The sequence below is a fragment of the Neltuma alba genome, unplaced genomic scaffold (assembly GCF_004799145.2).
Source record: "Neltuma alba isolate B1F8T4 unplaced genomic scaffold, ASM479914v2 tig00007660_pilon, whole genome shotgun sequence".
NCBI lineage: Eukaryota > Viridiplantae > Streptophyta > Magnoliopsida > Fabales > Fabaceae > Neltuma > Neltuma alba.
Genome location: NW_021634841.1, coordinates 1 through 51,682, shown reverse-complemented (window position 1 = coordinate 51,682; position 51,682 = coordinate 1). Strand labels below are relative to the sequence as shown.

General features: G+C 33.5%; 4 protein-coding genes across 4 annotated transcripts; 1 reads left to right on the top strand and 3 right to left on the bottom strand.

Annotated features, from left to right (window-relative positions):
• Nucleotides 1–9,580: 9,580 nt before the first annotated feature.
• LOC114753069 (4-coumarate--CoA ligase-like) lies at nt 9,581–16,874 on the bottom strand. The gene is made up of 5 exons (XM_028941737.1): nt 15,759–16,874; nt 15,449–15,644; nt 11,806–12,019; nt 11,466–11,568; nt 9,581–9,907 (listed from the first exon to the last, which is right to left on the bottom strand). Exons 1-5 carry the CDS (start codon nt 16,752–16,754, stop codon nt 9,788–9,790), a joined length of 1,629 nt encoding a protein of 542 aa, XP_028797570.1. The 5' UTR covers nt 16,755–16,874; the 3' UTR covers nt 9,581–9,787.
• Nucleotides 16,875–24,842: 7,968 nt separating this feature from the next.
• On the bottom strand, nt 24,843–27,379 carry LOC114753071 (4-coumarate--CoA ligase 1-like). Its single transcript, XM_028941739.1, has 5 exons — nt 26,345–27,379; nt 26,003–26,201; nt 25,688–25,901; nt 25,446–25,548; nt 24,843–24,953 (listed from the first exon to the last, which is right to left on the bottom strand). Exons 1-5 carry the CDS (start codon nt 27,377–27,379, stop codon nt 24,843–24,845), a joined length of 1,662 nt encoding a protein of 553 aa, XP_028797572.1.
• Nucleotides 27,380–29,316: 1,937 nt separating this feature from the next.
• LOC114753070 (4-coumarate--CoA ligase-like) lies at nt 29,317–35,535 on the bottom strand. The gene is made up of 5 exons (XM_028941738.1): nt 34,487–35,535; nt 32,732–32,930; nt 31,445–31,658; nt 31,053–31,155; nt 29,317–29,652 (listed from the first exon to the last, which is right to left on the bottom strand). Exons 1-5 carry the CDS (start codon nt 35,474–35,476, stop codon nt 29,542–29,544), a joined length of 1,617 nt encoding a protein of 538 aa, XP_028797571.1. The 5' UTR covers nt 35,477–35,535; the 3' UTR covers nt 29,317–29,541.
• Nucleotides 35,536–45,561: 10,026 nt separating this feature from the next.
• On the top strand, nt 45,562–47,964 carry LOC114753072 (uncharacterized). The gene is made up of 5 exons (XM_028941740.1): nt 45,562–46,087; nt 46,183–46,258; nt 46,400–46,555; nt 46,727–47,014; nt 47,772–47,964. The coding sequence occupies exons 1-5, from the start codon at nt 45,562–45,564 to the stop codon at nt 47,962–47,964; spliced, it is 1,239 nt and encodes a 412-aa protein (XP_028797573.1).
• The last annotated feature ends 3,718 nt before the right edge of the window (nt 47,965–51,682 follow it).

Below are 51,682 nucleotides of genomic sequence, written 5' to 3'. Positions count from 1 at the left end.
AAAAAATTGATAAATATGAGAAATAGGTCTTATATTAGAACCAAAATTAACTTAACAATTAGGTCTTATATTAAAGACTAAAGGAATATATATATCTAAAAGATGTTGAATTTACGTTTGGTATTAGAAAATTACCTTTTGAGAGGGAAGAGAAATGAAAATTAAAGCACTTTTGTCGCTAATAGTCTAAAATAGGGAGATAATATGAGAAGTCCAACCTAATCAAACATCATGGTGGAATCTAAAGTGGCTCAATCAAAGCCTATGAGCCTACTAAACAGGCAGTGAATTAAGCTTTTTATAAAATAAACAATAATTTAATGGGAAAAAAAATCTGTCAGTAGTATGTTGCTGAAGAACTAGTCCATTACAAAACCAGACAACTATTCGATGAATATGACTAGGTTTTGCACATCAATTTGATAGTGACAGCCTGAAAGCGTTAACGTACGTTGTAACATTTTATTCTGCAAATTTGTTGACTTGACCGAGCGCACATGGGTGATGGAATATTTAAAAAATGATATAGTGGCGTAGCAGACAAAATTAAAAGGGATCGCTGTTATGCTAATTAAACAAGTTTTGTTATTTATAATCCCACTGTCTCGGATTAGGGTTAATAAATTAATAGAAAACCATGATTGGAGGATCATAATCTTGGGCTCGGCTATGATTGCGGCCAGCTTTGTCTGCAAATCACAGACACGTAATGAACCAAGAAACTACGTTCTGTTGCCGTATGGTCAGTGAGATTTGAAACCTAAGGAAACATTGATTCTTGTGCTGATTAAACTCTTTAATTAGTTTAACACTGTATCCAATCAGTCAATTGAAATGTTTCCCTTTGTGCCTCTTCAAAAAAAAAAACCCACCAGATTATTTATGACTCATCCTTTGTACTTCAACAAACAGACCCATAATAGATTATTTATGACTCATATGCATATGTATATCCGTTTCTTTTTATAAGAAATAAATGGGAGTATAATTTTGTCCTTTATTATAATTAAGAAACAATTTTTTGCCATAATTCACACGCCATTATACTTTTCGCAAAGGGTTCAACCTCCCAATCTCATGCTTAAAAAAGTCTTACGAAAAGTGTTTGGAGTCGCAAGTTTCCAACTCATATAAGAAACAATTTGCTTTGATGTGAAGTATTTATTATTATTTTGTTTCCTCTTGTATTCTCACTAAGAAGAGGATGGAAACATTCTTTAGAAACATAACCATTCATAAGTGGACTACTTTAATCAATTTTCTTGAGGGTATTATTGGTAAAAAATTCTGTGCACCTACATTTCCAACTAAATTAACCTAATTTTCTTGGTAATGTTATAAGATTCAAATTTTTCGTCCCTTTTTTTAAGGTTCTGTATTTTAATCAATTTTACTCCAAGTTCATTTTTCTCATACATTATCTTTTATCATTTTATCATTATTACTCTCACTCATTTTATCATTATTTACAAATAAAGACATATTTGAAAAAAAAACATATATTTTCTATATATTTATTACTTTTAACTAGTTTTAGTAGTTTTCTTAAATCACACAATTTGGTTATTAAGATCTTATAATAAGAAATGGAGGGAGTATTTTATAGCTGATATACATATATACACACGCATAAAGAAAGAAAACAAGTTCTAAGAATTTGTCTGGTGAAATTGTTACAGAACTCTATCAAACTTGAAGTCCGGGATCTTTAGAAACCAGAGGCACACATTAATTACGATGATATACATGTATACATACATACATATATATATATATATATATATTTATATGGACATGAAAAGAGTTACTAGATTTGAGAGAGTTTTTGGGCATTTAATTTGTTTGTAGGAATTAAAAAAGTTGAAAAATATATGAATGAAACCAAAATATTTTACTCCAACTTCGGTGGTGCACGCATCCGTACGTCACGAATTGTGATTAACAGTCCATAATCACACATTCATTTCACATAATATATAGAAAATTATATATAATTAAATTGGTCTTCCTTTTTTTTTGAATTCTTTGAAAAGATAAATGACGTGGATCCCTCCCATAATCGATATATATATATATATATATAAATCATTATATATCTTTATATAACATTTGTATGACCAAAAGCATCATCCCAAGAAGGAAAAGACGAGGTTGATTATGAAGACCGTCAAAGAGAGAGACACTCACATCAAATGGCCAAAATGAGACCGTTCTTCATCAACCGCTAGGAATGGTTGTGGACATGTTTGTGTTTTGTCGGCTCTCCTTTTATAAACAAAGAAATACAAGGACGACACATTGACGTCTTCTTCGCGTGTGTGTATGTATATATACTCTCTAGAAATGGTTAATTAATTAAGAATTATTTGTTATTAAATTAATTTGTATTTAAAACTATCCGCTTAGGAAGAGCACAGGTCATTACAGGTAGTAAAATGATGAGAAAAGCATCATTCTCACAGAAATCTGTGCAAAAAAGGAGTCAAGCACTAGACATTATATATCTTCAATTTAAGTGAGCAACTCAAAAATATGGTTAACTACTAGAAATGCAAGTGAAAGAAAGCATAAAAATCGGATGTTTTAATGGTGGGTTACCAATTAAGAATATAATTTGCCTATAAATTTTTTGCTCCATCGAATCTTCGAATACATGGTTGGTTCAGTAGATTTCTCAGTATTGTAATCAATTAGTTAAACTCTCATTAGCAATTCAAGCCATTTGCTAATCCTATGCTTGGAACGAGAGAATGGGAAGAGAGGGGAGGAGAAGGAAAATTTTAATGAACTCAATTTGAAAAATTGAAGAACTGGAGTTATAAAATTTTGATGAAAAGAAGATATAAGATAAAAGAGTTAAGAAGAAATAATTAAAAACTTTTAACTCTATAGTTTTTTAAATCGAATTCATTAAATTTTTTCCTTCCCTCTGCTCCTATCCATCTTCCTAATAACAAACGGACAAGTTTCAAGTTCTTTGCATAATTGAGCACACACCAATATTCTATGTTTAACCTAACTCTCTATAAAAAAAATATAAAGAAAAAATAGCATTCAATCCATACAAATATTCAAAATAATCTAGGAATCAAAATGTCTAGCCACTCGCCTTCAATCAATAAACCCTCAAGAAAAAAATCAGTTACATACACACAATCATTAAACTAGAGCAAGAGGTTGAAGGGGGTTAAGTATATGAAGCAAACCATGATGTTCTAATGTTAATAATCTATGCGCTTTGTTAATTGTGACAGTGACCTCGACTGGATCGTGGCAAAGTTGCTTCTTTCTATCATATCTACACATATATGTATCAGAAAGTATATATAAAAAGCTCAAAGAAAATACGATGAAATAACATAAGAATTTCTAGAGGATATATAACAAAAGTTTGATAAGTATATTTTTTCGGTTTGTTAGCATTATCAAAAGTATGACCGTACGTCAATATTGCCGATGGTATTTGCTGAGCTGTGTCATGTGATATCTTGTTCGCAGGAACGATCATTGATGTGGCAATATTATGTAAATTGCAAAGAATGAAATATTTTTTCTTTCTGTGCATGATACAAATTTTCAAGATCGATTAACTAAGCCATTCGCTGAGGACAAGATCCAACACAGAAAAAGGAAAAGGAATAAAGTGAGAGTGCAAGTAGGTATTCAGATCAAAAGTTGCATATATATATATATATATATATATATATATAGTTGGAGGTATGAAATGGAAAAGGGCTTGTCAACTTGAAGTTATCTTTTTGATCACAAAGCTGCAATTGTGTTCATCATTCACTAACGCGGTGAGGTGAATAGTATCAAATTTTTTCTTTTGACTCAGATTAATGTCTCCACTCAGTTAATAAGATATCGCAAAAGTTTTCTTTTAACTGATCGAGTTGACCCATCATCAGAGTGCGGCAAAATATCAACTTGTGCATATTAAAAATTCTCTCTGAAATTCATTTACTTTGGTCCACTTAGTACGTAATTGGAGAGAGCTTGATGTTCACTCCCAAACTTTAAAAAAAAATTGCATATAAAAGACTTCTGTTTTTTGTCCCAACAAACATGTAGTTCATATAGCTTCAGACTTTAGCTGATGACATATGCATGTGTGTTGTGAGATCAAGCTCATCAAAGCACCAAGTTGCAATAATCCTTAATTAGATGTTGGGACTACGTCCGCATAGTTTGCAATAATTTTGTTTTCTTAGGCTCCTTTATCAGTCATACTCCCTACGTTTTAAATTATGAGACATTTTTCAAAGGTTTTCATGCGTGTTTCAAAACATTAACATGTTTTATAGGGAAAAAAAAAACCATGAAACATGATTGTTTCTCAAAAATGCCTTTCGTATTTTCACTTTAACAAACAAATAAAGATAGATAAAGATTAGTCATAAATCAAGGGTATTATAATATATTATACTTCTTTTTTTTTGGAGAAAACCAAGATATCAAACTCTATTTTCAGTTATTGATTATTGATAGTTTGAAAATTAGTTAAAAGCATACATCTTGTAATATGAAAGAGTTCTAGGTTAGATAAGGGCAACCCATTGAGAGCCACCCATTGCCTTTTTTTTTTTTTTTTTGAATAATAACTGGATGCTATTACCTTAAAAGCAAAACATTACAAGCAAAGTTACAAAGACTAAACAGAAAGTTCCTTCTGTTGGATAAATAAGAGGAGGATGATCAAGGATACAAAAGATGATGTTGATATTATGGCCTGATTTAGCCAAGTACATTGCTTTTTAATTTAGACTTCCACACTCTCAACATAATCATCAACTCACAAGACTCTTATACTTTGAAGCACATGGAAACATATGTTCCAAGTCAATTAAAAAGTTCTCATCTTAATTATTTGCTTTATATATATCATTATGTTCCAGGTTTTAAAGTGCCACCAAGAATAGTTCAACACAGTTACATTAATGAGTTTCTCGTCCTGTACCTCAATGTCTGAGTTCGATCCCACTCACATTTAAAGGTGGAGCCATGCTCCAACTAGTGTTTTCAGTAATGGCCGGCCATCTCACTCTCTCTCTCACCTCTCAACTATTCAGGGATGCGTTTCACTGTGCAGGATAACAGGAGACACATTGCTTCCAACTTTTATGGTTCTAGATTTTATATAATTTTCATGGATTATTCAATTGTCCAAAATACTACTCTAAGTTATCGGTTTCATGTGCTTCCGGAGAATGAATTCATCACTTGAATAAATTGGCCATTAAAACCCTTTTTATTTATACTTACAGTAGGGCCTGTTTGGCAGAGCGTCTGAAGAGTAAAAAGTCACGATTCAGAGTCCAAACGCACGTTAATGATTCAGCTTCTTGTTCGGACGAGCGACGGTTTTTAAGTCAAATGCGAATCTCAACATGCAAAAGTCACAAGTCATTTTGAATTACTTATGGAGGCAAAGTTACATATTAACTATGGAGAGAGGAGAGAAGGAGACAATGGAAAAAGAAGAGTGAGAAATTTATGAGTCTCACTTAGCTTATTTCAATAAAAAAATTATAAAACCACCCTATCAGATGCACGTTTCTATTTATAAGTCGCATGTACTGCAAACCCAAAAATAAAAAAATGCAATAAATTGATAATTTTTTTTTCACATTTGTCCTTATTAAAGAAATGGTATTAAAAATATGTTTTATATTTTATCTCATCTATGTATATTATTTTTCTCTATGCATTTATTAAGTCAACATGGATAAAATTGAAAAAAAGCTTCTTAATTATATCATAAGTAACTTCTAGTACAAGTGACTTATTAATACTACCCATTTTGATAATCTTACAAACTAAGTTTGCTTATTTAATCATAATCCAAATAACTCCTACTTTTACTCAATTTAGTTTTTCTGAAAGTCAATTCAAATATAAGTCACATTACCCAATCAAACTTTTTTAAAAGTCAAATTGAAAATAAACTACTTTTTTTTATCGCTAATTCAAACGGGCGCTATGTCTACATTTATATATATACTTTTCTAGTCTTATTTATAAAGTAAAAAAAATGTTTCTTTTAGTTCTATTTATAAGTCATTTTATTATATTTTTAATATGAATATATTAGAGATAAAGTTAAAAAGTAGTTAAATTTTAATATAGAGTTAATGGAATTCAATATTTTTCTTGATTTTGATAAAATATATGACTATATGTATCTGTGTTAAGTATCACTATAAGGAGGTAAAGATTTTTTTTCATGGGAAAAAGAGTAATCAAAGCGTCTCATCTCGATCATTCTCCTGAAATAACGCCTGTCAGATAACATTTCGAGGAAAATTTTCTCACAAAAGACAAATTATGAGAGACTATTTCAAAGATAAAGGGGAGAGAAAAGAGATGAGAATTTTATGGTTATTATGGCAGGCGATATTGTCGGTTAGTTCTGACTGTATTGCATTACATGCATATTCATGTAAAACTGGGACTCTGCAAAGAAAACCAATACAATTTTCCAACAATTGCACCCTTTTTGTGAAATTCTCACAAAAGTTTTTGTCAAAATTATTGGTTTATTACGAGAATTTGTCTCACATTTCTCATTGACAATGGATCTGTGAGAAATGCAGTATGCAGATATTTTTTCACAGAAGTTTACGTGAGAAGGTTGCAAATTTTCAGTTTTTTCACAAAATTTTTTATGAGAAAATCATTGTCGCAGGAGAAGTGATGATTGATGACAATGGGTGTAATTATACTGGCTCTAATAAAATGGATCTCATTAAAGAAATAATGATAAAGTATTTTCTCTAAGATTTTTAAGGATTTTCTCACGAATTTTTTCATGACAAAATCGTTGTTTTCTAGTAGTCCATATTAAGGTATTATCTTGATTAATATTCATTTTTGTCACGCAAATATAAAAAATAATTAATGCGTAATGAATTCCTAGCTGAGATTTATTTGAAGCATTCCCCTATTTAAGAAGTACTAATTTATACACATGCCCAATATCCAAATTCAGAAATAAATGAGGATCAAATTGCGTTTACTACATAATATATTGAGTTAATTGTTCGATCTTTGCAATTGAATAGAGACGGCAGGATTGGTGCAATTTGGCTAATTAATTGAAAATATCTGAGCTATGCTTGATGTTTTTAACTTAGAAATTAGAATGCATAGAGGAGGACTATGAGTTATTAAAAAAATGTGATCACTAAAAAAAAAAACCTCAATGACCAGCGAGCATGATTGATCCTGTCGCTATTTCCTATAATAAAATTCATATACTTATTATGAAATTTTTTTGGGTATCACATAATCATTTTTTTAAAATTTTAACTTCTCTGTAGACAAGGCCATAAGTAGTTTTTCGGTCGTGCAAAATCAATCTTTATAATATTGAACACCGATAAGTTTTCATTCCTCTCATTTGATGAGATCATTAGTAAGGGCTTCGGTAGAATATTTGTGCACAGTTAAAATTTCGAGATATATTACATCAACAATCAACAATATATTTAAATTTCTTATCCTCAATAATAAAACAATTAAAATTATATAAAACAATAATATACAAGATATAAATACGTGCAGAATATTCCTTGTCTAAAATAGTATGATATATGAATTACGAAAGTGGTTGTTGCAAGTATATGGATGCATGAACATGTGGAGATATGATTAGAAAGAGAGATGCCAAAACGAAGTATAATACTACTTCCGGTCCTTAATATAAGACCATGTTTGACTTTTATTTTGGTCCTAAATATAAAACCCCAATCCACTTTGTTTCTCATATTTATACATTTTTTTCCAAAGTAGCCCTTCTAATAATAAGAGTTCTAGTCAATACACTTAATTAGTAAGGATATTTTAGGAAAAACAACACCTATTTAGGACAAATAACTAACTCAACTTACTTCCTTAATTTCCTCACATTAGTTAACTGGTTCTTATAATTAAGACCGGAAGTAGTAATAACCAACAAGGACAAAGAAGCAATGCTAGGTTTGTCATGTCGTGGAGAATTTCAAATAAGGAACAAAAGCGAAAGAAACTAGGGAAAATTGGAAAAGAAAATCCCCCTATAAAAGTTTTATTCGTGAATGGTGAGAACAACTTGATAGAGTTTTAAATGCATAAATCATTGATATTTTACAAAGTTCTTATGCATAAAGTGCCAATATTTTAATTTAGGTTCTTTTTACCAATAAAATTTTGAATGTGAGGCTTTTCTCCAATCCCTCTAAAAATATACTAACATGTTATTTAAGTTTAAAAATATACATTACAAAAGCTTGAAATGCATAATCAATTTAAGAAAGTAGTTTTTTTTTTCAAAATTCTATGCTTTAGATTAATTTTTGAAATAAACATAGACATCAAAAGGGTGTTAGTAGAAATAATTTGATTTGGAGAATAGAAAGAAAGAGGGGAGAGTGGCAGACAGAAGAGTGACACAAGTTGACCAAAAGAAATGAACTGGTGGAAGGCTGTTTTATGCATATATTGGGATGTGAGTTGGGTTACCACTGCACCTTATTACCAAGTCAATGCTTATTGTACGGACCCCTCCTGTTGTCCTTCTAAAAGCATTCTCTCTAGATTCGAATCCTCCAATTCTTTTTCTTCTTCTTGGGTTTTTTTTTTTTTAACTTACAAGAAGTTGAATTTGCATTTGAATTTATTTATTTAAATTTAAACCACTATCTAACGTTTGATAATACATAGTCATATTTAACTAATGTTATATTGGTACATTAATATTGATGGCGAGTGTCAACTTTCTAGCCTCCCTTCAACACCGTGTTTTAGAGAATAACCCAAACATCATAAATATAATAAACGGTCAAGCCAGAAAGATAATGAATAATATGACTCCAGTTTCGTAATATTTTTCCCTTGTTATACATCAAGAAGATGTTTTCTGGTATTAAAAAAACATTTAATAAAGTTTTTTTATTCTTCCAATATTTCTCTACATATTCAATTGGATTTTGTGCAAATTTAAAAAAAAAAAAAGTTATTAGAATGTATGCACCGAAAAGATATCTTCCAACAGGCAGGCTCTGCAACTTCGCAGCACTTTGCAATCAATTTACTGGCAATAGAAATAAAAATATGTTCAACGCAACGGCCCACAAGACTAAGCCCAGCCCGTATTGGAAAATCGGGCTCACAGCTTTGAACAATAACATTAAAAGGCCCAAAATGATGGCCCAGTAAGAAAGAAATCGATCCAACCGAAAAGAAGTGACATAATGTTTTTGACCAAAAATATTAAATATTATAATTAGGCAAAGAAAGTTTATTGATTGAATGAAGAAAGCACGAGAATAAATTTAATATTTCTTTAATATAAGAACTAGTTGAATATTCAATTTGATTCTAAATATAAAATCTTAATCTGTTTTGTTTCTCATATTTTTGTATTTTGTCTCCAAGTAATCTTCATATTGATTGCAAGAATTGTTTCAATACATATGATTAACAAGGATATTTAGAAAAGACAATACTTATTTATTATAAATAACTAATTTAACTAATTTTTTAGTATTTACAAATTAGTTATTTAATTCTTATGTTAACGACATGAACTTGTATAATGTAAAGTATCTTTTAATACAATTTATTCAAGTGTGCACTTTAATTTGCATTATATGTCCAATTGCATTTATGGCAACAAACTCTCATATACAAAAGCAAATGAAAACATTAAACAATATATAACTGCTAATAATATATTAAAAACTCATACACATGGCTTGATTTTTTTAAATCCTTATTTGATTTGCAGTGGGATTAGGTTAATTAATTAATTGTCCAGATCTGATGGCAGCCTTGCTTTTAAATCCTTCCGCAGAATTTTGCCAGAGGCTGCTTTAGGAATAGTGTCTGTGAAAATAACCTTGTGGATTCTCTTGTAATACACCACCTGCCACAAGACAAAGCATATCCTTCAATCAAAATCAATTATTAGGTGATTTGTCTAATTATGAAACTAAACCATACCGACCTTCTCCGAAATCAGAATTTCTCTGCCTCGTTTTAAATTTAAATATTCAAATTAAAATGTTACATCCCAACTACTAAGTCAAATTTGTTCTATCTAAACTATCTAATATCTATCGATAATTAAAATAAAATAAAGCAGGATGAGTTGCCAAGTCATCGTGTGGTTGCTTATCTTAGCACACAAGTTTACAGGCAAGTTGTTACAAATTTAAACGTGCACATTGCATAATATAATATTCCTCATGCTTCTTGATTATTATAAGAAACTCCATAATATTTCTATAATATAAATGTGTTCATCTAAAATGTTTATTTTTTCAGCTAATATTTCCTAACATAAAATTTTCTAATTAATTAACGAAGCTTGTCTAATTAATAACTTTTATTGTGGATAATTTTGATTTTTTAAAAGATAACTAATTTTATTAATTTACGCAATATTGTTATTGGGTGTTTATGATAAAACCGGAGAGTAGTGTATAATTAACTTTGTTAATGGCGTAAAATTTTGACTTCAGATGATTAATTCCGACGTTATATACTCTTCTAGATCTGATGACGGTACGTAAGTTTTATTAATACTTCAAAACGGAACAAAATTTTTGTATGGGACAAGTTTATGAATAAAATATAGTTTCTGGATAGGTTGTTTGGACTAACTCTGGTTTTATGATTTAAAAATTTATAATGGATATAATTTATGAAAATCTTTGAAATTCGATGCACTGAAGATTGAGATTTTTTGGCCAACTACTCTTAATTAAAACCCCAAATTGTTTTTCCCACCTGAAAAGTTCCAAATTCAAATCAAATTTCCTAATTTGTCATGCAAAAAAAAAAAAGGAAATTGTCCCACTGGTAAATTAGAATTAGCATATCCAAATTGAATATCTAATTGTTCACACGAAAAATCTCTAATTTCCTATGTAGTGAAGATTACATTCTCAAATTCCACACTCCCACAAATTTCTCCCAAAATTTCCCCCTAAACAAAGTTCATAAATTTGCCTCTACTGGTTTTTTCCCTATTAATATAAATCAAAGAATCCTAAAAACATCATTTCTCTCCTAATAAGGCTGACCAATCGACCTCTAGACGGAAAAATTAAATCATTAATTACTGGCTTTACGAAGCTCTAACAATTTTATTTGTAATTAATGCTCATACACGATTTATGAAAATCCCACTATTTTTTTTCTGCCAACAAAATCCCTTATATTAAAGTTTTAACTTTTTTAATAATTAATACGTTTCAGACACTTGGAGCCGGCTTTGGTAAGTAATATAACATGTTAATTGGCCTTGAAAAAAAAAAAAATATCAGTCTGTTGACCCGTTTACGAAGCCGGCCACACAAAATCAAAATATGATTTATAATTTTATATCACGTCTGGGACGCAAGCATAACGGAGATCTGATTAACGAAAATAATAAAATAAAAGAGATGGAGAGAGGGAGCGAGGGGGAGATTAAGAACCTGTTGAGAAATGAATTGTTTAATGTCATCCTCAGAGATCTCAGAACCGTTTGACCTCACCACAAATGCCACTGGAAGCTCTCCCGCAGCCTCATCTTTCATCCTGATCAATCCAAATTATGTAAGAATAAATTAATTACCTCATAATGTGTTTGCTTGCTCGAAAATACTTTTTTTTTAAAAAGTACAAAAATCTTTTTTACCTATTTAAATCATTTTTAAAATTATAATTTGTAGAACAGTGTTATATTGAAGGGAAGCATATTCTTTAAAACTTCTAAATGATGATGATGATGATGAAGCTAAGGTAGTGAAATTGAAATTAGAAAGAGGAACTCACGGAACAACGGCAGCATCAGAGATGAACGGGTGGGAGACGAGGAGAGCCTCCAGCTCAGCAGGAGCCACCTGGAAGCCTTTGTATTTGATGATCTCCTTCAAACGGTCCACAATGAACACTTCCCCATCGTCGTCTACGTATCCTATGTCCCCCGTGTGAAGCCATCCTTCTGGGTCTATCGTCGTTTTCGTCGCCTCCGGGTCGTTTAAGTACCCTTACCAACCCCCCACCACAACACATCCAAAGTCAATATCCCACCCACTTTTGCATCTCTGTCTAACTTTATACAAGTCAACAACCTAACGACACGGACACCTCTAATATAAACCAAACCATATATACTTTTAATTTACGACGTGAGCTCTCAGTCATAACGATTAATATACTCCTCTGATCCTTAATATAAGACCTCATTGTTGAGTTGATTTTGATCCTAAATATAAGACCCATTTTTCATATTTATCAATTTTCTCTAAATTACCTTTATGGATACTCCCTCAACCATAATCAAGAAGAAGAAAAGGGCTATTAAGAAAGATGATTATGATATTTTAAGAAAAATATGTCATATTTCTTATAAATAACTAACTTACCTAACTTCCTTAATCTAATCAAATTAATTAAATGGGTCTTATATCAAGGATAGGAGGAGTATCTAAGTATTTGATGGGGTTAGTTAATTTAAATTAAATTTAAATTCAACCATTATTATTATTACCAGCTTCATTAAGTGTAGTTAGTAGTTGGTGCATGCCTTTTTATGCCTCCAGCGGGTTCCATATGTGGCCTCTCTGGGACTGATTTTCGGGCAATAACCTCACCAACCCCCAACGATAATGCATGTCAATTATCTTACTCCATCACTTTTGAGTCTTGTCTTCTTCTTCACCAATTTTGTTTTTTTATGCCCATAAATAATAACAACCTAGGTTCAAAATATAAACTAAACTTTATTGAACAGGTTTGGTTTTTTTTTGTAAGATAACATTTATTTTTGTTTAAATATTTAATGAATTTTTTTCCAATTTTATCTCCAAATATTCTTTTTTTCTCTTTGATTGATTTATTGCATCTTTTTACTTATTATCTTTATTAACAAGAACATATTTGGATAACAAGAACACATGCCTTACAAATTTATTATTTTAAACTTATTTTAACTAATTCTTGATAAACGTGGAATGAATATAGTTTAACTTATATTTTGAACCGGAAAAATATATAACTATATATTTAATATATGAGATGGGATTAATCAGTTCAAATTCAAGCTACAGGTACGTGCAGCTATTCCTATTCATAATCTCGGAATCCTGAATATCTAAGCTTGAGGGGGCATTAAGGGATATTTAGAATCAGCAAAAACTACTTCTAAAAGGTGTTTTCATGTGAATCAAGATAAAACTCATTTTATATATTTATTTTGTATACCACTCAAATACCCTTTAATGTTAAGAACGAGGGAAAACCAAAAAATTCAACATTTGGTGGTTGGTGAGGATGGAGACTCGATGATGATCATCCCTGGAATTGATGTACGTTTCTCTCTCCCTCCCTCCTCTCTCTCTCTCTCTCTCTCTCTATTTGTAGGACGGACATGTATAAAGTTTGCTATTAGATTAAAATTATTCAGAAGTGTTGGTGAGCTTTTTAATAAAATAAATAAACACAACGTCAGTCCATATAAAAGCTTAAGCTAAGATCATAAAAGTGACATACTGTGTAGATCGTTACACACATACATGTCAATAATCAAAATATATAATACCTCCGGTTCTTAATATAAAATCCTATTTAAATTTTATTTTGGTCCTGAATATAAGATCCCAATTTATTTTGTCTCTCATGTTTATATATTTTTTTTCTAAAGTAACCCTTATAATAATGATATTTTAATCAATACACTTGATTAGTAAGAATATTTTAGGAAAGACAACACCTATTTAGGACAAATAACTAACTCAATTTACTTCCTTAATCTCCTCAAATTAGTCAACTGACTCTTATAATTAGAACATGAGGTAGTACTATCAAATAGTGGTCTATTTGTGTCTACGTATATCATCTAAAACTCACCAACCCCACTAGGGTGGTGAACGGTGAGCTGTTTTATAGTTTATTTCGTCACTTTTTTTAAAAAAATCTTCCTTAGGTGACTCGTTTGTCCCACATAGCAAGAATCTTGTCAAGACTGATGCTAGGTCAGGGATTATGTTTCAGGAAAATCTTTTTTCATCCTATGTAAAACCTATTTAAATTATTTTAAAAAATTTAATAAGTTGATTGTTTATTATTATTGTGTAAAAAATGCAATCATTCTTTCCCTAAAATATTCATCTTTTAACTAGTAAGATCTTAAATGGTGGAGTCAAAGGAATAATAGCATATAATCATACTCCTCTGGTCCTTAATATAGGACTCAATTTTTGAATTGGTTTTGATCCTAAATATAAGACCCATTTATTATATTTATCAATTTTTTTTAAATTATCTCTATGGATACTCCATCAACCATAATCAGTTAGAAGAGATAGGGGTATTAAGAAAGATAATTATGGTGTTTTACGAAAAATGTGTTGCTTTTGTTATAATTAACTAATTTACCTAACTTTTTTAATCTAATTAAATTAGTTAAATGAGTTTTATATTAAGAATCGGAGGAGTATAATAGAAATTAGAAAGTAAATTGAACCCTTTTAAACCAAAAACAAAGAAAAAAACAAAAAACACCACCAAGGATGTGAGGTCAGCATGACGGAAAATGTCACCATAAGGACGTCTCCTAATTCCTAGCGCGCATTAGTTGTATGACATACTTTTTAAAGGCACTTCCACGTCTAGCCTAAGGAGATGGGTCACCAAGTTTCATGGGCTCATTTCTTCATTCTCCACGTACCCCTACCTGATGCCTACCTGCTCCTATGTTAGTACCAGGCCCCTTCAATTATTTCCTCCCGTCTATTAATATAAAGAAATTTAATTTAATCTAAAATATAAATATCCCAAATTATTTTGTTTTCAATATGATACATTTTAGCCCCAAACAATGGTTTTTTTAATATCAAATGATAGTTCCAATACACATTATTAACAAGTGTGTTTAAAAAATTAATTAATTCCAAGTAATTTTTTTAATATTAATAAATTAATAATCTAACTCTTATATTAAGTATTAGAAATAGTAATACTAATTATTATTTTCAAATATCACAATAACAAATATTTATTTAACTCGAACAAAAGTGTCTTTAAAATAATAAAAAGGAGTGGTAAAATATTAAAATAATGTGGCAAAATGTCTAAATTCACGAATATCAAGTTATGTCTATAAACTAATTAGATGTTTATAAAATTTATCAACCTGACTTCGTTGTTTCAGGTGATTTTTAATGAGACTGTCCCAATAAAGTTTGATAAATAAAATATATTATTCATAATAAATTCAAAATAATACTATGACTTATTAAGGATTTAATAATTTTTTATTAACATATGTAACAGGACGCCTACCTCATGCATATGGTGTGTGTACATGTTTGGACTTTGGACTTTCCCAATTTTAATGGAAGCGACAATCACAGGCGACATTATGAATCAATTAATTAATAATTTCAACTTAATTAATGATAATAATAATGTGTACCTTTCATAACTTGATTTCCTCTGATGCAGATTTCACCAGCTTTGTTTCTTGGAAGCGAAGCTCCCGTCTCAATGTCCACGATCTTCATCTCTGCGTTCCTTATCAAGCACCCGCACGCACCCGGTTTCATCTCCGCCGGCTCCTTCGCAAACGCCAGGCTTATCGATATAGGGCCACCCTCCGTCATCCCATATCCCTGCTCGTTAATTTCATTTAATCCCTCATTTAACTTTAACTTTAATTCCCTTCTATAATCCATTAAATCAATCGCAATTATATGTGTTTAATGAACATCATTTATTAAATCAACCTGTCCGAGCACGGCGTGTGGAAGCTTAGCCCTCAGAGCTTCTTGTAGCTCCATGCTCACCGGCGCTGCTCCCGTGACGATCATCCTAATGGACGACAGGTCGTACCGATCAACTTCCTCACTCTTCACGATGTTCAATAGGATGGGAGGCACGAACGAGGCCATCGTCACCTTGTAAGTCTCGATCATCCTCAACAGCGTGGTGACGTCGTATTTGCTCACGATCAGAATGGCTGCTCCGGCTCGGATACAACAGAGCAGAATGGAGTTAAGCGCATAGATATGGAACAATGGAAGCACACAGATATGCAAGTCGTCGCTGGTGGTGTACTGATTCGGGTTTTCGCCGTCCACGAGCTGAGCGCCGAAGGTTACCAGATTCTTGTGCGTTAGCATCACACCCTTCGGGACGCCGGAGGTGCCGGAGGAATACGGCAGTGCCACGACGTCGTCAGGGCTGATCTTGACGGCCGGCATATCAGCTTCGTTGGCTTGGGTGAGTTGAGAGAAATGTAAAATACCTTCCTTTTCTGGAAAAGTAGAATCAATGCACATGAGCGAAACGCCATGTGTACCCGCGAAATCCTTGATTTTCTCAACGAAAGCCGCTTGGGTTATGATCAGCTTCGACTTGGACGCCGTGGCTTGTTTTGCCAGCTCGGCCGGAGTGAATAAGGGGTTCGCGGTGGTTACCGCCGCGCCGGCGAAGGAGGCTCCCAGGAAGGCCATAGCGAACTGGGGACAGTTCCGGAGCACCAGCATGATGACATCACCTTGTCGGATGCCGATTTTGCTGAGTCCAGCGGCGACACGGCGGGCGGTGAGCTCAACGTCGGCATAGGTAAAGATCTCGCCGGTGTCGCCGTTGATAAGGCAGGGTCGATCTTTGACCTGAGATATGTTCTCAAAGACGTAGGAGTGGAGAGGAAGGTGGGTTGGAATGTAAATGTCGGGGAGCCTCGACCGGAAGATGAATTCCGTCGGAGGAGCTTCCATTAAAAACTGCAGATCAGTTTGCTGAACACACAAAGAGAAAGAAGGGAGAGAGAGAAATGAAGTAGGAGATTAGAACAATACGATGTGAAAATGGAGGTTGGTGGGTATGGGTATGGGTGTGTGGGATTCCCCCTTATTAGTGGCACCAAATAGCTAGAATAAATACTAATGATGTTGGTGGATTGTGACATCACAGATTATTTACAAGGAGAATCACAGATTTCGGTCAGTATGTATAAGGATTAAAAAATTTAATCAATTTATCAATAACATTTAGCATTTTTTTTGCCAACCAATAATATTTATAACATTTAAACCTATCATCTATATGTTGCCCAAAAAAGAAAAAAAACCTCATCATCAATACAATATTCGTATATTTTTCTTTTCTTCAAAATTGTTGGAACAACAATTCCTAATCCCTTTCAACTTAACTAATTAGATGTGGAATTTGTAATCGAGTCTCTTAAACATGTTGTTAAGAGGTTAATCCCTAGCAATGCAAAAAAAAAAAAATTGTTCGGAAAAAATAGTGACTTGTGAAATTTCTACACCTTTAAACTAATTAGTCCTTGGCTTTGTCCTACATGATCCACAATATGCCTTATATTTTGTGAAAGGTGTATATTTAAATAATTAATGACTTATAAATTAAAAAAGATGGAGCACAGTTTTTTCAAAGGAATAATTAATATACTATATATAGAAAATTAGGGCAAATTTTCCAAAATGTTCCGACAGAATGAAGGGGAGGGATGAATACATTGGCAATTTCATTGAAAATGAAAGAAAGCTCAAACTTGATTTAAAATTTTTGAATTTATTAACTCTATAATCAAAATATCTGTTACATATATAATATCACAGGCGAATCAGTTAATATGAAAAAACTAACATAAAATAAACTCGGACCATGTAATAGTTAACAGAATGTTTAATTACAATTGTCATTCAATGAATTAATTAATCATGGATGTTAAGAATATAGTGGGCTCAAGTATAAAACAGCCCAGCAGACTAAAGCCCAAACTGATCAAGTCCAAATAATTATTTCTAGTATGTTCTATTCATGATGTACAATAGTAGACACGTGTAATCATCTCTTGTAAAATAGGGTTTTTCCCTTGTCTATATAAAGAATAGTAAAAGGCCTTGGATGGTGCGCCTCTTTTCAGAACAATTCTATCCATTACAATCTTCTCTTGGTATCAGAGCCGAGCTGGTTAATAACCAATGGCTGCTTCCAATGCACCAAGTGAGTCACACAACAACCCTAGCTCACCAAACAATGCCCTGACTAAGAATGACGAGAGCTCTTTTGTCTCTGCCTCCATCTTAGCTAAACTTACAGAAAAGAACTCCCATACACAGCCTTGCTCTGTCAAGTTGGACATATTTAATTATTCTCTGTGGGTCACACATGTTCTTCCCTTTATCAAAGGTCACAAACTGGAAGGGTTCATAAATGGAACCAGGCGATGTCCATCTCAGTTTATTACAGAGGGAGATACAACGAAGATAAACCCAGCTTTTGAGGACTGGGTTGCAGCTGACCAACTCTTATTTGGATGGCTTCTAAACTCAATGACACTGGAGATCTCTGCTGAAATGACCTCTGTGTCAACTTCTGCTGGACTTTGGCTTGCTGCAAAAGAGATTGCTGGTGCACAAACCAAGTCACGGCTTCTTCTTCTTCTTCGTTCTGAGCTTCAAAGGACCAGGAAAGGATCTATGAAGATACCTGAATATCTTGCGAAAATGAAGACCTTAGCTGAGCAACTATCTATCGCTGGAAGTCCACTGCCTCTATCAGATCTGATTATTCAAGTTCTTGATGGTTTAGACGGAGACTACAACCCAATAGTTGTTCAACTTTCAAACCGAGCTGATGAACTAAGCTGGATTGAGCTGCAGTCTCAACTTTACACTTATGAAAGCCGTTTGGAGCAACTTCAACAAATTTCTAAACTTTTGCTCACTTTGCCAACTATGCTCGGGTTGATGATGCAGTTTCTTCCAGATCTGATCAAAGCTCCTTTTTCAGAACAAATTGGCGTGGAGGCAGAGGAAATAGAGGACGAAGGGGCAGAGGCAGAACTGGACGTGGTCCTGGCAGAAACAACAATAACAACAACAATGAGGGTCCTCCAAAATGTCAACTCTGTCAAAGGGTTGGTCATATAGTTGAAAACTGTTTTTATCGATTTGACAGATCTTTTGTTCCTTCAGGAAGCAGAAAGATGACCAGAAACACATACTCTGACTTAGACAGTGCTTATTGGGCCTATCCTGAAACTGTTAATGATGATGCTTGGTACATGGATAGTGGAGCTACAAGCCACGTGACTAATGACATCAACAAGATTGAAAATGCTTCTGATCCTAATGGTAAGATGAATATTATTGTTGGTGATGGTTTTAAATTAGGAGCTCGAAAAATTGGTTCTTCAACTATTCAGAATATTGGTAATCAGAAGGTTAAACTGAATAAAATTCTTTATACTCCAGACATTAAAAAGAATTTGCTCAGTGTATATCAAGTGGCTCATGATAACAAGGCTGATGTGATTTTTAATACTAGAGGTGTTTCTGTGAAGAACCAGGAAACAGGGCAGGTAGTGTTGCAGGGAAAACCAAATAGTGGAGGCATGTTTCGAGTGCTGGACTTGAAGGAAAATGAAAAGAAGAAAGACTTGATTCTGGCGGCAGAAGAAGATGTTAATTCAGTATCTAGTTTTAAACCTTTTAGTAGAACTTTTTGGCATTGTAGGCTTGGTCATCCTAGTGACAAGGTTCTGGATAGACTCATTGCAGAATGTAACTTGAAAGTTTCTATTAGCAATGAAAATGAACCCAGTTTTTGTGAATCCTGCAAATATGGAAAAATGCACTCCCTACCATTCAAAGTCTCTACTTCACATGCATCTAAACCATTAGAATTAATACACACTGATCTGTGGGGACCCTCACCACTTCAGTCTATGAATGGTTTTCGCTACTATATACTATTTGTGGATGATTACAATAGATATTCCTGGATTTTTCCCTTGAAAACTAAAGATGAAGCACTTCATATGTTTATTCAGTTCAAGAATTTTGCTGAAAAACAATTTGAGAGCAAGATTAAGATTATCCAAAGTGACTGGGGAGGAGAATATAGAAAATTTTGTAAGGTCTTAAACGAATCAGGCATTCACTTTAGACACTCATGTCCACATACATCTCCACAGAATGGAAGAGCAGAAAGAAAACACAGACACATTGTGGAAATGGGCTTGACTCTCCTAGCACAGGCTAAAATGCCTCTTTTCTACTGGTGGGAAGCATTTCACACTGCCTCTGAGTTAATAAATCGACTTCCATCGGCTGTTCTGGGTGGAATCTCACCATTTTTCAGACTCACTGGAAAACTTCCAGATTATGAACAACTCAAGATATTTGGCACAGCTTGTTACCCATGTCTTAGGCCGTACAATGAACACAAATTACAATTCAGAACAATCAAGTGTGTGTTTATTGGTTACAGCAACAATCACAAAGGTTACAAATGCCTAAGTCCAACCGGAAGAGTTTATATATCTAGACATGTGGTTTTTAATGAGCATGACTTTCCTTTTTCTGCAGGTTTTCTAAATAAGAATAAAATACCTGAAGAAGAAGTGCATCCCAAGTCCTTTTTTCAATCAGCCCTGTCGTCTGTTCCAAGAACTTGTCCTGCTAGTGATTGTCATGAGGAACACTCTAACCAGCCTGCTTCGGTTCAAGATGAACCAGTCACAAGTTCTCTTCCGGTTCTGGATCCAATCCCTGCACAAGTTGAACAGAGCAATATTCAGGAATATGCAACACAGCCTATTAATTCAGCAAATGAAGATTTGCAACCTTCATTGACTATGTCTCCTACACGCAGTCAAGAAGAAAGGAACAGTCCTATATCAACATCAACAACAGTCAATGAATCTCCAATCAGACATCAAATGGTGACTAGAAGTAAATCTGGGATCTACAAACCCAAACAACCATACATTGGAACTGTCATGACCAGTATAGATCCTTTAAAAGAACCTGTCAATATCAAAGAAGCACTGAACTCTATCGAATGGAGACAGGCAATGCAGAATGAATATAAGGCTCTTATGCTGAATCATACCTGGGTCCTAGTTCCCTATGATGGTAGAAGGAAATTGGTGGACTGTAAGTGGGTTTTCAAATCTAAACCTTTACCTGATGGATCTGGTTACAAGCCTAAAGCCAGACTAGTTGCTAAAGGTTTTCAACAAAGACCAGGTGAAGATTTCGACGAGACTTTCAGTCCAGTTTTGAAGACTTCTACACTGAGGTTTGTTCTGTCTCTAGCTGTCACATTTGGCTGGAAAATTAGACAACTAGATATTAATAATGCCTTTCTCAATGGTGATTTACAAGAACAAGTTCTGATGAAACAACCTGAGGGTTTTATATCCTCTAAGCATCCTAATCATGTATGCTTGTTAAGGAAGGCTCTTTATGGTTTAAAACAAGCCCCTAGAGCTTGGTTTGAGAAATTAAGGTTTACACTGAAGAACTGGGGATTTACTCACTCTAAGTGTGATACCTCTCTGTTTTTCCTGAAACGTCCTGAATGTGTCATGTTTGTTCTTATTTATGTGGATGATATAGTGGTTACTGGTAACTCACCAAGGGCTCTTGAACTGTTTATCAAACAACTCAACTCATGTTTTGCTCTCAAAGATCTCGGTCAGTTACATCATTTTCTGGGAATTGAAGCGTACAGAGACGACACTGGTCTATATCTGAAGCAAAGCAAATATATCTTGTCTATCCTGGACAGATTTCATATGTCTAACTGTTCTACAGTTCCAACTCCTATGGTAATCAACAGACATTACTCAAAGGACGACGGGATGCCCTTTCAAGATCCAACTATGTATAGACAAGCAATTGGGGCCTTGCAGTACCTAACTAATACCAGGCCAGATATCATGTTTGCAGTCAACAAATTAAGTCAATTTTTATCATCACCGACAGTCATTCATTGGCAAGCACTCAAACGGATTTTTCGGTACCTGAAAGGAACCATGAATTTGGCGTTGCACATCAAGCCGAGTACTCATCTCAACTTACAAGGCTTCTCGGATGCCGATTGGGCGGTTTGCCCCGATGATCGACGCTCGGTCGGTGGGTACTGCGTCTTCTTAGGAGACTCTCTAATCTCCTGGTCTGCCAAGAAGCAACATGTTGTGGCACGATCTTCGGCTGAATCTGAATACAGAGCACTGGCTAATTTAGCTACTGAACTCGCCTGGTACCAATCCCTCTTCGCTGAGCTTGGAGTCCGACTGAAACAGCCACCGATTGCATGGTGCGATAACCTAAGTGCTGCGGCCTTAGCATCTAATCCGATTTTTCACGCCCGTTCGAAGCACATAGAACTTGATGTTCATTATCTCAGAGACAGAGTCATCGATTGGCACCTCACAGTCAGATATGTTCCTTCATCTGAGCAGCTCGCTGACATCTTTACCAAGGCCTTATCACAATCGAAGCTCTGGGCTTTTAGAGACAAACTAGGCCTCATTCATTCACCGAGGCCCAGTTTGACGGGGGATGTTAAGAATATAGTGGGCTCAAGTATAAAACAGCCCAGCAGACTAAAGCCCAAACTGATCAAGTCCAAATAATTATTTCTAGTATGTTCTATTCATGATGTACAATAGTAGACACGTGTAATCATCTCTTGTAAAATAGGGTTTTTCCCTTGTCTATATAAAGAATAGTAAAAGGCCTTGGATGGTGCGCCTCTTTTCAGAACAATTCTATCCATTACAATCTTCTCTATGGAAAATAGTTTTTTGGGAAAAAATTATAGAAAATATTTACGATTTAAAAGGTTTTTCAGTTTCATTAAAGACAGCAGGAAGTCATTATGTCACTCGCTGTGCGGTAATCGAAATTCAAAATGCGTTGATGGTAATACGAAGCATGAACACATACATATAGAAACATCACATTAGTAAAGTATGATAATATATTTATTACAATTTTCAAAATGGAATGATATTTACGATATAATTATTTTAAATTATACTTCTTCAGTCTTTAATGTATGAGCTAATTGAGGAGTTGATATTAGTCCTATATGTAAAACCTACTACTTCCGGTCCTAATTATAAGATCTCGTTTGTAATCTACAAACGAGATCTTATAATTAGAACCAGAGGTAATATTTCACATGTTTATCAATTTTTTTCAAATTAACCCTATTAATATTCATCTAACAATAATTAAAAGAGAGAGGGAGAATTAAAAAAATGCTTAGTGTAGTTTACAAAAATATATATTATATTAACTAATTTAACTAATATCCTTAATCTATTTAAATTAGTCAATTAGGTCCATTAGAAAATGGTATTTCTTAGATTAACTAGTTTAATCAAATAAAAATTACACATATAGTTCGTCATTGAAAAATAGGTAGATCAACGGACATAAAAGGGGAGACAATAACATATGAGAATAACCGGACAGAAGCCTTGATAGTTTAACGTGCATTATTATTTTTTTGCAAAAAAAAAAAAAAACACACACACACACATTATTTTTAGGGAGAATTACGATGAGGTCTCAAAGAAAAAAATAATTACAAAATAAGTTTCAAAAGTTGTCATTTCTTATTCTGAAAATTATCATTACAAGTCGTTTGTTGGGACTTTTTAGTAATTATTTTTTTCTTTAAAATCTCATTGTAATTCTCTTTTATTTTTAATATTTAACCATTTAACAATTCATTATCTAATCTGGTCAACCTGTATATGGGAGACTATGAGGTGTGGGAGGAGGGCTGGCTGAACATGGAATCCTTATGAAAATTTATAAAGTCTATACGCTTCAATTATCATCTTAAAAAGAATTAATTAAGAAGATAGAAGAGATCACATACTTCAAATATTAAACAATAATCGTCAAATTATTTAATTATGGTGATGACTAACCACTATGCACCATTATCATCATTCTCTTTCTATATGTATAAATTCCTGAAAAATTTATTGCGATTCATAAATTGTAAATGACGTGATTTATTATATTATATTATATTATATATATTAACATAAATGATTATATGTGATTTTTAATCGGAGTGAAATTCTAATTTTAAAATTCAAAACCCCAAATGTAGATTCTCTGGTTTTAGAAAATTATATTTACTATTCTACATAAGCCAAGCCATGGCTCAAAAAAATTGCTTTTATATATTAGAAAAAGATGGTGATGATGATACACTGATGATATCGATAAATTAACTTATATTATCAGATAACCTAAAAACGTTTTGGAGTCAGTGTCACGTACCCTTGGAAAGTCTTGATGGCAGATTCCTCACTTTTAAAACTACTACCCAATCCTACTTTCTGTTTTAATTATAAAATCTGATTTACATTGTAAATTGTATTATAAATTAAATCTTATAACTAAAACTGGAGGTAATATTTACGAAATAAAATTGGTGACTTTTCAATTTTTCATTATCAAGTCATAGGTCATTGCCCTTGAATACAACTACTTAAAAAAAACTATTCATATTACGCGAATAAAAAAATTACCATTCTGGTCCTTAATATAAATCATTTGTAGTACATTTTCGTATAAAAAATGTATTAAATTGATTTTTTAAAATTTTACTCTTATTAAAATTGACAACAACAAAAAAAAAGCTTGCCACATAGTTGAGGATGGACCTGGAGACAACTCATTATAAGACAATTTTCTCCTCATAATATTCACCCTTTTAATACTTAAATGATAATAATATTTTGCCGCCCTTTTAATATTTCGGGGTCATCATCAGCGTGCCTAGAAAAAAATCAAGATTAAAATTATGCACCTTGACCTTTAATTTCATCATTCATTTGAGCGAACTTATGTCACTATTTTAGTATAGCTTAAATGTATACTTGTTTTTTGTGTTTGGAACTATTCTTGGGAGTTCCGCATCACATTTCTTTTTTGGGGGAAAAAAAAGCTTCATGGGCCTACCAAACCGGGCCTCAACATTGGCAGGGAGTTTCATATTGGGCCTAGCAGGCATCACTCGTTGGGGAGCCTTGCTCTTAGGTCTTTGCGCAGAATCTTGCCGGAGGGTGACCTTGGAATAGAGCCCACGAAGAAGACCCTCTTGATTCTCTTGTAATACACCACCTGTCGCACAAAAAACCCAAATTTGTTTCACCCAAAAATGAAACCCAAGCTTAACTCACATATTTAACACAAATTCTAATATTCATTAAATAAATCATATATACTCTTAATATCCTCCCTCCCTTCCTCATTTGATTATGATTGAGGGAGCATCCATAGTGGTAATTTAAAATAAATTAATAAATATGATAAATAAGTCTTATATTTTGGTCCAAAATTAATTCAAGAATTAGGTCATATATTAAGAACCGGAAGAGTATCTTAGAAACTTTATTACAAGTAAGAGGGACATTATTTTGAGGAAAACAAAAAACAAAAAAATCTCTCAAAGAACGATCATTATGGCCTGTTTCTTGAAGCATGCAGAGCAGAAATAAATTCCTTTTTTAACAAAATTATTCTGAGACGCACTTGAGACCATTTTAACAAAGGAATAGAAACATTATAGGACAAAATTAAGTGATGTGATTACACGTTTAAAAGTATAAGTACCTTCTCAGAGATGTACTCCATGATTTGATCTTCAGAGATGTTGAAACCTTCTGATTTCACAACAAACGCAACAGGAGCCTCTCCTGCAACTTCATCTTTCATCCTGAAACCAACCAACCAGCCAGCCAGCCAGCCAGCCCTAGTTAGTTATAAATTAGTAAATTACAAATATTTGATTCTTCAATTTATGATATAAAATGCATGGGATGAGGAAGAAAGAAGCTAAGGAAATATGTAGATACGGGAGAACAGCAGCATCAGAAATGGAAGGATGAGAAAGAAGAAGAGCTTCAAGCTCAGCAGGAGCAACTTGAAAGCCCTTGTATTTGATGACTTCCTTTAAACGATCCACTATGAACAGCTCTTCATCATCGTCCACATATCCAATATCACCTGTGTGCAGCCATCCTCTTTCATCTATTGTTCTCTTTGTTGCTTCTGAATCGTTTACATAACCTGCACACCAAGTGTTTGTTTCTGTCACTCTCCATCATTTCTCATCCCAACTCTCTGCATGTGTGTGTGTGTGTGTAGTTGCCGCGTTGTTACTGACGCACCTTTCATAATCTGATTGCCTCGAACACAAATCTCGCCCGCTTGATTCCGGGCAAGGGATATGCCAGTCTCAGGATCAACGATCTTCATCTCAGCGTTTCTTACTATGCTCCCGCACGCACCTGATTTCACCTCGCAAGCCTCTTTAGCAAACGCTAGGCTCATGGCCACCGCTGGACCAGCCTCCGTCATCCCATAAGCCTGCACTTTCACATCTCTTACTTCAAATTAAATGTAAATCTATGCAATTACTTACATTGGAAAATGAACAGCTAGCTTGGTCCCGCTTCTGCGAGTCATTAACGTACATTTGCATGCACTGAAAACCAATGAACAAAACTTACCTGTGCAAGACTAGCGTTAGGAAGCTTAGCCTTCACTGCATCTTCAAGCTCTTTCCGCAAGGGGGCTGCCCCGCACATGATCATCCTTATCGACGAGACGTCGTATTGTTGCAGGTTTGGGTAATTAACTATGGCCAGCAGAATCGGCGGCACGAACGGCGCAACCGTTACGTTGTGTTTCTGAACCAACTCTAACATCGTCGCTATTTCAAACTTGGGTATGATCAAAATAGCAGCACCGACTCGAAGCCCACATAGTAGAATGGTAAACAACGAATAACTGTGGAACAGAGGACAAACGCAAGCAATCACATCCTCCTTCTCCAAATACAAATTAGGGTTTTCTCCGTCAACCAGTTGAGCCACATTTGTGACCAGGCCTTTGTGGGTTAGCATCACTCCCTTGGGAAGCCCTGTGGTGCCTGATGAATAAGGCATCGCGACGACGTCTTCCGTAGATATCGTCACCGGAGGGATATTATTCTTCTCGGCCTTCATCAAATCGGAGAACCGTACGAAATTAGACATAATATCCTCCTGCGGCAGGGTTGCCTCGTCATCGTCGATAAGCACCAGTTTGACGTTGTTGTCTCTCGCGAAATCCTTAACCTTCTCGAGCAAGGACTCGTGCGTGATGATCAGCGTGGTGTTTGAAGCGGTGGCTTGCTTTTCGACCTCCGCTACGGTGTAAAATGGGTTGGCCGTCGTGACGATGACTCCGAGGGAGGAAGCTCCGAGGAAGGAGAAGACGAATTCGGGACAGTTCTGAAGGAGAAGCATGATGACGTGGCCTTGTCGGACCCCAAGGTCGTTGAGAGCGGAGGCGACTTTTGCGGCAATAAGCTGGACATCGGCGTAGGTGAATGTCTGGTTGGTTTTGGTGTTGATCAAACAGGGACGGTGTTTGAATTGCAAAAAATTCTGGAAACAATAAGAATGAAGTGGGAGGTGGGTCGGGATGCAAATATCAGGCAGTTTAGAACGGAAAATGAATTCATCATCACATGCAATTCCTGTTTCCGCTTCCGTTTCCATTTGTTGTTTGGTGGCCTTGAATTTGAGAAGCTCCATATATGGGGACCAAGCGAGTGAATTAGAGCCCGTTATGGTTTCAGAAAGGAGCTCGATATTTGATGAAAACGTACGTGGAGAATAAGGAAGAGGTCAAGGTGGACACTTGTCAGCGTATAAATCCCAGTTTCAAATTCTACCAATGTCTACTCTCAACTTATATACTCCTCCGGTCCTAATTATAAGACCCAATTGACTTATTTGAGGAGATTAAGGAAGTAAGTTAAATTGGTTATTTATAATAAATAAGTGTTGTCATTCCTAAAATATCCTTGCTAATTAAGTATATTGGCTAAAACTATCATTATTAGAAGGATTATCTTGGAAAAAAATATATAAATATAAGAGATAAAATGGATTGGAGTCTTATAATTAGGACCAAATAAAAAGTTAAATTGGGTTTTATAATAAGGACCGGAAGAGTATCCCAGTTTTCTTCCATCTTCTGCCTAATGCTGAAGGCCTTTTTCTTCGTTTCTGGAAAAAAAAAATGGATCGAATTAAAAAGTCAAAAGAAACTTCCACGTGTACTAAAGACACTAAACGGCGCTCACATATGTACAAAATGGGACTTGGATTCTCTCCACTTTCAAATTCATACAAAATGACCCAATTAATATCTTTTACTTTGTATATAAAATATATATATATATATATATATCTCTCTCTCTCACCTTTAAGTCTCTTGCTTTGACTCCAATTTATGATCTCCATAACAGCCTAGCTTTCTCCAATTTCCATGCTCTTTATTACTCTTCCAGTACTATTTATAAGGCAGAGAGAGAATGTTCTTTTTGTGTTATTTATAAGTTACTTCATTAAAGTTTTAGTATGAATGTACTATTTTATTTTTCATTTATTATAGTGTAAATTATTATAGTGTAAATAATTATTTTTTAAAAATGTATATATATTAAATAAGGATAAAATTAAAAAGTCATCATATTTTAATGAAGAGTTAACACGGTTTAAGATTTTTCTTAGTCTATACAAAATATGTTGGAAGTGCTTTATAAATAGAACCAAAGCTTTTAGCCCACTGTTTCAATTCGATCTATATACTACCACCAACCTTCTGTTGGTTACTGTGTCCCCTGATTTTTTTTTTTTAATTTACTTGATCATTGATGAGCTTAATTAAAAGTATTTCCCCTAAAAACATTTTCCGCGTTTACCTTTCTTTTTCTTTTTCTTTTTTTGATAGAAAAAGGATTGCTCCTTTTTCTTTTACCTTGAAAAGCTGAAACCTTTTTAGTCTAACTAGCATGTAATCTAAATAATAGGATTTTGTTGTCATAATTCAAACAAATATTCCTTATAAAGGATTTGGATTCACAATCTCACATTTAACAAGATTTAAGAGAAACTTTTAGTGTTATCGGATTGCAAAATCCCAACATTCAAGAAATTAGGATTTCACATAATGTTTCGAGAATTTTTATAATCCACTTGAGAAATTAACCAAAGTAGTTGGATGGTTACAAATAACAAACTACTTTCTTTTCTATAGTTAAAAATAAATAAATATCTATTTATTTTATACTTCCTCGTTCTTTTTTATAAGAAACCATCAAAATCGCATGGTTCAAAATGCTAATTAAATTTAGTTAAAAAGAATAAATGCTAATATATACAGACACGTAGATTCAATTATACCTTATTATATTTATACAAAAAGTACATAAGAGATAATGAGTGAAAATTTATTGCAGAGAAATAACAAGTGAATATATACAATAACAGTAAAAAAAAAAACTAGTTTAAAATTTTAGATAAGAAATAATTAAATGAGATTGTTTCTTATCATAACTTCATAAGTAATGGAGGGAGTATTGTATTTCTAAATCCATTGTTCACTGACCAACCCCTAATTCAAACTACCTGGTTGGATGCAAGAGAGCTTGGTCAAAATATTGCATTTATTTATAGTCACTCCAATTATACAATAATTTATGAGTAAATTAAGTGTGACACCTTGGATGAGTTTTCCTCTCACATTCCACATTTACACGCATCATCATCACCATCATAACAACAAGTACAACAACAACACTACACCCCGTAACATACCAGGCCGGGTCATTTGGGCCCATATTTGTGTGGGCTGGGATTTGGACCTAACAGGCCTAACTTGGTATGAGTCTTGCTCTTAGGTCTTTGCGCAATATCTTGCCACTGGGGGCCTTTGGAATCGAGTTTACGAAGATGACCCTATTGATTCTCTTGTAAAATACAACCTGCTCAAACAACCACAAAACAAAACAAAAAAGCCGAAGTTCACTAACAATAACGAAAGAGCGTCAGAAAATGCTGCTTACTTTTAAGATCATTGAATTTCAAATGTTCAACAATGGTTATTTCAAAAAATTACAGACGAATTTAGGTAAAAAAAAAAACCTAATTAATTCGTTAAATTTAACTTATTATTAGTAGGTATCTAAAAGGACTTGTACAAAAACATTGGATAAGCTATCAAGTTTTAAATTTTACTCGTATATTACACGAGGACTTGTATAAAATTCTCAGCCAAACTCCAGAAGTTTACAAATTATTCTGCATATAGTGTTAAGCAAGTTCTTCAAGAAACCTACTAGTAAAAATTCAATTTTTGTTTTTCCCGAAAATGTCAATTCAAATTTGAAGGATATGTTAGAAATTAATTTTCTTACTCGACATTTATACTCTCTCTGTCCTTTATTATAAGATCTTTTTAACTAAATTATGCGGTTTAAAAAACAGTTAAAATTAGTTAAAAGCAATTAATATGTAGGAAATATAATTTTTTTCAAATATACACTATATAAATAAGTAAATGTGAGAGAGTAATAGTGAGATAAATAAAAAAAAATGGATTAAATGTATTAAATTAAGAGTAAAATAGGTAACAATTCATTAAATGCTTAGACAAATTCAAAGAGATGTTATAAAAAAGAACAAATACATTAAAAAAAATTAGATCTTATAATAAAAAATAAAAAGAGTACATAATTTTGACCAATTAATTAATATGTAGCTGTGGCTTTTTAGGTGTGTGGAGATAACAACAGGAACACAAAAATATTTATGGTGACACCCTAATTCAAGTCTTGGCTTATCAAGTCAGTAAAGTTTCGCCAACTTCTGCCCTCATTTATTTAAAGCTTTTGGACAAGATACAGAGGCAAGCAGGCGCCCCTCCGTCGTTATGGGAAGAGACGAAAGGGGAAAGGAAAACATCAAGCGCAGGTACGTGTATGTTCATTCTGGTGCGATGGGTTGACTTCTTCTTGTGATTGTAATCAGTCTAGTTTATTAGAAATTTTAAAAATTTAAGAATATATGATCCCAAATTTTCGCCAAAAGAAGAAAACATAATATATATACACACACATATGAAGCTTTTAGGAGAATTACTGTGAGGTTTCAAGGAATTAATATAACTACTACTAAAAAATCCAAATAATAAGTGAGCATCATGGATTTTGTCGTCATTTTCTGTATGAAAACTTATAATTCACATGTTATGATAATTTCTTTTGAAGACCACATAACGATCTTCTCCTTTTTTTTTTGGGATGAAAACAAGTTAATTTATATCTAACAAATGAAAGTGAGAGCGAGAAGTATATAACATGAAGCATAAGAAAAGGGACATTGCCTGTTTGGAGATGTAATGCTTGATTTCATCTTCGGAGACCTTAGAACCATTTGATGCAACGACAAAAGCAACTGGAACTTCTCCTGCAGCTTCATCTTTCATCCTGCACCATGAAAACCAGTCAACCCCTACCTCATTCTAACCAATGCAATAATAATCTATATATATATATATATATATATATGCAACTTTTGATCTTTAATATAAGATAATATAAAATGCAACTTTTAGTTCAATGTAAACTACACATTAAACCTTATATCAAAGACCAGATATAGTAAAACAGAGTTCCTCACTGTACTCGCTCTATCAAAATATAATGTAGGTGTGCGTGATGTACATAAGAACGAACGAGATGAGAGAAGGAAATAAGTAAGGGTGTGTGCATGTACGGAACAACGGCAGCATCAGAAATGGAAGGATGAGAAATGAGGAGAGCCTCAAGCTCGGCAGGAGCAACTTGGAAGCCTTTGTATTTGATGAGTTCCTTTAAGCGATCCACAATGAACAGCTCCTCATCATCGTCTATGTAACCAATATCACCTGTGTGCAGCCATCCCTTTTCGTCTATTGTTCTCTTCGTTGCCTCTGGATCGTTTATGTAACCTGTCCACGTCATCATCACCCACTTGATCCATTGTTACTATATACTAACTTCTGATACTAATTATAAAATCTCGTTTATAAACTACAAATAAAATTTTATAATTAAGACCGGATAGTGTGTGTGTGTGTATATATATATATATATATATAGAGTACTATTCTGATAAGTCATAATCCTTCTAGCTCTACTTCACAACATTTATGATCTGTAACATCGTGCATTAATAATGATACATACATGTATCTATCAGTATAATTACTCCGTTCGGTCTATAATATAAGTGGCTTCTAAAAAATGGCTTAATCCGAAATATAACCTACTTAAAGAGTAATTAATATTTATTTGTCAATTTTATCCTTACAACTAATGTTTAAAATTTAAATATAATGTGCCTCCTTTTATTTTTCTCTCTCTTTCACAACCTTTTTTAATATAGGTAGAGTTGGAAAAAACTTTCAATTTGAAATCGATTTAATGAATTAACAACGTTTTTATGTTCTGATAATTAGCTAAAGTGACTTATATTGTGAATAGAAAGGAATATGCGTGTGTATGTAATGTGGTCTCCCCGTGAAATTGAGTAAAATTCAGTCCCCTTTGAATGAGTATACACTATACAGTTCTGCAGACGTCTTTGGATGAATATTTAATTAATCATCAATTAATTGGAAATGACTATTTTGTCTTATTAATTTTTATTTAAAGACCTATAACACATGTTGCATTTTCAGAAAAGCATTTTTTTAAATTTAATTTTCTTGTTCATTTCATTCCATTTTCGCACGTTAAAAAAATACTACCTCCGGTCTTTAATATAAGACCCTGTTTGATTTTTATTTTAATCCTAAATATAAGATCCCAATCTATTTTGCCTCTCATATTTATTCAATTTTTTTCAAGATAATCCTTCTAATAATTATAGTTCTAGTTAATACACTTGACTAGTAATGATGTTTTAGGAAAGACAACATCTATTTAGAACAAATAACTAACTCAACTTACTTCTTTAATCTCCTCAAATTAGTCAATTGACTCTTATAATTAGGACAGGAGGTTGTATTTGTATACGTACCTTTCATGATCTGATGTCCTCTGACGCAAATCTCACCGGGTTGGTTGCGGCCAAGGGATGCGCCGGAGTTAAGGTCGACGATCTTCATCTCGGCGTTTCTTACGACGGTCCCGCACGCACCTGATTTTACCCCATACGCCTCTTTCGCAAACGCTAAGCTCATTGACAGCACTGGCCCTGCCTCCGTCATTCCATAACCCTGCACTTTCACCATCATTCAGAGTTTCCAAATGTATATATTAAGAATAAACTACCAGCAATCAATTTCCAGGACAAACTTTTAGATCCCCCTGGTACAAAAACAGTTAAAAATGAGAGATGAAAATTAAGATTGTAGTTAAAAAAATTATTAAAAAATATTTATTATAAATAATTACTTATTATGTAAGACTAAACAAATCCATAAAAGTAGAATTGGGGAATGCCATCTTTCTCCAATAGTATTTCTCAATTTCATATATATAGGTTTGTCTAATCCCATATAACAAATAATCTCTCATACTAAATATTTTTTTGATACATTTTCTCAATCTCGCTCTTAATCCTTATCTTTTATTTTTAATACTTTTGAATCTTAATTATGTCTTTTAATAATCAGTCATTGTCAGAATTGTATTTCCCACTTAATCTTCTCTCCTTCTCTCATCTTTATCGTCGAATAAAAAATGAACGGCTGATATTCAGTATCTTAGGGACAAAAATTATGGTTATGATGATATTACGTAAAAATAAATAAATAAATAATTTTTGATCCGAACATTTCGTAACTTAAAACTAAATAAAAATTACAAAAATCAGGACTCTATAAAGTATCGAATTTCAACTATTTTTTTTTTTATAATGATCGCAATAAGATGAGGAGAGGAGAAAAAAAAAACGTATTACCCCTGCTTCTTAATATAAAATTTTGTTTAACTTTTATTTTGATTTTAAATATAAGACCCCAATCCACTTTGTCTGTCATATTTATCTATTTTTTTTCTCAAAGTAGTTTTTATAACAATAATAGTTCTAGCCAATATACTTGATTAACAAGGATATTTTAAAAAAGATAATACCTATTTATTACAAATAACTAATTTAATTAATTAGTTTTTTTAATATATTCAAATTAGTTAACTAATTGTTATGTTATATAAATATCGGAGTTAGGATAAGGAAAGCATCCAAGTCCATATATGGCTGTCGTGCTTTTGTTTCTTTCGTTACATTTAATGCAAATTTGACTCTACCCTATGCAAACCGAATTTATTGGTGTCTATATTAAATCTCATGCATTTTTATGACTTTTTGGATTATTGAAAATTTGAAATTATCTTAAATTTTAACGGTATAAGTAAATAAGTAGGCCCCCAAAAAAGAAGAGAGAGAGGATAAGGCAGGGTTTTAATTTTTTAGATATTTAAAAATATGTGAATATTTATGTATTATATAAATACTTTATTTATATTAGAACCCAACCTTTTTATATAGAATCTTATTTCCCAATGACACGTACTTTAACTATAAACCCAAGTAGAAATAACCATAATTATGCAGATCTCTCATCAATGGAGGAAGAAAGAATATCAATTCTTGGACATATCATCAGAATAAAGGGGGGAAAGAAGAGATCGCATAACATGTTAAAAATACTGATTCAGTAAATTAATTAATCATATTAAGGGGCAAAACAAAAAAAACCATAGTTGTTAGTCCTCAAAAAGATCCCTGCAATTTTTAAATTAATTTGTAGCGTAGAAATTCATCAGTTACCTGTCCGAGTATGGCTTGGGGAAGCTTCTCCCTCACAGCATCTTCGAGCTCTTTTCCCAGGGGAGCCGCACCAGACAAGATCAACCTGACAGACGACAGGTCGTATCGATGCAGGTCGGGGCTCTTAGCCAGAGCCAACACTATGGGTGGCACAAATGGCGCAATGCTCACTCGGTGTTTCTGGATCAGCTCCAGTAACGTCCCCATCTCAAACTTCTGTACGATCAAAATCGCAGCACCGACTCGAAGCCCACACAGCAACACAGAGTTCAACCCGTAAATGTGAAACAGAGGCAAAACGCACACAATCACATCGTCGCTTTTAAAATACAGATTAGGGTTCTCTCCATCAACCTGTTGAGCCACGCTTGTTACTAGATTTCTGTGGGTGAGCATAACCCCTTTAGGAAGCCCTGTGGTGCCTGATGAATAAGGAAGCGCAACGACGTCGTCTGCGGGGATATTCAGTGGCGGGAGCCCCCCTTCGTCGGCGTTCGTTAAATCCGAGAAGCGGAGAAAATCAGTCGTCTCGTCGATACTCATCACTTTGATGCCACTCTTTGTCTCTAAATCCTTAACCTTGTCGACGAAGGATGATTGTGTTATGATGAGCTTGGCTTGGGAAGCTGTGGCTTGCTTGGCGACCTCGGCCGGGGTGTAAAATGGGTTGGCCGTCGTGATGGTGGCGCCGAGGTAGGAGGCGCCGAGGAAGGCGAAGACGAATTGGGGACAGTTCTGGAGGAGGAGCATGATGACGTGGCCCTGTTGGATGCCGAGGTTGTTGAGACCGGCGGCGACTTTCCGGGCGGTGTGTTCGACATCTGCGTAGGTGAAGATCTCGCCGGTGTTGCCGTTGATAAGGCAGGGACGGTCTTTGAATAGTGACAAGTTCTGGAAGCAGTAACCGTGCAATGGTAGGTGGGATGGGATGTAAATGTCGGGCAGTTTGGAACGGAAAATGAATTCTTCATCGTCTTGCTGAGTTTCCATCTCTGTTTTTGGTTACTGGGAAAGTGAAGGAAAGTAAGGGGTGGATTTTTCCGGGAAGAGAAAAGGAAGGCGGAGTTCTGATGCTATAAATGGCACGTGCTACTTTCATCCTATTTATAAATTTTTTTTAATAAATTTCATATATATATAATTTTAAATTTTATTAATTCTTATTTAAAATTTAATAATTTTTTAATTTTATTTCTATTAAATATATATTATATCTCGTATAAATAAAATTAATATAATAATAAATAAAAAATAAAATGATATATTTATACAAAATATTCTTTTCAGTGTGGGTCAAAGTAGTCTGTCCAATCTATAAAAGGGACCAGAGCAACGGTATCTTGCGTGACTAGACTTTCCAAATTCCAATTTAAGTTTCGCTCAGATCTGGTTGTGTGGTAATATAGAAGTGGGTGGAGCCGTAGAGCCGGTTGGGTGGGCTTATTTGGTATTTTACTAATTTGCAAAGGGTAATCAAGTCTTCTCAATTAGTGCAGATCATAGACCCGCCTGACAACTCTGAGTTAAGTAGTTCACGCAACTGCCCTTTTTTTCCCCTTCTTACTGAGATTTTTCGCACTGCATTAAATGGAGAGATAAAATTTTAAATTTTAATAATTTTAAATTTTTTTTATTTAGTATATATTATACTCCGGGTAAACAAAGTCAATGTAATAATAAATAAAAAGTAAAATTATATATCTATATAAAAAAATTCTCTCAATACTCTATAAATATAACTAAAAAATATTTTATCTCTCTACCTATAAGTAGGACAAGAGGAGTAAGTCACATAAAGAGAGATATATATAAATCAAATATATAAGTGAGATGTATTTTTTGTCCTTAATTTGTGCACAGAAATTATGATAATCCTCTTCGAATCATTTCAGTTTTATCGGATGTCTTGTAAGAAACTATGTGAGGTGTATTATTTTTGTAATACTAAACTACATTTCGAAGCTGTTTATTTGTTCTTGTTCACAGTAAATATTTAGTTTAATTAGCTTGGTGCATTTCGGTGTTTCTCATCCAAGTTGGTCATAATCTATAAAGAAAAATAAAGAAAAGAGTGAAGTGCTTACCAAAACAAGAAAAGAAAAGAGCTTGGCATGACTAAACTAAAAGGTCGGCACATTAGTTACAAAATCAATATAATATATATATATATATCAAATTAACTAAATATAATATATTATATAAAATCTGTTAAAAAAAGCCGTATTTGTTATAACTCACCCCAAACGCTATTTCAAACACAGGACTGGCTATACAATTAGAATAAAATACAATAACCTTCATTTAAATTTTCTAAAATTAAAGTAAAATCTCCTCTATTTTTAAAACATATACTTTAATTTAATTTTTATCATTCTTAATAACATTCGTTAAAAATTTTAAAAGGCTTAATTTTATTAATTAAAATTTTGTTAAAAAAAATTAAAGTTATTAATTTTTCCTCTCTCCAATTTAAAGAATTTTAATAATTATGTATGATGATATTTAAATAAATGTATGGTAAAATTAGAATTATATTCACCAAGCTATGGGAATCAAAATTGTCAAACGTATGGACCTTGGGAGCATAAGTAATTGAATGCACTCGGAGTTTCTCATTCAAGTTAGACATCATATAGTCCCAAGAAGGGGAAAGAATACTACAAACATCAAAGTATGATGAGTACTAATAACGTCGGCACTTGAAACAAATTAGTTAAAAAATGAATACATCAATATCCCAATATTATACTATAAATTTTATACAAAAATTACACTATTTATAAAATATTAAATATAATTTATTTTTAGACAGAATAATGTATGGTTTCCCTAAAACTTCATGTAAATGGATATTTCACATCTCTCAATTGTGTTTCAATGATAAGTGATTACCTCTCGTTAGTGCCAATCAAACTGGGCCAAAGGAGACCAAATGTATGCATATATCATTATTAATGCATGATGTTGTAAATCATATATGTTGAGAAGCTAGCATGCTTATCATGATTATATTATCACTTATCTTATCAGAGTAGGGCTAAATGTTATTTTTAACTGAAAAATAAATCTAACTTAAATTTGCAAAAATGAGGTAAAATAAAAGCCAATTCTATTACCACTAATTCAATAATACACCCTACCAACAAAAGATGGTCTACCGGTATGAAGTCCACCTAAATTCTCTTAACTCTCGAGTTTGATTTTATAGGGAGGGAAGTCACAAACTTTAAATCGGATTAACTGGATCATTATGTGTGTGTGTGAGTTCGAACAATACACTCTGAAAAGGTTGGCATGTTAGCTTTTTCCCAGCCCACAGGTCAGCCCCCGGTTAACAAATTAGTACAGCAATATCCACATACCATGTAAAATTTATTTTCAAAAAAAGTATATTATCTAGGATTCAAATTAAGATCTTTTACCAAGGGAGCTCTTTCATATATTCTCTTGCGATAAAAGAAATTATCTAAAATGATTCGTTCATTTATCCTCCATTAAGGTGAGCTCTTTTATTTATAGTGAAACTCCTCGCCTGCATCTCATGATTTGCATATTCACTCTACGGATGAGAATATGATCAAATTGCTTCAGCAGCAGCTAAGCATCCAAGATCATATTAATGGCCTTTTGAGAGATTGTTTATGTAACACCTCATGTTTAAATCAATTAACTTTCATTGCAGAAGCATTTGGAATCACTTTTGAAAGCTACAATTGATGAAAAATCAAGTTTGAAAATTTTCATTTATGGGTTACTATTCATTGTCACCTTAAAATCTGACAAACTTCGAAAGTTCATAACTAATTGTAGAAAAATTGAAATTGAGTGATTCCAAGTTCTACAGAAAGTTCTTTGGATAAAATTTTGAGGAAAAATAGTTTCTGAACTGATTGCCTTGAAATTCGAGCTCAATTTCCTTTGAAAAAGTTACTGTTTATTTGGTTATTTTTCTGATTTTACTGTATTTTTGCCTAACTTTGAAAACGCATAACTTTCTGCTCGGATATCAGAATCGGACACACTACCCCTCATTTTAAAGAGAAACATCAGATCTCTTTGTTTACCAAATCTTATGACCTAACTCAATCATTTGGTAGGTCAAACTGGAGCTACAAACTCACTGCTCCAGGACTTACGTTTTATCCCTTAACATTTCTTTAATTCTTTTTATTTCTTTGGCATACATAACATGGTCTTATTCTTTCCCGTTCATGCTCATACACTTTCATTCATACCATAAATATTATAATTAAATACATGACATCATTGGCATCCATAACATAGTTCATAAAATAGTAGAATTATACATTTATCAACAGTCTCATCCATTAACAAGCTTACTTCTCCTTGCTTCTCATGTCATTATTGTCCATCATTGATTGACCTAAATAGTTGGTTAGGGAGGGGTGAGATTCGGGGGAATCTCAGTAGCAAACATTACCCATGAGCATGCAAGACATAATGCACATGCATGACATGTTATAACATTAACACATGAATGCCATGGAAAGTAAGCTAAAGCATTTCATGCTTCCATAACATATTGCCAAGGCAAAACATAACATAAACTTGCAAACATAACTTTGCAAACATTTCATCATAGCTTAGTCACATCATGGCAACACAACCACATCATGCAAGCATACATATCAAGCACACAGTATAGGTAAGTTCACTACCTTGTAACATGGCTTTCCCCTTGCTTTTCCTTTGATTCCCTTGTCTTTCCAACCATGTGGACATTCGGTCAACATCACCAAACATCCTCTTGGATGTTCCAAAGGTCCTAAACATAGTCACATTGATCATACAATCCATTAGGACCACTAGATTACATAAAGTTCAAGACTAGCTTTCTTAAACCTCAACCCTTTCTCTTAGTCTTAGGGTTTTCTTTCTAACTTTTCTAACATAAATCATATCATTTCCCATCCTTAATATCAATTTCTTGTTAATGAGGACCACTTTAGATGGCCGTAGATTCAAGAATACCAAATCTGGAAATTTTGCTTCGCGGGTACTGTTCACGCAGAATTTCCAGAATTTTTACTCAACTTTGAAAATTCATAATTAATTCTAGAAAAATCCAAATTGAGTGGTTCCAAGTCTCACTGAAAGCTCCTTAAGTTAAATTTACAATAAAATTAGTTTCATGAACCAATTCTATGCCGAACAGCACCAAAATTGTACAGAAATCAAAACTCTTCCAAAAGTTCAACACTGTTTCCAGATTTCAAACCCTAACTTTAAAAAAGTCACCATAAATTGTACATATATCCAAATGAAGTGTTCTACCCATGGATTTAAAGTTCACAGAATGTACTTTAAGCATGCAAAATTTCAGAATCAGATACGCACAGTAACTAATCCGAAATAGGCATAAAATCAGGTGCTATAACCATCACATACCTTGTTTTAGAGTTTGATCTGGCTTGGAACCACTTGGCCTTTCTTTCTCCCTCTTCTCTCTCTCTCTAGAAACCATTTTGCAAGAGCTTCCCCATGGATTCCTTATGCTTGGACGAAATGGTAGGGAGGGGAGGGGGTATTTATAGAAAAGCAGACTGAATCTGGACCATTGATCTTAAAAATACGTGGCTCGATCTGGACCGTCCATTTTCTCTTTTGATCTTACAGTGACAAGTGTCCTATGACATCATGCTTACCTCATCATGATGATATCATGCTTACATCATCAAGCCACATGTCTTTAATCCAACTGCACATGTGTCTTGCATCCGACCGTACATGTGTCTTCCATCTAGTCGTATACGTAATATTTTCTTTTTCTCGTCTAACCATACACTTGTCACTTTCATGTCATTTCATCATTTATGGCATTAAAATAGGGAGAAAAATAAATGAAAAATTCGTGCAAAAATATTTTCTTAATTATTTCTCCACCTATCAAGCCAATCTTGCACCATATCAAATACTTTTCGAGTCTTGACTTATCTTGTACCGTTAGGACAACTTCTTCTTAAAATTTTGGCCAATAAAAGGTACATATATGGCGCCATCTTAGAAGAGCATAGATGAAAATAATTAGCTTTGCTGACAGGCTACTTGACCTTATTGAGTCATGCAGTAGAAATTTCACTATAATGGGTAGACAAAAGACTGTCTAAAATATTTCCATACTGCGTTTTGATTTTTATGCTGTCCATAAATATCTTCTGGTGACTCAGCATGATGACTCGTAGGTGTTATGATTACGCTTGATGACTCAGCATGATGACTCATCGGTGTCATGATTACGCTTGATGACTCAGCATCGTTATGATGGCTCTTAGATATTTTCTTTGGTTTTGTCTCCTATTTAGGAGACAAAATTATTTAATATTTGACTGGAGCATTTTATTCAATCCATAGCTCTAAAAATTCATCCAAAAATATTATAAAATTCCTCATATTCTAGAGAAAATCTGTGAATTTTCTCAGGTCATAACTCAACCTATAGCCCCACTTAAAAATCATTCTTTAAAATGCCCTTTTTCAGCACAACTGGCTTTTAAGTATTCTTAAAGCCATTTTGCTGGTCTTCTGGGGATAAAACTAATTTTATAATTTTCTATAGTCTCTTAGATCATACATCCCCATTTTACCATAATTTTCTGAGGTTTTCTTATGATTCAAACAATTAAATCTACCTCTACATCTCAAATTGATCCATAAACTTATAAATTTCTTTTAAGTTACCTCAGGAGTATTTTCATCATCTCTCTTCACAAAAGAGCCTTAGAATATTATTTTCCATTTTCTGAGATTTTCTTAGAATTTTCTAAGTACTTTCCATTTTTACCCCTGATGGCCGTAACTTTCTGAATTTACGGTTTTACCCCTGCTTAGGCTCAACCTCATAAAACCATCTCTTTGAGGCTTTTAACTTAACCTTTGGTCTGTATCTAGCCTCTTTTCTCTTTCTAGGCCTTTGAGACTTTACTGGAGCTTCTAACTTTGATTATCCTTTAGCCCCTTAAAAACTTTCACTTTGCAGTTTAGTCCCTGAAACTGCTTTAACTTCCTTTCTCATCTTTAGGACCTCTACTAGGGTGTGTTTGGATAAAACCAAACCGTGGTTTGGAAAAGTGATTCTGGAGAATAGATTCTGGGGAGAATAGATTATGTGAAGAATAGATTTTGTAAAAAAGTGATTCTGAGAAGTGAGAGTGTTTGGATAGTTGTTATTAGAAGCACTTTTTATATATACAAATTACTAAAAAAAAGACATAAGTTAATATGGTAATTACAGAAAAAATAGATTTTATGATATATTTTAATTTGAAGGAATAAAATTGTTAATAATATATTTTTTACCAACATAATTAATAATACATAAGATAATATAATTAATAATTAATTAATCTGTATATATATTTATAAAATATAAGATTAAATATGTTTATCAAAAAATATGTTTATAAAAAAAATAACAAGATACATATCATATAGGCTCTCACATTCTCCCTTTTTTCTCCAAAAGCAAAAAAATTTTGCTTTTTCCAAAACCATGGTTTTGGTTTTTAGAGGGGGTGTTTGGGTGATTGACACCCCAAACTAGAGCCGGTAATATGGGCCAACCCGCCGATTATGGGTTGGCCCGTGGCGGGCCTGAAGCTTGGCGGGCTGGGCCTTTGAGGACCACTTTCTGACGGGCTGGAATTTTTTCAACCCGGCCCGCGAGGGTGGGTTGGCGGGTTAGGCCCGCCAACCCGCCAAATTTTGTTTTTTTTTTTTGTTTTTACTTTTTTTTAATAAAACCTACTCAAAGTCCCAAATTCCTAAATACCTAAAATAAAACATGCAAATAGAAATTATCATAAATAAAACATGGAACCCATCCAAAGTTCCAAGTTTCAAGTTTCAAATATATCAAAATATTAAACATATGATTAAATGAACATGATATGTCCTTAATAATTTAACAAACATCTCAAATTAAAACATAAATCCAAATTAACACTACCACAAAGTCACAAACACAATGTCACTACACAAATCACTATCAAGTATCAACTATCAAGTGCTCAATCATCACTCATGAGCTAGGGCAAAGGCGCAAAGCAAAGACAAAGAGCAGAGAGCTTAGGGCTTGGGACTTGGGACTTGGGGGTTAGGACTGGCCGAGGGCGACTGGGAGACTGGGTCTGGGAGAGTTGGGAGTCTGGAAGGAGTGCGACACGCAAGCAAAATGTGAAAATGGGACCGTGTTGGTGTTGCCATGTTAGACTATTGGACATGGACTGCTCACTGTTGCATTGTGGACTAGGCTAAGAGTGTAGAGACTAAGAGGCAAAGGGAAAAATTTGCCAAAAAAAAAATATGGTTAAACGGGTTGGCCCGCTAACCCTGCGGGTTAGCCCGCCACGGGTTTGGGCTTGGCGGTTATGGGCTCAAAACTTCCATTTTAAAACGGTCCTAAATTTTATCAACCCAACCCGCCACTTGTTGGCGGGTTGGTGGGTTGAGCCCGCGGGCTCAACCCATATTACCGACTCTACCCCAAACCATGGTTTGGGGTGTCACCCAAACACACTCTAAGGCACCGTTTGGATGCACTTGCAAACCATGGTTTGGAAGCCCAAACCATGGTTTGCACAAAATGCTATCCAAACACCCCCTCAAAAATCAAAACCATGGTTTTGAAAAAAGCAAAAAAATTTTGCTTTTGGAGAAAAAAGGGAGAGTGTGAGAGCCTATAGGATATGTATCTTGTTATTTTTTTTATAAACATATTTAATTTTATATTTTATAATATATATACATATTAATTAATTATTAATTATATTATCTTATGTATTATTAATTATGTTAATAAAAAATATATTATTAACAATTTATTCCTCTAAATTAAAATATATCATAAAATCTATTTTTTCTGTAATTATCATATTAACTTATTTCTTTTTTTTAGTAATTTGTATATATAAAAAGTGCTTTTGATAACAACTATCCAAACACTCTCACTTCTCAAAATCACTTTTTCATAAAATCTATTCTTTCCAGAATCTATTCTTCCCAGAATCTATTCTCCAGAATCATTTTTCCAAACCACGGTTTGGTTTCATCCAAACACACCCTAAAAAGGGGTCTGGTAGCCTATCCTATTCAGGCTATTTCTAGTACTTCTAGGCTCAAAAATCGGGATGTTACAGTTTATGCCTAATTAGGATGTTTAGGTTCTTCTTTTTTAGTTATTCTTTCTTTTCTGTTGGTATGTAATCACTTCTATAAAATATATATAATTTATTTTTAAACTTAATAATGTATAGTCTATCTAAAATTTTTCAGGTTTTGTAGCTGAAATGACACAAAATACTTTTTTTAAAAATATATGAGTGGGTGAATTATGAAAAAAAAATCTAAAATTCAGTATAAATGAGAAGTGATTACCTCTAGTTACAGTGCTGATCAAATGGGGCCTAGTAATAAATTTTATCAAAAAGAAAAAATTAAGTGAATAATATTCATCCAAAGACGTGTTGGGCTGAAATAACGTACTACTTCCGATCATTAATATAAGAGCTAGTTGACTAATTTGAGTTGATTAAAAAAACTAGTTAAATTAGTTATTTGTAATAAATATGTATTGTCTTTCCTAAAATATCTTTACTAATAAAGCGTATTCATTAGAACTACTATTATTATAAGGGCTACTTTGAGAAAAAAATAAATAAATATGAGAGACAAAATGGATTGAAGTTTTATATTTATGACCAAAATAAAAATCAAACAAATTCTTATATTAAAAATAAGAGATGATATAATATATTATATGTTATCATCCAAAGGGGACCAAATGTATATTTCAATATTAATGCACGAAGTTAGTAGATCAATTGAGCATGTTGAGAAGCTAGCTTGGCTATCACTTATTTCATAGAGTAGGTCTACATAGTATCCTTAACTCGAAAAAAATGGGCCAGAACACATTAATGCCCCGTTTAGTATAATGGAAGAGTTTTTGATGGAAGTAGAAATGGAAGTGAAAATAAAAGTGGAAGTAAGATTAAAAGTGTATTTGGTGTGATCATAGAAGTAGAATTCAATGATTTAAAAACCAGACTGGACCAGACGGTTGGACTGTTGACCAGAGCCATTCCCGAGTCATTTTCTATGGTTCAACCATTTTGTTGGTTGAGTCGTGTTGGGCCGCTTTGAGCCGACTGTTGGATCAAGAACCAGAGTTAAACCGGGACTCGAGCCGGTTTTAAAATAACCAGACGGCTCAAATGTTAGGCCCAGAAACACTTTTAAAAAAAAACAAAAATCGCATATCTGTACCAAAAAAAACCCAAATCCATCCCAAAAAACCCTCAATCCCTAATCAATTTCATACTCACGTCGCCTCCCCGCTCTCTATAGTCGGCAAAAACACCTTCCACCTACTGTCAAAGAGACCATCTGAGATTTAACTCTTCAAAGTCGTCCTTTTTCAAGCAAATGCATCGCAGTACTGGTGACTCTCGCAGCTCAAATTTTGAGTGTTGGCCTTCGACGTTCGGTGCCCTCCAGTAGTCTACTTTGAAGGTATGAAATAAATGGTTTGATTCTATTGTTTGGCATCTTGTTGACTATAGAATAAATGAATAGCATGCATTTGATGCTTTTTGAAGCTCTTGATAAAACTGGGACCACTACTCTTTATTTATTGGTTTTTTATTTTGTTTCTATGTGATAAAACTATCATAGTTTGGGGTAGGGGACCACCACTGACCTTTAATTCGTCTTTTATGGAGTGGAAAGTTGGAATGAAATTTTCTACATGATAAAGAAACTTGGATGGCATGAATTAGAAGTTGTATTGAATTGGGTGGGTTTCACAGGACAAAGAAAATTTGACTGTATGCTTATTTAATTCGTTTCTTATAAACTAATTTTTTAAATAAACATATTTAGGAGTCACAAATGCTTTTAGTGAATATTGAAGACTAGTTTATTATTATACTATCAATTAGCATACTACCTAGATTATATTGAACAATTCAAAGTTCCTTTATGTTGCCCCTATATATGGTTATTTACTTCCCTGTGCAAGTCAATATCATATCAACTATATTTTTATATTGCAAAAAATGTCATTTGAACAAGTATCAACTGCTGCATCACAATCTATAAGATTAAAGGTAGATCCTGCCTGGGAGCATTGTATTCAAGTACCAAGCAAGACCCCAGGTGGAAAAAAACATTTGAGATGTTTATATTGTGTAAAGGAATTTGCTGGTAGAGGAATTCATAGAATGAAACAACATCTTGCTGGGAAAAAAAGGGATGCAATAAGTTGTAAAAAAGTGTTTGCTGATGTTCGTTACCAATTAGAACAAAATTTAAAGGAGATTGAAAAGAAGAAAAGTAAGAAACAAGATAATTATGAAGAAGACAATCTTTATGGCCCTGATGTCCCATCATTTGAAAGTGATGCTCTAAATATACAAGAAGTTGCTTCTTCCCCAGTCCAAAATCCCAGAGAGAGCCAATCGAATGTTCAAAATCCAAATACTTCTCAATTTGGAAAAAGAAAGGCGATTGGAGAAATAAATAACTATTTTGCTCTAAGAACAATCTCAGGACCACAACCAGGGATACGAAGTGCACTTGCAGGTAAAGAACCTGTTCATATAGCAGACTTAGCTGTTGCTAGATGGTTATATGATTGTTGTATTCCTATGAATGCTATGAATTCAGCTTACTTTCAGCTGTGTTAGATGCAGTTGTAGCAATTGGTCTTGGTTATAAAGGGCCAACTTACCATGCTATTAGAACCAAATTATTGTAAGACGCCAAAAAAGAAGTTCAGTTGCTAGTTGATAGTTTTAGAAAATTTTAAGAAGAGACTGGTTGCACAATAATAGCTTATGGTTGGCAAGATCAAGCTAATAGGCAATTGATTAACTTTCTTGCCTGCTCTCCAAGGGGAATTATATTCATTAAATCTATTGATGCATCAAACATAGTTAAGGATGCTCAAAATCTTTGTAACTTGTTCATTGAAATGGTTGATTTTGTTGGTGCAAGAAATGTTGTTCATTTAGTAACTGATAATGCAGCTAACTATAAAGCTGTTGGAAGGTTACTAATTGATAAATATCCTTCTATTTTTTGGTCTCCTTATGCTGCACATTGTTTGAATTTGATTTTAGGAGATATTGGGAAAATAGAAATTGTGACTAGCTTAGCATCACGTGCATCTATGATTACAAAATTTGTTTACAATCATGCATATTTTCTGGCTTGGTTAAGGAAAAAGGATGGTTGGACAAAAACTATTCGTCCAAGGCCAACACAGTTTGCAACTACTTTTCTTGCATTGAAAAGCATTTCTGAGCATAAACATGATTTGCAATCTTTGGTTACCAGCAAGATGTTTACAGAATCTAGATATTCAAGAGATCAAAAGGCCAAGGATGTGACTATGATTGTGTTGGACAACAAATTTTGGAATGATTGTAAAAAAATTGTTGTACAAATTGTTTCACCACTTATTCGGTTATTGCGGATTGTCGATGTTGATGAGAGACCTTCTCTTGGGTATGTATATGATGGCATGTATAGGGCAAGAAAAACCATAAAGAATATTTTTATGAATAAAAAATCCCTATACAAGCCTTATACAAGAATTATTAGAAGAAGGTGGGATACTCAATTTTGTCAACAACTTCATGCAATGGCTTATTTCCTAAATCTTGTATTCTTCTATAACAAGCAGAATTCCTCTCAAAAACCAGAGGTCATGGCTGGGTTTCTTATGGTTTTGGATAAGGCAATATCATCTAATAAAACCAAGTTTATGGAAGAAAGCCTACGTTATCAAGATCAACTTGATAGTTTCGGTCATCCAATGGCTCTTGCCTATCTAAAAATATTACGACCTAGTAAATTTTTATATTTTTACATTTGACTTTTAATATATCTTTTGATATTCACTTGCTTATATATATTTTTGTATTTGATGTTCAATGTGTCAGATGAATGGTGGAAGATGTTTGGGGATAGTGCACGAAATTTTAAAAATTAACAATGAGACTCTTGAGCTAAACTTTATCCTCATTAAGTTGTGAAAGAAATTGGAGTATATTTGAAAGAATACACTCCAAGAAAAAGAATGGGTTGGAGCATAAAAGATTAAATGACCTTGTGTTTATTCATTATAATTTTCATTTGAAGAATAGGTATTTTACCATAAATTCCTAATTATTCCAAAGCTTTACTTCAATTTATTTTGTTTATAAGTTTATCGTATGAGATCTTCACTTTTATTAATCTTTGACATTGTCATGTGTTTTAGGGTTTTTAACAAGAAAAGATCTTTTGATCCTATTGATTATGAAAGCATTGGTGATATTGAGTATTGGATCATGGAAGATGAGGATGATTCTTCTTGTTTTTGTTATGATGAGATAGAAGAAGATATAATTTATGATGATACAACAATACTAAGAGCTTTTGTCAATCAAGTTGAGGATGTTAAAAAGAGTTAATGAGATTGAAGCTGAGGTTGGATGCTCTAAAGTTGAAGGGCTTGATTTGGAATCATTTCCTCAAGAACATGTTGATAGTTATAGTGGAGATGAGTTCCAAAAAACTCATGCTTGGCTTAATCAAGATCCACCAATGTTTGATAAGTCATGAACTTGAACTTCTACTTGTTTTTGTTAGTGAGATTTGTTAACTTCTTGTTGATACTTGCTATTATTGATGATGTGATATTATGTTATTTTTTATGATTTCAATGTCCTGGGACTTGATATTTTGGAAGGATGTTACATAGAGTTTGATTGTATTTAAGTTATGTAAAAATTTCATATCTCTTTCTTTTATTTATAGTATTACATATGTATATAATATTATTTTTATTTAATTATTAAATTACCGGGTTCGACTGTCTATCCAACCGGTCCGACTGTGCGAACTGTGACCCGTTAGCTTCGTTGATTCAATGTCCAATCCGGTTTTTAAAACATTGGTAGAATTTAAATTTTAATTAAAATATATATATTAATAATATGAAAATACTAAAATCTCCTTGCCCAAAAAAATCACTCTTCCTCCCAGGGAAAAAAAATCCATGTTCGAAAAGGAGCACGCCGACGGAGGAAACTATTCAGGAATTAGAACTGTTGTGATAGGATTCTTTCAATTGCAAATTAAATCTGATCAAACCACTTTCCTATAGCAATTAATCCACTCAAAACACCCATATGTTGAAGAAGTTAGCTTTTCTTCTTCTCATCCTCCACATAGCGGTTCCTACAATCCAGCTACGCTGCTATCAATGGCGGCCATTAACACAGGATTTAAACAAGAAATCTTCCAGAAAATTAGTATAAGAACAAAAAAAAAATTACAAAGAAGATGGTTGCAGCTATCAAAGTCAAGAACCAAAATCATAGGAAAAAATAATAGCAGAAAATCTGACAAGAAAATACTTCCATTGTTGCAGCATCGAAGCAAAGAACCACCTTTGTTAGAAATGAAAATGGGCTGCGAATTGTAACAGAGATTTCAGCTTAAAAAAAAAAAAAAAACAAAGCACTATCATCTCTGGAGAAGAAGACTCGCAGATCTAGAGAAATCTCTCCCTCTCGATGGTAGAAACCATACTCTTTGGAGAGACCCGAATGTTGATCTCTCTCCATTGTCGTTGATGGAAGAAATAGATGAAGAGGATGAAAGATCTTGAGCAGCCAAAATGAAAATCGAAGGTTGAAACCGCTGCAATCATACATCATCATCGTCGCAAGGCCAACCTTGCCTCGTCTTCATCGTCCTCGTGAGGTCAGCATTGTCAAAGGTGATGGAGGAAGCGAGAAGGGAGAAGATGAGATCGAAGGGGATGCCGGGGGGGACATCGTCAATGATGGAGATAGACGCCGGAGGAGGATGGCATCAGGTTTGAGGGAGAAGAGATGGGCAAATTGGTCAATTGATAAAACAACTGAGGGTATAATGGTCAGAAAATCTCACTTTCATGGAACCCATCTCGGTTCCCTGGTCTACCTAAGGGGCCGAGTTCCATCAAATTTGATGGAACTAGCTTCCACCAGGAACCCACTTCACGTGTACCAAACGCATAAAATAATGGGTTCTACTTCCTTTCCTCCAATTCCCTGCTACCAAACGGAGCATAATTCTTCAATGTCCAGCAGCCATCTCTCCCGGTAAAATCTGGAGATGACATTTATAGACTTGATTTCTCTTTTCTATCCCTTCCTCTCTTCTACCATTCTTTTTTTTTTTTTTTTGACCAGAACCATTCTTTTTTCTTCACCATCGTTAGATTAAAAATTGATTTCAACGATCCAAATTTTAAAATTTGACATCAACAATTCATAACTGTAATAAATAAAATGAGAAGAAAATTTACTTTATAATAATAACCTATAGCTATGACTTGCAGAAAATCCAAGTTAATCAATGACACAAGTAGATGGATAAGGACGATTGGCATGTGAAAACAGTACCATCACAATCACAATCGGCTATTCTAGAGCCTTATTAGCTTTTTTTTAATACTCTTCTGATTCTTAATATAAGACCCACTTTATTATATATTATGATTTGTACTAATATTATATATATGTATATTATTTTCATTAATAAAAAAAAGTGAGCCTGCAAAATTCCCTTTTATTAGTGAAAAGAGTTGATTTACGTGGGCCTATGGGCCGACAGCACCTGATTGGAACCCATGATGGCCAATGCTTAGGAGTGCTGGGTATTAGGAGTATTTTTTTGACTCAATGTCACCCTGAGAGTTTTCAAATCATAGTAATATCACCCTGGTCATTATTTATGTTAAGTTTGATCATTAGTTGACCAACTATATTGAGTTGGCAGGTCTATATATTGTTCATGTCATTTATTTTTTTGAGTTGAGTGTAGGTGTAAATTTGCTTTGGAAGTTTTAACTCAAAGACACTAGGTATCTGGAAGTTTTAAATTGTAGTAATATTGCCTCTGTTGTTACTCATGTTTAGTTTGACCATTAACTAACCAAATATGCGGAGCTGATAGGTTTGAGTGTGATCTACTTCATGTTTTTTCAAGTTATTGACTTCATTCCTGATTCATAACCCATGCAAAAACAACTCTTTTCATCACATAGATCTACTATTTCATCATTCGCTCTTAGTTTAGTACTACCTCCGATCCTTGATATAAGATCCTGTTTGACTATTATTTTGGTCCTAAATATAAGATCTTGATCCACTTTGTCTCTCATATTTATCCACTTTTTCCAAGATAGTCCTTCTAATAATGATAGTTCTAGATAATAAACTTGATTAGTAAGGATATTTTAGGAAAAACAATACCTAATCATTACAAATAACTAACTTAACTAAATTCTTTAATCTCTCTAAATTAGTCAATTGGGTCTTATGATTAGGACCGAAGGTATTAATTTTTATAAAAAGAAGGGTTAAAAGTAATCTAAACCCTGAAATATTTTTTCGGGTGCATCCAGCATCCTAAAATATTTTTGTGGTATATCCAGCACTCTGAAATTTTTTTTAGATGCATCGAGCACCATAAAATATTTTTTTATGCATTCAGTATCTCAAAGTATTTTTTTAGGTGCGTCTAGCGCTTAAAAATATTTTTTGGTGCATCCAACACCAAGGCAAAAAAAATTTCAGAGTGTTGGGCGCCTGTAAAAAATACTTTGGGATGCAAAATGCATTACAAAATACTTTAGGGTACTGGATGCACCCAAAAAAATATTTCGGAATACTAAATGCACCTTAACCTGAAGAAAAATAGAACATAAAAATATAATAAATGATATATGTAGAAGAGAAGCTTATGAGAAGTTTTGAAAGATGTAAACGATGAAGTGGATTTCAAGAATGGCCACATGCTTGAAAAGCATAAAACCAATAATTTTTCCAGAGTTAGTGGTAAATCCTCACTAGATGTTATATTTAGGGTGTAGGAGGCATTATACCAGCATTCCAGTGGGCAATAGAGTGAATATAGTGTAAAACATCAGGTTTTTAAGTCAATGATTGATCTTTGGTCAAAAAAAGAAGAAGTCAATGATTGATCAAGATATACCGTAAGCTCAATGTTTAAAACATGTCCAAATTATTCCAAGTCTGATGTAGTTTCTGGGCTTCTTCTTTTGGAAAATCGCCGTAGACAGAGCAACAAACTGAATTAAGCAATTGAAAATTAAACGCTTATATATCTATTCAA

What these genes read in the sequence shown, in the direction of transcription:
- LOC114753069 (XM_028941737.1), bottom strand. Translation starts at nt 16,754, where the DNA reads ATGGAAGCTCCTCCGACGGAATTCATCTTCCGGTCGAGGCTCCCCGAC. An exon ending in AGGAAATCAAGTTATGAAAG is followed by an intron (nt 12,020 to 15,448) that starts GTACACATTATT and finishes GGGGTTGGTAAG; the next exon opens with GGTACTTAAACGACCCGGAG. An exon ending in TCTGATGCTGCCGTTGTTCC is followed by an intron (nt 11,569 to 11,805) that starts GTGAGTTCCTCT and finishes TGGATTGATCAG; the next exon opens with GATGAAAGATGAGGCTGCGG.
- LOC114753071 (XM_028941739.1), bottom strand. Translation starts at nt 27,379, where the DNA reads ATGGAAACGGAAGCGGAAACAGGAATTGCATGTGATGATGAATTCATT. An exon ending in AGGCAATCAGATTATGAAAG is followed by an intron (nt 25,902 to 26,002) that starts GTGCGTCAGTAA and finishes CTTGGTGTGCAG; the next exon opens with GTTATGTAAACGATTCAGAA. An exon ending in TCTGATGCTGCTGTTCTCCC is followed by an intron (nt 25,549 to 25,687) that starts GTATCTACATAT and finishes GGTTGGTTTCAG; the next exon opens with GATGAAAGATGAAGTTGCAG.
- LOC114753070 (XM_028941738.1), bottom strand. Translation starts at nt 35,476, where the DNA reads ATGGAAACTCAGCAAGACGATGAAGAATTCATTTTCCGTTCCAAACTG. An exon ending in CCCAAGCCATACTCGGACAG is followed by an intron (nt 32,931 to 34,486) that starts GTAACTGATGAA and finishes GTGAAAGTGCAG; the next exon opens with GGTTATGGAATGACGGAGGC. An exon ending in TCTGATGCTGCCGTTGTTCC is followed by an intron (nt 31,156 to 31,444) that starts GTACATGCACAC and finishes TTCATGGTGCAG; the next exon opens with GATGAAAGATGAAGCTGCAG.
- LOC114753072 (XM_028941740.1), top strand. Translation starts at nt 45,562, where the DNA reads ATGTCATTTGAACAAGTATCAACTGCTGCATCACAATCTATAAGATTA. An exon ending in GCTATTAGAACCAAATTATT is followed by an intron (nt 46,259 to 46,399) that starts GTAAGACGCCAA and finishes CTGCTCTCCAAG; the next exon opens with GGGAATTATATTCATTAAAT. An exon ending in AACTATAAAGCTGTTGGAAG is followed by an intron (nt 46,556 to 46,726) that starts GTTACTAATTGA and finishes GGCTTGGTTAAG; the next exon opens with GAAAAAGGATGGTTGGACAA.